At 37.4% G+C, this 72089-nt stretch overlaps 1 protein-coding gene across 1 annotated transcript; it reads left to right on the top strand.

The window, feature by feature from the left end:
* The first annotated feature begins 19898 nt into the window (after positions 1-19898).
* On the top strand, positions 19899-53648 carry LOC132325328 (gamma-aminobutyric acid type B receptor subunit 2-like). The gene is made up of 7 exons (XM_059842556.1): positions 19899-19917; positions 20598-20678; positions 23734-23884; positions 24372-24504; positions 37312-37419; positions 51487-51609; positions 53634-53648. The coding sequence occupies exons 1-7, from the start codon at positions 19899-19901 to the stop codon at positions 53646-53648; spliced, it is 630 nt and encodes a 209-aa protein (XP_059698539.1).
* Positions 53649-72089: the final 18441 nt, after the last annotated feature.

Below are 72089 nucleotides of genomic sequence, written 5' to 3'. Positions count from 1 at the left end.
GGGGATGGAAAAACAGAGTTGAAATATTTAATAATGTTACTCTAGTTCAGTAAAATTGTTTGCCACTTAGCATTCCAAATAGTTTCTTGACTAAAACAGAAATGGGAAAGCTGCCCAAGATGCACAGAAAGGAAATACCATCTTCAGGGTACTCTGAATTTTCCCTTTGTCAGTATTTTTTTATTCATCTTTGTTGATATCCTTGCAGAGCAGAGAACTGTTAAAAAACTAGACCTTGAAAACTAGGTTTAATTCTTGCTGTGGTAAAAATGCTAGGAATTTTACAATTGGTAAAATTTTGAATTAAAAAAAAATGATATGCATATACTGGTATCTCAGATTTGACATAAACATCATATAATGTCCTCTGTCACCACCATGTGTGTATTTTCCACTCTTTGTAGAAGGCCAGTACTAATCAGTCCCTGGAATAGTGGTAAAATCCTTTGTGCTTTGACTAGAATGTCCTCCTGGGTCTTCCCTTTTCTCAGATGGTATGAGTTTTCTGGGAATTGTCCTCATCTGAGATTTGTTAATTACTGCGCAAGAAATTGCAACAGATTTCCCCAGCTAAAAGACGTGGGTGCCTTGTAAAGGTCTGAAGCAGGAGGAGAGCTTCTTAGCTTGTACACATGATAGGTTTCCATCCTAGACTACAATGTAACAGCCCTTCTCAATGATGGGATTTTTGCCCTTGATCCATAATTATGAGGGTAGAGAAGGACTTAAGGGACTATTCAGATTACAAGTTGGCCAAATCATCAGGTAACTCTATGTAATGATCAAGTAGTAGAAGAAGCTGCCAGGACAGTTATGCCATACACATTTCATTTTTCAAAAGAAGATAGCTAGATGATGGTGGGTAATTAATCCCAATGGAATGACCAAGGACAGACAAAATGGAATAGCTGTTTCTCTTTTTGATCTGGAATGGTTCTATAAATTGTGCTGTTACATAGAAATCAATAGCTGATCTGTTTGATGGATAAAACCCAAACAACAGATAAAATATAAAAGAAGCTGCATCACTCTGAATTGGGTCAAATCTCACTGGAAATGGGTCAGGCCTTTAGGAATCGTTCCCTACTGTTGATTATAATGAGTGCACAAGGTTTTAAAACCAGCTTACAGCTTTTAATCAGCAGTAGCTTATGGTATGATGAATTACTGCTGTGTATGGGCTGTAATTAAACAGTGCTTTATGAAGACAGTGTCGTTGTAACACTAAACTCTGAGACTGATACAGCAAGTTCTGAATCTATCCTGAAATGTTAAATTGATGAGCATTCAGGGCCTTCAGCATCTTACACAAACCTGTAATGTGACAGACAACACAAGAGACCTCGTTTTGCACATGGATTAAATACTCATCTGTGACTGTAGCAGCCTTTAAATTTTTAAGGTATTGATCCACAGCCTACTTTGATCTTATAGTTTATAATCTGAACCAATGTTCAGTACCCAAAATATAGAAATTATTTTCTTGAGACATATGAAATGCAAAACTTTATTGCCTTCAAGAAATGAAGTTATACCGGGTGTGTGATAGTCTGCTGCAATGCCTTCTTCTAGGACTACAAATGAAAAAGGTGTACATAGAATTTTTTTCTTGCTGAAGTGTCTATACAGTTAATTGTGTGTCATTTTGAATGAGGTTTTTCTTGGATTTTTTTGTTTGTTTTGCTTTGACAAATGCACAAATTGACTCTGCTTGCCAGGAAAATGAATTTCCAAATTTCATTAATATATTTGTTTTATTTGATAACTGAATATTATGGATTTGATTGAAAGCTATTTTAGTTAGTTTACCAATAAATGGTAAGAATGTAGATCTGCAAGCTGTTCCTCAGATGTTTGCTTGATCTTTAGTTCCCTCCATGCCCATATTTGCACCAGAATCTACTCTAGACTCTCACTAAAATGTGGCACATCTAAGCCGTGTATAAGCCCTAATACCTCAGGACAAATTGTTTTCTGACAAAATGCAACATTTCTCAGGATGTCCCCATACGCAGCAGGCAGACCACCCACATAAAAAGTGCAGAGTCAGATGTAGTTCCAACCTCCGCTCGCTGTAGAAAAAGAATTTACATCAAAACCTCCTTTATTCTGAAGTTACTAAACTGCTCCTGAGATATATCGGAGGTGACTTTCTAAGTCTTCCATGCTTATGCTTTTCTGCTATGTATAAATAACTAAATGTTAATTTACCACAAAGAAATAGCAAAATGACAGTCCAGAAGCTGGGGCATTAATCTAAACTGGGGGAAAATTGATTTTGGATCCCACCTCCAGATTTTTCTGAGAGGAAACTTAAACCATTATTTGATGGATCTCAGAGGAATGTTCCTGTTACTGATCTAGGATGCTGAGTGGGGCTAGGGGAAATTCCTCTTTCTTGTCACAAAGAAGTACTGGGTCAGATCTAGACTATATCTGTGCTGTTAATTATGCCCATTTTTTTTTTTTTTTTTTTTGACCTTGGTGCCTAGATCATTGAATCTCCTGGCTAGCACAAGTGGAAATAGTAATGGAAATTCCTAAAGTTATATTTGAACAGTCATAGACCTTTGAATTACTTTATTAAGAGGAAAAGGTAAATAATTAGCTGAAACTAGTTAAATGGTAGGAAATGTAAAAAAAAATCTTAAGCCCAAATATGTCAGTGCGACAGGAGTCATGTCTGGCTGAGCTCAGTTTTTGTTGTCTGAGTGCTGCACTCTATTTGTACAGGTGTAAGTGACAGCAGGATTATTTTTTGTGAGCAGGTATTGTTTTCTTTAGTGGCCTCTATGAAAACCTTTCTTTCAAACATTTGTCCTTCAACTTTCTTCAAAGCTATGCTCTATGTATGATAAATTGTGTAAGAAGGGAATAATTTATTAGTTCTGTGTTTGTTTTCCTTCACCTTTTATTTGCAAGGAGGTCATCTCAGGAGATGAAACCTGTGTCACGTGTGGTATCCATGAAAATTCAAACAACTTACCCAGATATTTGCATCTGGGTAAGTTGTCTTGAATCACCTTAAAGAAAGATGCAGACAGTTCCAGAGTGAAACTAAATCTTATCCTTTGGTATGTGTCTATAGGAAATCAAGCAAATCATACTCTATGAGAAGTGCCTGTCCTCCTCAGCTTCTTGACAGAGACCCTGGAGAAGGTAGCTGTGATATACAGCACACCAACTGAAATTTGGAGGAATCCCACCAAATCATCTTCTAACTAATAAATAGTGTAGTGGCTCTGAAAAGGAGGAATTAACTGTGGAAATAAGTTAAATGAAGCACTACCCAAATGCTTCTTCTGTAGGTTTAAAATTTTCAGTCACTTCCCATATAATAGTGTTTAAATAACCAAGTTCAGACACTTATTTTTTACTGGCTTTAGATCTCACAAAAATAATTTGGTGCTGCTGGAGAATAAATCAAACAAAATTAGATCTGAAAATATGAGAATCCTTGCTAAGAAAGCTGAAACAGCCCAAACTGTATTTTTTAGTAATGCAAATTGAGATTCAATTAATTTTAGATTCCTCCCCAGCACAATAATTTGGACAGCACAGCAAATCTGAAGACTAGTTCCTCCGTTCCTAGAATTGGTAGGTATATCACCATGAATGACTTATTGTAGTAGGACAAGGGAAAAAAGGAGACTTTACCATCCTAACTTATGCTGCCTTGGTGCATAAAGTTTTCTTGTACCTGCAGATGATGGTGAATGGCCAGCAGTGCCCCATCCAGAAACCAGGAAGCTCTCAGTGAGGTTTTCAACACCAGGCTCCGTTGCACCTCTTATCCTCTGTATGGTGGATTGTGAATGGAAATATTCATCCAAATTTTTCACCCCTTAGGCTGACTTTAAGGCCAGTTGGGAATAGCAATTTGCTTCCAAAAAATTGAGCAAATTAGTTTTTTAAGTAGGTAATGGTCTGATAATTTGTGTATTTATGATGGCTGAACCAGGGTAGCTGAGCTGGTGACCCAACAGCCTGTGAAAAGCTGCAGCTTCCTTGTGTGTGGTGCCTTACCTCTTCAGCAGTCTTGTGGGAGGTGTCACCTCAGGCTGATGGGTTAGTTTTGGAGTGAATTTTACAAACACAGAAATTGTTAGTGGTGCACCTGGGTTTTGGACACTTTGTAGGCTCCCTGAGGCACCTCACTGATTGTTGTGGCTGACTGTGTCCCCTTGTGCCTGTTGCCTGCAGAAAGCCAGTCTGGTATCCAGTCACCTCAGCAGAGATTCCTGTCTCTCTTCCTCTTAATGCATTTGTTACCAACACAGAATATTTTAACAACCACATCTCTGGAGAAACAAACCAACCAACTAACCAAACAGAAAAAACCAAAAAACAAATGCTGTTCGATTATAAGTATATAATTTTAAATTTTTCTTTTTAAAAAATATTTAGTAACATTTACTGAGTTTTGCTATATGTAGTAATTCTGTTTAACATCTTGGAAATAGATCAGATATTTCAGAATTTATATTTTGCATTTGTTGGTTTTGCTTGGCAATCAAATGAAGTTTCAAGATAAATTTATTTGTAGTAAGAAAAAATCATTTATGCAGTATTTAAACCTATAAGTTGATTTCATAATTTCATTATTTGTTTCCACCAAAAATTAAATACTGACAAAAATTCTAATTTAATTTGGAGACGGTTTTTTTTAAAACTGGCTTTAAAACTTTCTTTTATTTATGATTTCTATAAATCTATAGTAATATAATTTTAGAAAAAGTGTAATTTTATCTGGCCTGCTCTTACACCAATTTATAGTGATAATTCTGTTCAACTTTATTTTCAAGAGGCCTGTTTTCTTTCTGATGTAGAACTAAATTAGTCATACCTAGCTCCTCCAAGAATATGTCTCCTGTAAGAATCAGAGAAATTCAGGTGGTTTTTCACCACTTCAAATTATGTGTATAGTGCTTTTTTGATTGTTAAATTACACTCTAGGCTAGGTCAAGGTATAGAATAATTTTTATTTTCAAGTGGATGGGAATTAGATGATTTAGAAGCATATTACTGGGTATCAGAGAGAAAGTAATTTCATGTTTGAGCTCAACAAAAGGTTTGTATGGGGTGTAAAGAAGGTTTTTATTAAGAAAAGAGAAGGAGGAAATTGGACCTCTTCAAAACAGATTTACCCAATTTCTCTTACTAAAGTCAGTGAGTGGGTTTTCACAAAACCAGTATCAGCTATTGAAAGAAACAGACAATGCACAAGCAAGATCATGATAGATTCAGCGTTTGTTTCCAATTGAATGCAATTATCTTTTATCCACAGAGGTTTTTCAGCATGTCCTGTAAAAATTTCCTAAGGTATGGAAAGACCTACTGAAGGAAATTAAAACAGTATGTCTGAGAACATGCTGTCCCAAGTTAAAAACAAAAATAATTATACATTATCAAAAATGCAGTATCAGTGTATATTTTCTGTTTGTTCATTACGTCATTTTCATATGCAAAATCAGGAAACTCAGAAAGACAGTTTTATAAACAAGTCTCAATCTGAGTCGTTACTGCTGTTCTGTTGATGAATTGCCACTTTTGAACTGGACCTGGCTGAATGATACCTGTAACTCTCTCTTTGGACCTCTTCAGGAAAACTTCAGAATGGTAGAGAATACTTGTTTTGGTAAATGATAAAGGGTAAAATAGTTGTTTTGTTTTAAGAAACTTAGATATGACATTAGGGACTTACCAACAGGTGAAAAGGTCTGTATGTAATATTTCTTTTGGAGGTGTGCAGGCATTAAGGATAAACAGGGCTGTGTCTCAGGGCTCTCATCTCTCCAGCACTGCCTGCTATACCCTTTGGCAATGAAGCATGACGAGGCTGTGTCTGTGTCCTCCCGTCATTTCTCTGTGCCTCCCACCACCTTTGCTGCTGTTCACCAGGCTCAGCATGGTTGCCTGACCTGGCCACTGAGCTGTGTGTCTTACAGCTGTACCTCTGTCAGACTGCTCTCTGGTCTTTCTCTCTTGTCAGTTTTCCTGGTCTTGCAAAGTATTTTTGGTATGTTGAAGGGGTGGGGCACGTGTCAAAGCTGTGAAAGAATTCAGTATTTTCAGGGTAGGAACATGAGCAGGAAAGGGCTGTCATTCAATGCCTGGTCCAGAAGAGTCCATGAAGTTTTCTTGGTAGTTCCACCATGCCTCCCACACACACACACACAAGAAATACCAGAAAACCCATGACATGCTACCTTTGAATAAAACAGCAGCTTCAAAATCTTTAAGAATGGGGGCATTCTGCACGGGGATGGAACAACTCAGGTGATGCAGCAGGTTGTCATGGTCTCAATACCACTGAGACTTCTGGTCTCAATACCAGAAGTGAGAATTGCTTTCCCTGTGAATTGTAATCATCTGATCCTTTACAGCTCAGGGTTGAGAAGCACCTGCAGAAACAGTCCATGAATAGGATACATGAGTTATAGACTATTTTCCATTTAACTAAGAAACTTCCATTTCCAGAAATATATCCAGTGGAGCGTGCCAGAAATGATTCAGCAGAGCAAAGGCAAAGCAAGTTGGTGCTGCACATGGAAAACAGGTGCTGCCAAACAGCAGTGCTCTCCCCATCAATGGTGTGATTGAAAAGGAGCCAGCAACTCCTCTTGCAGCTAGGCCAGTGCAGAGGGAAATGCAACACAAGCACACTTCTGTTCAGCAGCTGTGTTTTCTCCCATGTTCACTTGTGGTATTGCTGCAGTGAGGAGTAACATGATCTGGTTAAGTGAAAAAGTGATTTAAGCAGGGTGGGCTTAAACCCAAGGAAAATCTTAACTAAAGCTCCGCAATATGAGCCGTAAATCCTGGCCCTCTGTTGTCTCTTCTTTTTCCTGGTACTGGTTCTACCAGGACCATGGCCAGGACATCTCTGTTCCTTCTAGAAAGCCAGATGGTAACATCATTGAGATGAGGAGGGCATCAGGAATAAGGAAAGAATTGTACCTGGAATTTGAGGGTGCCAGATTTCCAAACATGCAAGTGCAGATTCAGGGACTGGTCTCACACATGAAGTGTGATTTCTCATCTCAGATGTGCTTCCTATGTTTGTGGCTACTGCTTGCTCATGAGTTTTGATCTTTATTGTCTTACATCCCATGGTTCTTGTTTAAATCAAAGTTAATTAAAACTAGAAACAAGAGATTTGTGACAGATTTTTCTGTACCTACCCAAAACACAGGGAAACAACAGAACATTTTCACGTCTTTTACTGAAAAGAAGTAATAGCACTTGACTTGCATTGAGAGTTTCCATGAAACTGTACATGCTATTGCAGAAGAAGGAATTGTTTATAAGACAATTGCGAAGAGACAAAACTTGTGCCTTAGTACTTTTTTAATACAGTTTTGTACTGAGATTCTTAAAATTTGGGTAGTTAAAGATTTATTTTCAAGTATGTAACTATATAAAACATATGATAGATTATCAACAGATTATCATTCTGTCCCAGGTTTATTTTTGTTGGTGTTTTTTTTTTTTTCTTCTGGATCCAGTCTATGACTTAAATTTCCATCAAATGCTGTAAATATCAAGGGACTGGTAGCAGTTGCTCAGATGCATATGCACTGTGTATTCACTCACTTCAGGCAAGATTTAAAACCCCTTGTCATAATTTAATCACTGTGGTTTTGACTTTCTGACTTGTCAGAAATAAAGTTAATGGCAAAACTGACTTTTGTAACTTACACTAAGACTTTGCTATCAGTTTCAGAGAAAAGCTTTTTAAAATATTTTTAAACTCTTTTAGCCTTACCTTCTTCCAAAATTCTGCTTCCTCTCTACTCCAAACTAGCTTCAGCTTTCTTCACCTACAGTTTTAACATTGTCTTAGGCAAAAGGCAAAAAATTAGATTAGAACAGTTAGACACTAATCCCTCTCCTTTAAAGCACTACAATTTTTTTACTTTTGATCCCACTTGTAATGAAAAACCCATTACATCCATTTTATACAGCAGTTTTCCAAAGTTTTGTGCATCCTGTGGGGGTTATTTAATATAATATTTTATGCCCAAATAGTTTAAAAATTTCTACCATTCTTCAGTCTCACACTGCAATATTCATAGATGAGAAAAAATGCATACTTCTGCTTTTTGAGTTTTAATCAGCTTTGCAAGGATTTTTGTCTTACATTGTATTTCACTCCTACAGGCATAAATCCTGTCCTAACAAGACAATGTTGCTGTATGCTATCAATTTTCTGAGCAGAAGAGATTCTCTGAAACTAGGAGTGTTTTGTCAAATTGTTTTCTCTTAGTACCTGAAGTATCAGTTTTAATTCAGGAAACTCTTAGAGAAGTGTATTTAATGATATGCACAAATACAATGCTGTGCTTATGTATAAACACTTTTGTGCTCTGGTTGAACTTTGCCACAAAACTTTATTCCAGAGCTGTCTGTCAGGTGTATTATATAACTGCTCTATATTAATTATTAAATACTTTATTATTTGGAGTAATTATATTTTAATGGCTGTAGCTTTCCATGGCAGGGTTTTTCTCTCAATGCTAGTCTGCCTCCTGTCTCTATTCAAACTCCAGATGAAGAAATAAAAGGAAAAACAAGTCAGAATTTAAAATGAAACAGCACAACGATGACGTATACCATATTTTAAGAAAATTTTCAAAGCAATCATCAAAGATAAAATCAATGGGTTTCAGTTTAAAACTGTTCTTTGTATCTTAGACAGTCTTCTTCAGCAATTTCTCTGCTCATAGTAAAACATGTTGTTCCTAATTAGTGCTCAAAGGAAATCACTGTTGGACCTTTCTCCTCCTTTTTTTTATTTTTTTTCCTGTGGATTAGTACAAAGAGATTACTCAAAACAGGTTAAAACAAGTGGAGGTTTGCTGAAGCAGCAGAAAAAAGAAGTTATTCCTCTGGAACTTTGACTTTTATCCAGTTCCAGTTGGAGTGGTTTCTTTGTCTTGAGCGTAGGATCAGCTCACAGGTAAAAAAACCCCCAAATCTGACCAAACCAAAATAGTTTTCTTAATGAGTTTTCTTTTGCAAAGATTATTATTTTTGAAGGGTTTTCCCCCACGTAACTTTTACCATCTTTAGATTTTAAAATGAAAAATAATGAAATAGTAGTGGTGATAAATTTTGTAATTCAAGACTACATTTCATCCTACTAAAATGTACCCATAGGATACAGTGGAAGTCAAACAACTCTATCAATATGAAAGGTGTGGATCAGGGTGGACTAAATTCTGAATTGCCCATTATCTTAGGTTTCAAAACTGCTTTGGTCTCATGCTGATGTACAATCCACATATATTTACATTAAAAAATGAAAAAGCATAAAGTGGAAATTAATAGAGTGAGAAATATCCTTGTAGGGGTCTGCAGGGCAGGGCTGCCACACAAAACATTTCAGATGCTGTTGTTTGAAGCCCCACCACTCCTTTTGTAGGTAGCAGCCTCTCGTGAGTGTGTTCCATCTTCTGGATCTTTCTCTTAAAGCCTGTGAGAGCTGAGTGGGTCATGGTCATGTTTTCTCCTCTTGCAGTGTTTGAGGTCATGGGGCTTCACAGCCTCACCACCTGCACCCCTCAGCCAGTGCCCCAGGCTCTGGGTCTCTCACATGTCTTTACATGTCTTTACACTCCCACAGCATCCCTCCTCCTGGTGAGTAACCCAAACTTTCCAAACTTCTCAGGTGGCCTCATGGGGACAGACAAGAAAAATAGATTTTGAAGAGGAATTTCCCAGCAGCCACGACTACTAAAATGCATCTCTGCCCATGGCAGGGGGTTGGAACCAGATGATCTTTAAGGACCCTTCCCATGCTTCTAAAACACTGAAATTTGCAGGCAGGCCAACACTTTCCTCACTCAAAGAATCGTGCAGTTCTTGGGTTAGACAGGCATCCTGGCATTGTGTAACACTTCTTGTTGTCTCACTCCCTAGAGTGCAGTCCCTAATTGTAGCAGAGACAAGCCTGTCCCTTATGGGAACAGAGCATACCTCCCTGAGGACAGGGAAATCCAATCTGTGATCCCATGTGACTTTTGCATGAGGAGCTGATTGTCAGGGGAAGGCTAGAGCTGGAAAATCTCAGTCTCTGGCTTTTGGTGGAGAGTGACAGCTCTCTTGTTCATTTCAGCAGCAGAAACTGAAACAGTGATCTAGGGGGGGTATTGCTACTTGGGGGCCTTCGTAGTCTCCCCTGTATCTCAGTAAGTGTTCATTTGTAGTTGCAGATTACAGCACAAGTGGGCTTTTTGTTGCCCTAAAGTTTTTCCTGAATTATTCCCCTACAAGTCCTGAATAAAGTATTTGGAATAAACCAGCCTGGATAACTCAAAACTGCATTTCTTGTACGGGAAAAAAGCTTTGGCAGCTACTGTACAAATCATTAGACAGGAAAGAGCATAGAATTTGCAGATTTGTATGAATCTCCACTGCTTCAACTCCCTTATTTTGTATCTTAGGATGAGGACAGTGGGAATTCTGCCTTTGGGTTTGACCCTGAATCATGAAGAATGCTCTTCATGAGCTGCAGTGTTTTCACAGGCCGCCTGGTGTAATGGCAAGAACAGTTATTCAAGGACATAATGAGTAGCTGAGATCTAACGCACATAATATGCACAGCAGCTGCTGCTCTCCTGCGTTTTCAGGCTTGGTCGCTGTGAAACTACAACCTTTAAATAACACCCTCTTAACTCTCTCAAAGTTTAAGGACGCAGTACATAAGGAATAAGCCAGAGCATCTTGGTTTAGGGCCTCTCAGCTGGAGCAGAGCAGGCACAGTGTCTGGATGGCTGCTCAGCATGTGCTGAGCCTTCCTCTGCCAGGGGCGGGAGGGGGAACACAGCCCTGACAGAAGGTGGGGGAAGGCCCTAATTATATAATCATAGGTATGCATCCAAATGTGCCAAAATGGAGTTTATGTTTCTTCCCTGCATGGTGTGGGATCACCAGAAAGCAGGCATGCCTTGCAAAGTGAAGGGAAAACAGCCTTGCTGGGAGGCGTGATTGCTGGCGTGATCCTTTGGCCAAGCACACATCTTCTGCTCTGGGGGACATTTTTATTTCTGCCATGTTGTGCACTTAAAGTTTGCTTATCATTTAAGTTAGCAAGGGCTAACCAGCCCTCAAAAGGAGAACTGCATCATGTAGCTCATCCTGTACGTCTGAGCAGCCACTGGCAGAGACTTAGCAGCCGTGTGCAGGTCAGCTGAAGCTGCCCACAGGCCAGGGCTACTGTCAAGCTGTTATGCTTTGCATCACCACACTGACAACAAGAGCCTCTCTGGGAAAAGGTGACCACATCAGGCTTTCTAAGTAACTGACTTGGGTTTTAAAATTTGTTTTGTCTACTGCAAAAAATCATTGCTATTCCACATTGAATTTAGAATTTCAGTTACATACGTAATAGGCTTAGGTAGTTGTAGCAAAACATTTCTTTTGGGCATGCACAAGAAAATCAAATTAAATGCTAGAATATCAAGCATACCAGAGGAGGAAAAGGTCACCTTGATGTCCTTTCTCATTCAATCAGAATATGTAGCTGGGCTGGAGTCAGGGTCATCCAGGTCCCTGGGGACCCTGTCTTTCCTGTCAGGATATCTTCTATCACATCATCTGTCATGTTTGTATGGAAAGCTTAAATGCTGAGCTAGCAGATGGAAACTGGGATTAGGTCAGTCTTGGGTGTCTTGATTTTTAAGCTGCGGGTGTACTTTACCCTGGTAAGTCAGAAAAGACTGGCAGCAGTGCTATGCCCAGATTTTTCTTCCCTAAATGACACTGCTTGATGGATTTGATTTAAATTCGTGGGTAACTTTTGGCGTAACTGAAAAAAAAAAAAATCTGGTAATTTCATAATGATTCAAATCTTTCTTTTGCCAGACTATCCTGATAGTGCACACTGTGCTTCTTCAGACTGAGTTTCCAGGACACCAGGGACATAATAATTGCATTTATTCTCCTTGGATAAAAGATGTGGATACACTAATGCTCTGTCATCTTGGGTTTCTTTGGAAACACCATAGATTTTGAAATGGGTGCACTGCACTCCTGTGGTTTGCTGTCCCTTACTTTTGAATGAGTGCAGTGTCATTGTGTATTTTGAATTCTGTCTCACAGTCTTTGACATTTCAGTGCTCTGAAATCAAGCTCAGGAGGTGAGAGAATGTGGCCACCGCCTCTCTCACTGCCACCTCCCCTCCCTGCATGGTCCTGCCTTCAGTTCTCCCTTTCCCAGAGAGACTCTGACAGATGGAGCTGCTGCTGGGCCCTGGGCTGCTGCCAGGGGGGCTTCTCTGCAGATCAGTAGTATCCATGTCCAAACCTGTCACTGCCTGGATGGCCTTTGCAACCTGGGAAGCTCCTGGGAGTTCTCCTGGGAAGTCAGCCCAAGCTTGCACAGACTGATTCGCACACACACCCCTGTAGAAAATGGACCAGTGTATGACACAACAAGTAATGAAGTTGAGTTATCATTTATTAATAGAGCAAATGTCTTCTCATGATTGCTGCCTGTAGTTTTATATGTACAATGGTATTTCCCATTGTAAATTCTGAGTCAAGAAAAGCCTGCTGGTTTTGGACTCTGCCAGGAAGTAACTCAGGATGATAAATGGTATAAATATCAATTTTTGTAGACCATGCTACATTTAGATAAATATTAATGGTAATAATAATATTAATATAAGACATGTATAATTACACCATTTGATTTTAAAGAATTCTTTATTTTGGCAAATCAAGTCCCAGAATGATGAGGATTTGCATTCTCTGAAAAGCTAATCAAATAAATAAAAGACAATGAACAGTAGAACAGAACAACCCTTGGCTAGACTACGATATTGCAGTTATTGCATATCCATGTATCCTAGATTATAATCATATTATATCCGCTTGAATATTTATTTTTATCTTTTAACTTACTTACTGGAGTTGATTCCAATTACTGACATACATTTCAGGTTATACAGTGTGATATCAGTCAAGATTTTTTGCTACAATTATTAAATCCAAGAAAAAGTGTAATCTCATGTGCAGCAACCTTATTTCAAACTATCAAGGACTTCATTAAGCATCCTAAGAAACAGGAACTTCTATTCAGAAGAATTAATGTAAGCTCTGTTTATTTGCTTCAGCACAACTCTTGTTATGCTTCATGGATGATCTGCCTTAATTTCTTTATATTTGTTTATACCTTTCTCAGTTTCCTGAATGAAAGCTATAATGATGGTGTTAACAATTCACATTTAAAGAAATAATTGTTTTAAACACAGTCTTTTTAAAAATTTCATTATGTAGCTCTTTCTTTGATACATAATATATAAATACTTAATATTTGTAGGTGTTAAATCCATATGAACTATACCACTAAGTTTCCATTCAGAGCTAGCACTCAGTCTAACAAACCAAGTAAGACACAGATGTATAATAAGGAAGGTGAAAACAAAGTTGTAAAAGAATCAGTAAAAATAATTTTTAAAAGCTCATAAAAAATGCAAATTCTTGAAATTTTTATAGAAGAATCTTCTTGGACTGCAAAATTTCTAGATCCTTTTATGAGCTCAGGTTACCTAATGATATTTTATGTGCTCCTTGCTTGCTTTGTCCTTGTGACAAAAGACTATTACTAACATAGTGAAACACACCCAGGGTTAAGACTCCTTAGCTTTTATCCTGACTCTAAGGATACCCTATTTGGCCTTTGTGTGGTCTGACCTTTCTGTCTGTTTTGCTTTATGGATGACTGAAAGATTCATGGCCAGAGAACTGGCTATGAGGAGTAATTATCACTTGTTATATACACTGCTTTCATAACTCAGGATTTCGTTTATGTTGTGTCTATATGTTTCCGAAGCAATGAAATCAACGATTTCATAAATAAAATACATAAATAAATCTTTAAATGAAGGAAATAGCTATGCTGCAGGTAAACATGGAAGTAGCATTTCTTAGGGCAAAACAAATTTTAAAACTTTAATTACAAGGGTAAAAACTGTCACAATTCAAATCCTTGCAAAGGTAACATGTTTTTCTTCCTTGAGTCTTTCTTTTCTGGCAGCTTCTGCTGAAGAATAATCTTCTATCTGACCTGACATTTTCTTCCTTATTTGAACTGTGATTCTTAATCTCAGCATTTTTGTCTTTAAACAAAGAAATGGTTGCCTGCAAGTGAATGAAAAAGGTTTTGCTCATTCATTATTTATAAGCTTCTATTGTGATTTTTTTTTTTAATTGGAAACTTTCAACTGGTGCTGGTTATTGCTGATATGTGATAAGGATAACTGAAAGGCTTCTCAGTCCTGTCTGACAAGGATATATTATGAAAGTTAAGATTCCATTAATTTGGTAAGACTTTCTACATGATCCACAACATGAAATGTTTCAGTATTTATTCTGAAGGAAATTAACTTTCCTGACACCTAGCTTCATTCATTATTGTAAAGGCATTTGAGACAGCATTTCCAGTTATTTGGTAGATGTTCTTTCATGAAATAGCTTTCAAAACTAGCAAGGGCAGGTTAGCAGAGACTTTGCAGGCAATTTGCACAGGATTTATTGGAACATGGTAAGTGTTCTCAGCTTTGGCATCAGTCTTCAGCCTCCAGCTTAAGGTTTTCACTGTTTGTGTTTGGCCAGTCTTCCTTAGGGTGACTTGCTCTCTGAACACTCTTGGCCAGGGGATTGCTGTGGCTCAGTGCAGCACATAATCTCTTCAGGAGCTTTCCCAGGCGGCAATGGAGGGAATGAGAAAGAAGACCTAAGACCTGTCAGTGACAAATGATTGCTAGGTGACTGGCTGTGTAAACTGTTAAAGAAAAGCATTCACTCTTTAAAAGGGAGTGTGAGCAGAAGCTAAATTGGAGAGAGACAAGCCTCAGGACACCATAATGTAATGTGTCAGAGCACCCTTCAATCTCTGCACTGAACCTATCAACGAGTTGCCAATGTCTTGCTAATGGTGAGCTTTAAGACAAGTCAGATGTGTCTTTGAAAGTGTGAGTACTTGTGCAGTGGCATGATTTTTCATTCATGTCTAGGAGACTGATTTGAAATTTGAGATTAAAATCTGTTGTGGTTTAACCCCAGTCAGCAGCCAAACCCCACAGAGCCACTTGGTCACTTGTCCACCAGCAGGACTGGGGAGAGAATTGGCAGGGTAAAAGCATAGAACTCAGGGACTGACACAAAGACAAGACATTTTAATAGGAAAAGCAGAAGCCATGCACACCAGCAAAGCAAAACAAGGAATTCATTCACGCTTTCCTGTGGGTAGGCAGCTGTTCAGCCATTTCCAGGAGAGCACAGCCCCATCACATGTAACATTTACTTGGGAAGACACATGCTGTCATTTCAAGTATCTCCTCCTTTTTCCTTCTTCCCCTGCTTTACATCCTGAGCCTGATGCCATATGGCCTGGAATATCCCTTTGGTCAGCTGAAATCACCTGTCCTGGCTGTGTCTCATCCCAGCCTCCCATTCATCCCAGCCCTTTGCCAACATGGGAGTACAAAAAGCAGAAAGTTCTTTACTCCAAATAAGCTCTCCTCAGCAAGAACAAAACCATCTCTGTATTATCAACTCTGTGTCTAGCAGAAATGCAGAACACAGACCTGTATTAGCCACTGTAAAGAAAATTAACTTTACCCCAGATGAAATCACCAGAAAATCTTCCCAAATTTTAGATCCATTCTCTTCTTCAAGTATTTCAGGTGCCTATGGACTATGCTTAGTTTCACCTGCTGGCAAACTCTTCCAAAATTCTTCTGAGATCTGATGACTAAATATTCCCTATAGCTGCAAACAGTCTTGTGATGCATGAATAAGGAATAATGCTCAGAAACGAAATGGTTCTGTTGTAGGACAAGGTTTAATAATGTTGGTTCCTGAGACAGGCTGCTTGATTATGCAGCAAGATTCTCTAAAAGGCTAAGCATCTAATCACTCCCACTGAATTAGGATGGTTAAGCAAAAGGGGCATCTGGAGGACAGTGGGAGAAGGGATTGTTAAACAGGAAGGTTTAAGGGAGTACAGTGATCATTAACTGTGTGGATGAGCAGGAGAGGTTCTATAAAAAAATTTTTGAAAAGCTTTTCAATGAGGAGTCATGAAGGCAGCACCTTTTTCAGGCATGGTTTTTCAGAACAAACTGAGACCTGGATACTTTTTAGGCTTCCAGCTATATGTAATATTATTTTTCTGCTGCTTCTAAATCAAGCATAGCCTGTGTCCTCTAGATGAGAAACCTCTATGAGCCTTAGTTATCTGGAGAATAGTCCATGCTCAGTTTATTAAATTTACTTTAAAATTTACCTCATATTTGTTGGAAAGTGAATACTCATCACTTGGTCATATTTCTCTTTGTAGTTTGCATGGATTTCTAAGTTTATAAAGAGCTGCAGTGGCATAGCAGTGTTCTTAGTTGTGTCAAGCTATGGTAAGCTATGATGAGCTTTGAAATCCTTAATCTTCATTTGGAGCCATGTGCTTTAGGCACTGCAATGATGTTAGGGCAGACATGTAATTTGGCTTTATGATAGACATAGTAGGAAGGCACCGACATAGTTTTTACATGAATATATCCAAGCAGACATATAGGAGTTAATGAATGAATGTGAATATCAACATACATATTTTTGAAACTTCTTAACCTACAGGGTTTTTTCAGAAAGGCCTTTAAAAGCATAAATTGTACTGGTGCTTATACTGATATAAACATTTTTGTGTTGGCTTAACTGCATCACCCTGAGAGTTATTTGCAGTCAGACTGACATAACTGAGGGTGCTATTAGCTTAGTTATTAGTTAGCTAAGCTATTAGCTAAAACTGAGAGTGTTATTAGATGCAGTGTCATTGGAAGCTAGACAGCATTGTCTACATAAGGGAAAATAAAGGAAATCCATCTGTCCCATCTCTTATGCATTGCAAGTGCATTTCTCTCATCCTTAAACACTTTCAGTAGAAACTGTCTTCATGAGGTGTGAATAAGTACACTTACAAAAATGTGGTGAAAATAGAAATTATGACATGTAGTGAAAGGAACTGAAGCTAAGAATAGTTTCATCTGGAAATTCTCAGTGTAAGTGGATAACAGTCAAACTGGCAATCATAATACTGCTGTGCATTTTGGTAAGTTTGTTTCGTTCAGCTGATATCAGTTGCAGGATTTTTTTTTTTTTTTGCTTTTATTCAACAAGAACATGCAACTACCTGATATGCTTCTGAAAATCCTCTGTACTAACTTTGTGAAATGTGAGCTAATTAATTGAGTCAATTTGTGTGGAGTTGCTTAAAGTGGGCTATAAAATTCTGTAATAAAATATGTAAAGAAAAACATTTCAATATGCCTGTAAGAATATTTCATTCTTTGTTGGCAGAAGGCTTTCATCTTGACCATATAAATAATCTATTCTGTGACAATTAATTAACAATAAAGATTGTTTATAATTCCATGAGAATTATAGGCATAATTTACAGTCACATTTTTCTGGGCCAGTTTTATCTGGGTTGGTTGTTTTTTATACTTTCTTGTCCCTCTGTGAAAGAACAGCTTCAGATTCAAGTTCTGAAATTTCTCTACCTGTGTCATGGTACTGACAAATATTATCTCACAACCCCAGTACAGTTTCCCCCATATTTTTCTTCTGCATTTTACTATGAGCTTCAATACAAGATCTCTATTATGATTACAGAAAGATCTAGTTAAAAATAATAGAAGCCATGCAGAAAGAAGCCAACATCATATTCTGAATATTCTGAAAAGCACTTTGTTGGTGTTTCTTTGAAGGAGTTCTCCTCTCTCCTGTCCTTTTGTTGTTAACGCTCAGAGGTTTGACAGATATGAGCTACATTATACAAATACTATACTCACTTTAATAATTCAGAATTTCCAAAGGCAACTGAAGGGAATGGCATATGGAAAAGTGAGCCTGCAGTCCCATCCTTAGCTGTATTGACTTGTGCAAGAGAGAAGAGAACCACAGTCCTGCCTTCTTGCTTCCTTTAATTAATATTTGGAAGTGGCTTTGTCACTGCTCAGCACTTGTGCTTGAGGATCTGAAAAACCAGCAGCTGTAGTTGTCCTTGCTGGGAGAAAAAAGGATCACAAGAAACCTTTTTGTGTCTTCCCTTCAGCACCCCTGTAATCACACCATAAAATGGATAGTATATCCTTCTTCTCAATAAAAGTATGTTTTATTTCCCTCACAGACTAATTTCCACAGTTGTCACTGCTTTAAGATATCAAATATCTTTATGGCTCTTCTTGACTTCAATAAAGTGTGGCATGTCCTCTATGAACTGTCCTTTCCTGTTGGCAAGGGACAAGGCATTGATCATGTGGTTTCCTTGTAGTTAATATTGGGGGTTTTTCCCCACATTCTTGGGTTGCTAAGTCAAAAAATCTTGCTCTTCTGGCTGCCCTGGAAGCTTGTTGCTCTGAATACTGAGCTCCATTCCTACAAGGGTTGGCTCCTGGTGCCCAGGCTAGCTAGTTATAGTCCAGGCACATTCTCAGTGTTATTTCATCTGTGAAGGAAACCATGTAAGAATATATAAGGGTTGAAAAGAAATGGCATCATCTGTCACACGAAATAATCACAGAAAAGCTTCCTTAATTTCAGTACTGTAATCAGACCACAGATTTACACTGGATTTTGTACATGTTTCTCCTCCTGTTATGTGCTTCCCACATCTCATCTAGTCCCAGTAAACTCTCCATACAGAAATGGTTGCAGAGCAATTACTCATTTCCCTTCTATGCTCATCAGAGCTATGAGGCTTTAGCCTGTTGCTGTGAAGCTGGGGCTAGACCAACACCGAGGTGTGTGTCATCCCCTTTTGCTGTCAGCAGATGCTTTGGACTATCTGGTATCTAATATGCCCACCATTTTTCAATGTGCATCCTGATGTGTTTCTCTCTTCTCTCTAGGCTGTGTTTTGGTGTTTTAGGTCTACAGGCAACAGCTGTCTTGCTACAAATACAAATGGAAGTAGATTGGTTCTGGTTTTAGCATTAACCACTTTAGCTTTTAGATGACTACTGGGAATGTTTTGTTTGTTGAGAATTGATTAGTGTATCTATTTCACTATGAATGTTCAGTCTGTGACAGAAATTATAAACTTATAAACTTATAAAGTATGTGATGCCATGTGGATGGGCTTTGTGCAACTGCTGCTGGACACCAGGGCATTTTGCTTTTACTCCAAACTAGTCTTAGGTCCATCCAAGTGGATCATACTCATTGGAAAGGCAAATGAGTCTTCAGAACTGCAAACTCCAGCTCGTGATGGGTGTGCAGCAGAAGCCTAGGACCCTCTGTCAGATTTGCAGCCCAGTCTAAAATTTCTTGTAGACAATTTTAAAAATGTAACAATAAATACAACAACATAACAATAAAAATAGTAGTTTGTGTTAAGGCAATTTTTGCCTCCTGTGAGCTCTCAGATTGGTATTAGTCAGACTGTAGATTTCACTAAAATGGAGCTAGATGCTCTGTTCAGCAGAGCTGAACAGGCAAAATCACTTTGAGTGAGAAAGGAGAAAAGGTTAATATGGAGCTGTTGGGTGAAATACAGTCTTTCCAAATTTGCCATCTAGCTCAAGATCATCAGCTCCCAAAATCAGTGTCACAAATAAGGTCATGAGCTTAGAATTTAAATGTAAATTGGGTTGTGCATGCCTAGACAGAGAGGCCTGAAAGGAAATTTTTGTCTCTGCTGAGCCAGCTCTTCAAAGAAATCTTTAGGCAATGGTTAAATCTTTAGCCTGTGGTTTGAAGGTCTCATCAAAATGTAAATGTTTTAGTGTAAAAATGATAATTCAGTAAGCTTCTGTACTTCTAAGCCGTACCAAAAGCTCAACAAAAATAGCAGAAAATAATTGATGCCAGATGTTATCAAAAGTGTGGGATAAATGCATGTCGGAGATCCAGGTACAGTGTCTAAGGCAGCAAACAAACAAATTCCTCTATCTGCATACTCTGTTCTGTCAGGTACAAGAAGGCCATAGATATGATGATAGTCCCAAAATACCAGATGAGACTAACTGTAAAATTTAAACTCAAGTGTGCGTTGGCTTTAATTACATAACAGAGTGTGTTTTGCAGTCAGGGTACTAATGAGTTGCTAATTCTCACTCAGAGTAAGAGATTTGATTCCCAGCATATCTGCTAACTGGCCAGTCTGCTCCACACTGGCTGGAGCCTGCCACCATGACTCTCCTGGGAAACACTTCACAAAGCAAGATGTCCTAGTTGTTTAAATGGGAGGGGAATGTGTGATTTAGCTCTGTGTGTTCTCCCAGTAAAAATGTCCTGTGGCATAGTGTGAGCCAGTAAGAAACTCTGTGATCTTTAAGCTGGAGATGACTGTGTCCAATAGACATTTTTTGATTATGTAAATGAGTTCTTAAAAATGCTTTACATTTCTTTCAAGTACCAGAAATGTTTCTTTTAATGATGTTAGCTGTCTGGCATTCTGATTTAATTATTCATGCCTTATTCTTTCATATTTCTTTTCCTTTTGACACACTGTCAAAAAAGAAAAAAATCAGTTAAATAGTTGAGAACATGTGAACTGCCATAAACAATCACTCTTGTTTGTTTCTCTGCAGAACAAAAAGAAGTAAAGGTGGGAGAATACAATGCTGTGGATGACACATTGGTAATAATCAACAACAGCATCAGGTTCCAAGGTAGGAGACAAAACTGGAAAGGGGTCCAGGAGTGATACAGATAGCTCTATGTAGTTTGTAAGACTACATGCTCTTAAAAAACTGTTTTAGGATTTTTAATATCAAATGCTGTGACACTGTAGAAAGTAAAAGGGGAAAAGTGCTTTAAAAAATAGAATTCTGAACAGAAAATTGCTGTGTTTTGATATTGTATACTTGGTTTTTATTCCAATGATAGGGCAAAATCAAATTTTTATGTGTACACAAATGTTCTTTGATATTTCAAGAAGCAGGTTCTTCACCGATGAATAATGTTCTATTTCATCCCCATTTCCTACTCCCCCAGCTCATCTCACCTGAGGGATGCTCTCAAGTTCTGTGTTTGCAGACACGAGGATGAGGTAGTTGTTTTTCTTTGGGAGGTATCTGGTAGGTAGTTAGAAAATAGGTTTTCAAGACACCAAGGCTGGCTTTAACATGGCCCATGGGAAACAGGGCCAGGGAGGGTTTTCAGACCAGCAGCACTCTGAAGATCCACAGCAGGCATATAGCATTTCTTGCTGTATCTTCCTGCCATTTTTATCCCATGCTGCTCCAACATAACATGGGGACTTGCTTGGCCCTCAAGCAGCTGGAGTGCAAGCATACCCATGGTTTCAAGAGCCCGTGGTCAATGCAGCCAGGTGTGAGCTGAAATGAGTTTTAAGGGTGTGTCGTGTTGAATATAGGTGTATACCTTCTTTTCAAAGCTAAATTTTAAGATTTAATCTTCAGCTCTGCTATGGTGCAGTTCAGTGAGAGAAAGTGAAGTTGACTTTGTGAGTGCTGTGTGGTTTTCCCCTGGGATTGGTGAGGTGGATGATCATCAAGCTGTTGTACTGTTGTACTCTACTACACCTTTCTCCAATGTCCCAACACCCGAGGATTGCATGAGCATGGGCGGAGTTTCACTGCAGTGATCTAATTCATGACTACTTGTCCATCTGCTGGAGCTGTCCACCCTTCCTTTTGATATCCCTTGCTGGACTTAAAAGAGCACAAATAAACAAACTTCTCACATGTCTCTGGGGAACGAAGCTTTGGAAATGAAGAGTGCAGAATCTGTCCCGGTTGCCAAAGTCTGGGAAGCAGCAGATTATTTTTGCTGCAAGGAGGAACTAATGATGTGGTTTAATATTGATTCAGTCCATTAATTTCCAGAGAATATATGCAGGATGAATCAAGTTACAGGAGACAGCATTTGTTCATAACTTTTCGCCTTTACAGACAGCATATGATGGGGAAAAGTCTCTGTACAGTCTTTTTTCAGGACAAGACTGCTAGGTCTTCTTCTGACCACATCTGAAGGTGGTCTTACCACCCATAACCTGTCTTATGGTAGTCTTAAGATGTATTATGTGACTCACAGTGAATCTTTTCCTTTGACTCATCTTAGCTTTTCATTGAGACAGTTGGATATTCAGTGTCGAGGACACTGACTTCCAGTCAATGGATGCCTAGTAACTTTAAGTATTCTAAATAGCGAGTAGTAGAAATGTTCCTGTTTCAACCATTTGATAAAATTCCACAGCAACAGAAAGCAACAGGATTGAATGGCCAGTGCACAAAAAAGTAAATTTTGTTGACTCACTGTGTGTTTATATATTTAATAAATACAAACCATCAATATACTCTGTAGAGTGTAGAAACAGTAGGGTGAAATTTTATTTTTTCGTGTTAGTTCTTTTAAATCAGGCATGTATTTTATTGGTTTTTTGGCTTGCTACTTGTCTAATTTTATGAATTTCCATGGACTGTAAATACATGCAATGTGGAGGGAAAGAGGAAAATCTCAGGTATTTTTCTACAGTATAAAATCAACAAATGGACCCTTCACTGTCACTTTTTTGAAAGCATCTAAAGGAATTTTTTTTTCTGAAAAGTTGGGCATAAAGGCCAAAGGATAGCAAGTTTCCATGGTCTGAATCCTTTCAACTTAACTCTTAAAGGTAAAGCTATTTTATTGTGTAAATCCCTGAATGTTCTTTTAGGTGCAAGGCAGAAGAGTGGATGTAAAATTTAGCCATGGCAGCTGCTAGTCAGGTACTCACAGCTCTGCTTCTGGAGCTGTGCTGTGGAAGGAGCTTCTCAGCCTTGTGGCCCTTGCAGTCCCCTCGGAGAGACGATGCGAAAGGACAGGCTCAGGAACTGCAGGGCACACAAATCTGTTTCTGGAGGAAGACAGTGATGCAAAAGGCCTTTTGCCAATCTCCTGCACCAAGGAAAAAATTAGTAAGCAGGTGAAATGGAGTGTGGGAATATTGGGATGCAGAGCTTCATTGCAGTTGTTGGAAAGTGATTCTCCTCATTAAACCAAGAAGCCTTTATTTAGTTGAAGCTGACTATCGATGAAGTACACAGCTTTAAACATAGTTTTTAAGTTCAGACATTCAAATCCACATCTGCAAAGTGGATCTGTCCCTATAAAACTTTTGCTATGCATTTTCCCATATTGTTCCCTTCTATGGAATCCTGAGGGCACCAACAACTCTCCCTTCCCTCCTCCCAGGGCTTCCCCCACCACGCCCACAGCCCAGAAGCACATTTCATCCCCAGGGCCATCAATCCCTGTCCCAGTTATGCTGCACTAAGGCTTATCTCCAGACAGGCTGTTAGAATTTGCTCTGGCAACAGCAGTGGGCACAGAAATGATGCTTTCTGTTTTCTACTCATTGCTCTGTCAATTGTTTCAGGAAAGCATAACCTCCCGGTAAAATTTACACTCAAAGTATGCATTTTAAAGTTCATTTACTTTAAAATTAGGCTGGTTAGCATGTATGGGGTTCTGCACCGGGGTATGGTTGTGTCTTTTCTTCCAAAGAGGATATTTACCTGCCCCAGAAATGCAAATCTTCATGTCAATCAATGTGACTAACATATGTCTGTCAAAGTCAATGATTTCATCAGCTACTGATGTGGTTCACAGTCGCTAAGTGTGCTAATTCAAGGTAGAGAACTTAGGTGAGGCAAAGTTTATTGCAGAAATTCTACATCTGGTTGAGCTTTAGCCTTTTTTTTTTTCTTCATGTAATTCTAGGAGTCGAGCCTCCGAAGGACAAAACAATTATACAAGAGGAGCTGCGCAAAATCTCCCTGCCTCTCTACAGCATCCTCTCTGCCCTCACAATCCTAGGAATGATCATGGCCAGTGCTTTCTTGTTCTTTAACATCAAAAACAGGAATCAGAAGTAAGACATTCATGTTACTGCTGTCACAAATTCTTTTGTATTTAATGCTGTGTTTGTAGAACCAGTCATGTAAATATATCTATCTACATATACACATAAGGAAAATGTGGAACTGTGGAAAGGTGGTATTTTGGATCTATTTAATTGAAATCCCTGGGTAATATACTCACATTGAAACAGACTGTATTTAAATTCTTTTATACTGTCTGAAAAGTGTAATTTACTATTTTATGTTTGACTGTCTGCTAATAACATTAACCCTAGCTAATTAATCCATCAGTAAAAGAGGGGGTCCTTTTACTAAGCATTCAACAACCTGAAACAATGCTAAACTGTATAAAATAGCAAATACTGTGCATGCCTTTAGATTTCATGAAATTCTAGAAGAGTTATCTCTTTGTCTGGTTACAAAAAGCTCTTCTTTATTGCTCTAGTAGCCTAGCAGTAATAATTTCCTCTTTAATGCACTATCACCTTTTGTCCATAGACTAATAAAGATGTCCAGTCCCTACATGAACAACCTTATTATCCTTGGAGGGATGCTTTCTTATGCATCTATTTTTCTTTTTGGTCTTGATGGATCCTTCGTCTCCGAAAAGACATTTGAGACACTTTGCACAGTAAGTAATTCCATATATTCTAGTTCAATTCTTGTTGAATTCAGTCTTACAGGAAACAGAAAATGCAAACAGAAAAGTTCAGTAGTTGGATGTGTCATTCCATTAAATCACTGATTCTCATAGCTCTTTCCTGGGATATTATCTAGGACCAAATTCTAAACATGTACAAAGCTTCATTGTGGTGGTGGTGGTTGTTGCTGTTGTTCTTATTGTTGTTGTTGTTATTATTGTTACTGGTTTTTATAGAAAATTTCAAATGCATTGGGATTTAACCTCAGACTGAAAGGGTAGATGTATATTCTTGTTTTGAAGTCTTATCTAGGAAGATTATTTACTAAAGATGATTTTTGTGTTTGTAGCAGGACAACTTGTAATACCTGTGAAGCTACTTCTTTATACATTCCATATTATTTTAAACTACATGGCTGCTGCTTCTCTAGATCTCTTTAGTCAGTCTCTTTGGCCGATTCTCCAAAGATTTCTACTGCTATTTTCATGCTATGTTATAAATTCTCGCAAGCCTAGGATCCCTATAGAATACATTCTAGTTAAAACAAACAACTCTGAAACCAAATTAAATGTGTCCACCTAGAAACCTGTCATAATTGTTTGATGTAATATGCACTTATTCTGACTTACAGATGTCTTTTCAAAGAAAGGGATAGGATACTCCTTTCAGAAGCAGTGCAAAACAGCATTTAAATTTATCCAATATCTTCTCAAAAAATTCTAAGACTTGACTTGCTGCCTAAAAATATCATACTTAGGAGTACCTTCACTATCATTTTGATTCTTCTTCATGTCTCTTGAAAGTTGCAATTCACAGCACCTGTTGTTTTTAGGAGTCTGAATTTCTGACATCATAGCTAGCAAGAGAGAAATTTTACTTCAAAAGGACAATTCAAAACATGAAAGTTGGATACCTAGGGCTGCTTGATGCAAGTACATCCCAATATGTCAACTGAAGCCCTCCATACTGACTAGAATCCTTATAGAAGTGAAACACCATGTGATCTTTTTAGTTAGACCATTTCAAAACACTGGAGATTCCATAGCACATGCCAAGATGGGCTAGAAGACATACGATGGATGAAGGGATAGGGAAAGTCTTACCTTCCCTAGCTGGGCCTGGACACAGCTGTATTTCAGACACTTCAACTTTAGGAGCTTAGGAAAGGAGACATTAGGAAAATTTTAGGAAAGGAGAAGGAAAGTATCCAGTCTTCCTACAAGTAGAGCTCTAATTCTCAGTACAGCTAGTAGAAAGTGATGCTTTAAAGATTTAAAAAGGATGATCCTGTTCACCTCTCACAACTATTCTATAACTCTGTGAATACAATGGGGCCAGTAAGAAGTAGAAGATGATATAATCCATTTTTTATTCAGGATTTATGTCCTTTTTTGTGAAATAGCTTCTGATGGAGCAGAAGTGTCATTAGGAATTCATTGTTGATGTCAATCCCCATTCTTTTGTCACCTCCATTGCAGAAGGATCTAGTGGCATGGGACGCAATTTTTTAGTCTTGATGTCTGCTCAGTCTTGAGGGGCTTGTATCCAGAGCTCCTGAGTTCCCTGACAGGCTGCAGGCCATTGTATGACTGGGCTACAGCCCTTCTCTGGAAGCAGCCATGCACTGCTGAACAGAAGGAAAGTGGGAACCAGAGGTACTTACCAGCATCTAGCTGTTCTAGGAAACAGATTTCCAACCAAATGTAGCTATATAAGACTAAATGAGACTAAATTTGAGTCCTGTTTTACATGTGAAACAGCTCAGCCTTAACTCTGAAAAATGAACCAATGTCCAAAATCCTGTGCCTTTGAGCTAGAACATTTCTTCTGATTTTTCTCTAATCTGCCTCTCAAAATGTAATCACTAGTCTAATTTTCTAAATGCAACAAAATTTAACTGTGGGCTGCTTATTTTGTCGAATTCTATCTATCTCTTCCTTTTATTCCAATTTGTATCTGAAACAATATGTTAGGTCTGTGTGTCTGCTATAGAGGGGTAGATCTTCACTTGAGTGAAACGCTTAGTTGACTTAGGTGACCAATAAAAGAAAGGGGTGGGGGAGAATGCTGTGTCCTAAAGCATTCTTTGATCAAGAAATATCACCTCATGCCTTAAGCAGAGATTTAATATTTATTTTCTTTTACATAGTTAAATGCTGTATAAACAGAGCAGAGTCTGAGATTTCTCCACAGTCTTGGCTTTCCAGGTTTTCAGTCCAGTACAGAAGCATTTCTGATTGAGTTTTCCTGTGCATGGCTTCTGATGTATCTCATGAACCTCAGCTCTGTCATCAATTAATACTGTAGTCATAGATGCAGCAAATCCTTCAGTAGCCACCCATTAGAAGGTTTTTCTCCAGCATCCTACTCATTAAAACAATATTTTAAAATTTTTCCTCCAATTATATTATTTTGAATGGGTTAGCTTATGCTTCTCTTAAATATCATCTCTACATGGATACCATTCACTGTGGCAGTGCACTTTTACTGTATCTAGAAAACTCTGAATTAGTGCTGGGAAATTCATAAATATGGGAGGCAAACACACTTACCTGTTGAATAACTCTTTTCTCTCTCCTCCTCTCTTCAAAACATCCATCAAAGTGCTGGATACCGAGTATACCTTTGGCTCCATGTCACAAACATCCCTATTCCCATGTGGGCAATATGCTTAGTGGTTTCATAAGGTCTGCTTTCAGGTACAAGTGCTTATAGGATCAGGCCAGGACAAATCTGTCTTCATCATCACCCTTGAAATGCATGATTTTTTTTATTCATTCTAGCCATGCGAGATTAGTTTAAAATTCCCATTTTATTTCAGACTGTGGCTAAGTCTCTAAAAAAAGCAGTTACAATTGGGAACAATCATAAAAAGCCATTGAGGTAGGTCGTCAGGGTGTAACAGCTGTATCTCAGACACAGAGAAGAGCCTTATGTCAATGAAAGGAGATACTATTTTGGAAGGGAAGTTAAAGTTTTCATTCAAGTTTTATAAGCACATGCAAGGCTATAAATCTGTTAGTAGTGTTATCCCCTGTCTAAACCAAGTAATCATCCTCGTTGTCTTCTGTATTTCAGAAGTGATGAGGTCTTACCAGAGCAGCAGTATATACACAGTAGCCAGTGTACTTAATTGGATATGTTATATATGGTCTCTGTTTAATATTCTGACAATTTTTGGCAAACTTAAAGGAGGTTCTTAAAACTTCTGTGTTTACTAAGGTGTTCCTACCACAGCAAGGGGATTGCAAATAGGTGGTCTTTAAGGTATTTTACAATCCAGGCCATTCTATCATTCTGTCCTCACAAATTCAGGAAACATGGTTTCCAGATTGTTGGTATTACATTCAACTCTGTTGGATTTGTTTCCTCTATAGCACGTTGCTTGTAGTGCTGTTTGGAAGGTGAAATGCTTTGCAACATCAGCTCTTTTTTTACTTTTCAACAATTTATGCCTGTATGTGGCATATGCCCAATGCTGTAATATTCCAAGGACGCTGACACATGACCCAAAATTACACCAGTAACACCTGAAAGGTTCAAAGGATTTATTTACTAAGTTGTACTACCAGTTTTCCACTCTGTAAGGCACTGGGTGTAGGAGGAGGTGGTCTATAAGTTATTGTGCTGAAACATAGAAACAAGTGCTGCGTGAAGTTAAGAGTCAGCAAGCACTTTAAACAAATAGTAAAATAATTTGCTGAATAAGGGTATTATATTAGTCTTTAAAATTATAAAATGTGGACTCCGTGACAGAGTGATAGAGTGGATAATTGGTTCCCAAACACACTCATTTTTATCTTGGTATGCCTATTTTCTATGGAAAGGTAATCAAGTATATTTAAATATGTAATAATTCTGTTGTTTTCACAGTAAGAACTCATAATAGTAAATGTAACATACTTTAGTTCCATGTCAGAATTAAAGCTCAGGTATCATATTTTATAACTTCAATTACATGGAATTAAAATTATCTGGACAGTGAGTTCTGAGAAAGTGGTCAGTGTATTACTGAAGCATTAGATAATGTCTTACTTAATAGCAACTTTATTGGTTGCACAGAAAAAGAAATACAATATTTCATTACATCCATATCTATGCCAAAGTACAAAGTATTTTAGAGAGAGAGAGAGAGAAGGAGAATGATTTATCTTTGTTTTTAATCTCAAAACCACCGTGGTATCATAGCAAAAAAGAAAAAAAATGAAGTTAGAAATAAGGGTGTGAAATAATGCGATGTGATGCCAACTGGAAAAATGCAAGCAAGTGGAAGCATATTTGAAAGCAGTCATTATATGGAAGAGAGATACTCAAAATTAGCAATGCTAGTGACATATCCTATGAATAGAGTTTAAAGTGACATACTAAATAGAGATACTTTAAGTAGCGAGAATATTAGATGCGATCATAACGTTTAGACTTCTGTAATACACTCCACTGAGAATTTCATGATTTACATTTAAGATGAGTAATGTCTTTCCAAGTTGGAACTGCTATTGAATAAAAAACTACTATGGTCCTGAGGACAACCATTGTCTTCTCTGTTGAGCATCTTCCTCAAATAAGTAAATCTAATTATTAAGTTTGGGCTGAAGATGTTTAAAGTACTCCACGTTGCTCTCACCCATAGTTCCACAAAAAAGGCCTGGTTCATTAGGTAGTAGTAGAATGAACAGCTCTGCTCCTCAGTCTTGGTAGTTGTGATGTGCAGCAGGACTTTCTCCTGGGGAGTGTGCTGCACTGGGTCATTGCAGTGCTTGAGAAAGGGCAAATATCTGTCTTGAATAATTGAATATAGGGTTCATGTTTGATTGGAGATACGTTTTCTGCAGATAGAAATTGCCTTTCAATATCCTTTACAATCCAAAGTATTGTGCAAGGGTGTCACATAAAATATAAGAGGATTTAAGTCTTGCAATTTGCACAGGCACTAAAATAAAGCATGCTTTGTCTTGTTCATCTCACTAGTTAGTATTGTTTATATGAATTGCCAAAGATAGACAGAGGTTCTGTGATTTCAGCTGATCTCACTGAGCCTAGTCAATGTTTTGGCTTGGATAAGTTAAAAAAAAAAAGGCATGAAGGTTTTTGCACACTGCAGGCTATGCTCAGGCTCTTAGATTTCAGTTTCTTGCTCTCGGCCATGGTGTGGACCTTTGGAAACATTCTTTGCACAGAAAGAAGAAACCAAACAGTTTCAGAAAGACAGAAAGAGATAAGGAGAGAGTACAGACCACTGACAAAGTCCATCTCACTACTACAGTGTGTGTGTGACTACCCAGAATTTGTGTTTTTCTCAGAAAAACATCTTGAGGACATGTGTATTCATGGCAACAGTAGATGTTGTAGACCTTATATCTTCTCAAAAGAGCATTTTAAAATGTGACCTTTAAATGTATCCAGACATTCAGATGCACTTAGCGTTTTCAACCAGTATTATTCTTAATTATAGGTCATGAACATTTTTGACTCTGTGCCTTGCAACAACGTGTAGGGCAGGGTTTTTTTTCCTTTTTACTGTTTCTTATTTAATATTCTTATATCTGCCATGCTGGGGGAACAGCTAGGCAAGGTGGAACTCCATAGTCCACATTTCACCCTTTCTAGGGAAATCCTGAACCTCTGAAGGGTGGGGATTGCCATGTGATGTAAGAGTAGAGAGGCATCCTGAAAAACACATCAGCTGGAGACTTACAGACTGTAGTGAGGAACAGGGAGGAAAAGACCCTTGTGAGCTGTTGTGGATTGGGTTCCTAGGGTTGGAAGCAGGCTGCAGGGTGAGGGGAATGGTGGGCAGTGGTGGGCTAAAACTCCAAAAACTGGCTGAGTGTGGGTCTAAAAGGAGGGACTTGCCTCTAATAGTGAAGCAGGGAGAGGGAGATGTATGAACCTTCTGTCTTTTTATTTATTTCTGCTTTTTCTTTACTTGTCGCTCTGCATTTCCTTGTTTAACCAATTCTGAGGCAACAGACTGAAAGGAAAACATGTAGGCAGCGCCACCACTAAAGCTGTGGTTTTCTCTCTGGGCAAGAGGCTCTTGGACAAGACCCTGTACTACCAAATAGCATGTGGCCTTGATATTTGGATAGTAGTTGATGAAATGATCTTATTCATGCCCTTTATGCTCTTCAGGCATTCCCCAAAACACAGGGTTTTGTTCTGGTTTGTTGTAGGATTATCTTTTTTTTGGTGGGGGGGGGGGGGGGGTGGATGGGACGTTTCCTGTCTTTAGACTTTATATTTGCCTAATCCTTTTGCTCAAATTGTTTAGTTTGGGCCAGGAATTTAAAAGAAAATCCAACAGACAGACACTCAACTTCTATTGAACTGCAAAAGGATTCAGACCTCTAATCTATTTCTTTGTCTCTGGAAACCAGAGCCTTTGTTTGTGTTTTTCCTCTGGCCTTTTTAATTTTGTGTGTACTCTTCAGTTTATTTCCTACTTAATTGTTTAGCTGTTAATTTTAATCTTCCTTTTCTGTATAATCACTTCCATAATTGTTCTCGCTGTCGTTCAGTCTGAGACTGATCTCACTCCTATTTAATTCAACAGCAGTTCTGTTACTGAGTTTAACATGAGCCTGATCAGCTTCTATTTTAGTAAATGACATTTTCTTGAGGGTAAAGAAAAAAAAGTACAGACAAAAGTTATAAGGCTGAATAGATCCTAGAAACAAAGTTATGTCATATACTGAAGCAAATACAGCACAACCTTGCCAGAGATTTATTAAGGTAATATTTTTAGAATGTTTTCCTCTCCTTCAGCAGAAACAGCAGACAGTTTTTAGAGCCTCCTTATAGAAACAGGAGAAATGATAACATCTTTTACACTACCCATAGATTAACTCTGAAAAATGATCTAAAGGGTATTAAGAAATCACTACAGGAGATCTCACAGCATGCAATGAACCTCTGTATTTAATTTATGTGAAAACAGCAGGATTCAATTCTCTAACATTATTGCCACTTATGTTTTACAGAAATCTGTGCTAGTGCCACACAAATTCTAAAAAAAAAGAGGTAAAAGTCATAAAAATTTGTCAAAAATGTCTGATAGAAATGAGAAAAGTATAATTCAAAGGGATGAACTCATTCTTTGGAGTCTGTTTGTGTTCACACAGTCAATTTTGCCATCATTAATAGAAGCAGAGCCATAACCCAGAGAAAACTTGTTGAGATTACACATTTTTGTTCATCATGATTATCCATTATGCCCCCAGTTTTCCAAGAAAAATAGGAGGTGCTTAATTTCCAACTCCTGCATACTCCACAGAAATCAATGCATTTGTCCGCTTAAAGACAATTGTGCTCTCCAGGGCTAAATGCACAGAATGGTTTATTTTCACATTTGTTCCTTTTAAGTACCTAAATCTAGTACTGAGATGCCACCAAGCTGCTCAACAGTGATGTTCAGCTGCAGCCTAACCCTGTGGGAACTGCAGCTTCTACCCAGGGTGTGTGTAGATCTGGTTCATTATTGATATTCCTTAAGTGAATCTGTCCAAGTCTAATAAACAAAGCTGGACAGCAGAGTGTCAAGTCCTACAAGAGAAAGAATTGCAATTTTTATTAAAAAAAAATTAACATCTTGAGGTGGGGAAAAGTATGTTTGCAAGGATCTTAAACCTGAGTGATTCCTCTGCAGAAGTATAATTTAAATGTTTTACTAACTGAGGGAGTTCTTAACCAAGCAGTTTCACTATGCCATTGTTCAAACAAAAACAAAAATCAAAATTTAAAACAAAAAGTCACCTAGAGAATTGATAAGAAGTTTGAAGCTTTTAACACAACACATGAAGGTTCTTTGTGCTGATACTTGGGTTTTTTCTTCATCACACTGAATCTTTAATCCCATCTTCTTTTTTCACTTGAGATTGGCAGACTGGATTAACATAGCATTAACAAAGCTGCAACATGAAAACCCAAAGTGTGTAGTGCATTCAGTTCAGGTGGTTATATGTTTTTCTTTCAATGTAACAAAGCAGTAAAATACATCACTTGCTTGATCAGTGGATCTTCCTTCACTTGCGTTGGCATTTTCATGAACGCAAGACCTTCCCAGGCATTCCTTGCTAGACTGTAACTGTGTGGGCTTCTGAATGCATTGGCTGTGGTGCTCAAATAAATGTAAATAATGGAACTTCTTGAAAAATGAAAGTTTTAACTTTTCATGAATTCAGGTATTTTTCCAAGATAGCCTTACTTTATGATTTTATTGTCATTTGAATTGTAATTATATAAAATAAAATATTTTAAACTAATTCAAATAATATTGTTTACCTGAAAGTTAGCAAAACCTAAAATGGTGAGTTTATTTGTAAGCTTCATTCTTAGAATAGATAAACAGAGGTTTTTGCTTCTTTATTCAGAGTGTTTCTGGTACTTTCACCACTTACTGATTTCACCTTACTAACTCATTGTTCGCAATAAGATGGCTTCTTTTATTAATAATGATGAGTGGTATATCAGGTAACTTTTATGTCTGTCACACAGATTCATAATTAGTAACCACTTCATTCCCATAATGAGATAATGGGAGAAACTCAGATAGATTTGTGTGAAGATATCAAATAGCAGCAAATATAGACTACCAGCAAAAGCTCAAGGTTGAGAGGAAATAGGATTGAATTCAAAGTAATGTTACATAAGGTTGTTAACCTATCCTTGCTTATTATGTGGCAGAAGAATTGTCTTCCTTGAAAAAAATAAAAGGTGTTTAGCACCTTGTGGATAGGTTAAAAACAGAGGGGTTTTAACTGCCAAAGGAAAATAAAAAGTAATGTTCCTACGGGATGTAAGAAACTTCTTGTTCATACATGCAGTGACTCTTAAGCTGAAACTTAAAATATTTATTTAAAGTTTAATATTTGACGAAGGTAGGGTTTTTTTAAATAACAATCATATCTGTTTCAAGTCTGCAAGCCAAGATCTCTTTCTTTGTGGAGGTACTTTCAGTGTTTACTGTTTGTCAGCTGTGCTATCCACCAGATAAATGTCTTCTAGGTTTTTTTTAGTTATCACAGTTAATGCAGTTCACAGTTGAGAGCTTCTATTAGGTAATTTTTAAAAAGAAAAAATTCCTAAATGCTGTTTTTAAAAATAGACCCTAAACCAAAATAGTGTAGCATCTAAAAAGAGAACAGACATAGGAACTCCATTTTACTATCTGTGTAGGAATACTTGATTGCTGTATACCAAATTGTAGAATTTCCTTTGACACTTGCAAGTTGTCTTTGAATTATAGAAAGCAGAATATTTTTAGGACATATTCAAATAGTCAACTCATCTTATTCATAAACAAGGGAACCAAGACTTATAAGCAGGTAATTGAATGTATACCCTGAAATAATTGAAGGCATCAAGAATTTTGTAATGAATTACCATTTAAGAAAAATAAAGAATTTTGTCAGGTTTTGTGTCTATTTAGGAACAGGCATTTGAATGCAAGTTCTTGTCTACTGAAGAGAGATTTTCCTGCCTGTTTGGTGAGTTCTGAGGGAAGGGTAATTTTCTTCAGCTTCTGGCCAAACACAACGTTAGAAACTTCCAGCATGGGAGAATTGCTGATCAATTGTACAACATCATGGTCATGCTCTTCAGTTACTGATATTTTTATCACATTCTTTCAAATGAGTAGGATATGGAGGTATAATACATTTAAGAATATAAATGAGCAGATGTAAGAATTTCAGAGACTTTTGCTGTTTTCTAAATTTTTCATTTTGCCAGCTGCATTAATGAATTATAGCAGACAAATTTGAGGTCATTTTCTTCAAAATTAAAAATTAATTTTCATCAGAAACTTACCATCTACTTCTTAGCAACAGTGATCTCATTTTGACAAAATCCTGGTATATTTAAGCTCAAATGTTTCCAATACAGACAGTAGTTATGTTATTCAAATATGCACAATCCTAATCAGGGATACATAAAATTTTTTTAATCAAACATGCTAGAAATAACATTTTTCTGAATATTGAGTTAGAATCATATTATGAGCATAATTGAATTTATTAGTATTCCCAAGAGACAATTGCTGTTTCAGTGAGAACAAAACAGTCTTATTAGAGACACGAAAATACCATGTATCTGTTTGCCAAATATACCACTAAGCTGCACACAAAAGAGCTGAATACTTATTAATAGCAGCAAAAGGATTGAATGCTAAGTATGGTTATTGATGTGAAGTAATAAAAAAATGTAACTGGCTACTATGAACAAAATGATATGAAATGTATCTTTTAAATCCATCAGAGTTGATCTAACTGGTTTTACTGAAGTATAATGCAGGATAGTGGCTAATCAGCAAAGACTTGAAAAATAATGAAGTTAAAAATAATGCTTTGCTGGCCTAAATATCTATTCCTTTTTTTCTATTTTTTTGTTTGTTTGTTTAGGAGTTTCATTTTCAATATCACATTCAAGAATGTCACAAAGTGGCAAAACTCCACTTTGAGTAGTTTGAATCTTATCACAATTTTTTTTACTGGTTTTATTAATAGCAAGATTACCCAGCAATGAGTCAGCTCTACATTCAGGGTCATTATCAATGATGCAACAGATAAACCACAACATTAGATGCCACTAAGTTATTAATATATACGTATAAATATCCAAACAGTCTTCTGTGCACAATCACAACATTTCCTAATGTTGAGACTCCTGGTGCTGTGTGTACTTTTCATGGAATCCTAGAATGGCTTGGATCAGAAGGTCCATTAAATATCATCTAGTTCCAATTCCATGGCCATGGGCAAGGGTGCCGCCCATTAGACCGGGCTGCTCAAAGCCAAATCCAGCCTGGCCCTAAACACTTCCAGATATGGGAGATCCACAACTTTGGGCAACATCTTCTAATGCCTCACAACTCTCATAGCAAAGAACCCCTGTTCTCTTACTAATTCATTATTTTGGACCATGTGTGTCTTATTTATTTATTTTAAGGAACTGCAGTAATTTTATGGCTTTATCAATAGTTTTTGAATGAGTATATATCTATTTTTTTCTTTTCCCTGCCTTTATACCTAGACACTAAACAACATTAAAAATCAGAATTTGTTTTCCATAGATCATTCAGTGTAAAAAAGATGATGTTTTGAATAGACAAATGGAAATTATGGAAAAGTTTGGAAAGGCAAAAAATAGCATGTATTTAAATATGAAACATTTAGGTTATTCCTCAGGTTTATCTTAGATGTCAAGTTTTGAATCTTACTAGAATGCCTAGTTTCTCATCAATATGCATATCCTGAAACTACAAACTAAAAATCCCAAACTCTCCAGAAGCTGGATGTGAAACTAGGCTGGTTTCTAATGAAAAACATTGCCTTTATGTTCTCTAAATTAAATATTTCCCAAATGCTTTCTTAGAACATCCTACTTTCTCTAAATCAGATTTTTTTTTTAATCACACAACAGCCCTGCTGGCCAAGCATGCGCAGTCAGCGTGGCCAAAAGAAGGCTGGCTTTCCCTTTTTCTAGCTTTCCTTTCCCTGTATTTAGCATTATCTCCCCTCCAGTTTTTTCATCTGCAAGGCAGAGTACTTTGGGTTTTTACTTCTTTGTTCAATTTTGTGCAGTTTTATGAGTTGCTACTCCCTTTTTATGGGTTGGTGCGTGTGGAGTCTCTAACAGGAGGATGAGATTATTCCTCCTCCTCGTGATTTCTCAGGCTCTCAGATTCAACTGTTGGCTTCCAGCTCCATGCTGTGCCTCTTGCATGGTCTTCTACCTGCTATGCTTTGTAGTCTCTGATCCATCTTTGGGAAGAACATGACCTGTTCAGGGAAAAAAAAGCTTTCAAACAGCCAAACCAGCATGGTAATGAAAACAGAAACTTCCTAGGAATTAGAGAGGGCTGTGCAGAGCCTGCTGCAGCCCTGAAGATCACTGTCCTGCCTCAAAGCAAGTCCAAAAGAGAGGGCCTGTGTACAAATTGCTATTTGTACACAAGAAGGAATTGCAGGAAAAAGCTTTTTTAATCTGTGTTCTGTCCTTCTTGGTCAATTTGAAGTTTTTCTATTAAAAAGAAAAAGGAAAAACAGCCCAAAAGAAGAAGGAAGAACAGCCCCTTTTTTGTGCTAAAGACAGAAATCCTATTTAAGTTTTAAAATCTTCTGTTTTGTATGTGTCAAAACTGAGGCCAGCTCAGGTCCTATTACACCATTGCTATGTGCAAGCTCACCACCTCCTTTTTCTTAGGCCACATTTGCAGGTATTGTCATTGACTTGGGTATTGTTCCTGAGGCTTGCCAACCAAAACTATGTTCCTGTTTTGCCATTTTCTCTCATAGAATAATTTCAGATCTCTTGTTCTTATCTTTCCAGAATGCTCAGGTTTTTCATTGAGTGATGTGTATCTCATATAGTACAATCTTTTCTTATTTAGTCTGAATTACATCTCTATTTCTCTGTTCATTTCTGTTCAAAATGTTGCTGTTAATATCAGGTCCCTGAGTGCTTTTTATAGTCTGTATCTTGAATTTCTCTACTGGTTCTTTCCTCTATCTGCAAAGAAGACAATAAAGGTAAAAAAGCAGAATATTTTAAGAGATTTATGGGTTTATATATGAAAGAGATAGTTAATTCAGCATCCAGATTTGTTTCAGTTAGGGAGGGAATGGATGGATGAGTAAAAAAAGCAAGTAAGCAATGAATGAGAAATTACTAAATATCAAGTTTTGTCAAGTTCTTCAGATATTTTTTTCCTCAGAGTCTTGATTAAAAAGTTGTCTGAAATTATGATGTCTAAGTAACTTTGTCTTTTTTTTTTTTTTTTAATGCATGTACATTTTTAGGTCCGAACATGGATTCTTACAGTGGGATACACAACTGCATTTGGAGCAATGTTTGCAAAAACGTGGAGAGTCCATGCAATTTTCAAAAACGTAAAAATGAAGAAAAAGGTGAGGGGAAATAGACTCTTTTTTTGTTGCCCTACTAATACAATTCTCTAGTTGTTTTCATACCTTTCCTGGATGGCCACAGCCGTGCTGACTGTTCATGTGTCACATCCAAAGATCCTGAATAATTTGATATTAAGGCTTTTTGGTTTATTGTTTAGCCTCTCAGAGTTGGAGTCAAGCATCAGCCCTCCAGTCGTTATAATAAAAGGCAGAAATGGAGTTGGCTGTAAAATGTCAATGTGAATTTGGGTCTCTGCTTCCTCTTAGTATGTTGCTTCAGCATCCAGAAGTCTCCTTCTGGTAGATTTGTTTTATTAAATGTTTTCTGATTATATCTGTCTAAGACATGAGTATTACCTGAGGATTTCTCATGGATTGGTAGGAGGAGGCAAGAGAAAGTGCTGCTTGTAGCTTCCTATTTCTAACTGAAATTGAAATTGCATAAGTTTACTCTAAGACTGGTCAGAATGGAACCAGTTGTCTCTGTCATTTTTGGTACAGCACATTTTCTGTAAAGGATTAGGCTCAGTTTAGGAGTAGTGCAGCTCTTCATGATATTTTTCCCATTAAGCTTCTTTTCATACATGAAGTATTTTTTATGAGATGATTTTATTAAAAATTGGAAAAACACCGAGTAGAAAACATTTTGCTGGTAAAAACATTGAGAAATGTTCATGAAACAGAAAAACAAAATTAGTATTTTTATAGAATGAGCAGAAGTGCCAAGTGCAGTTCCTGTGTGCATCTGAACTCTGAACAGTTGTATTCTAATACCCAATCAGGAGTAATATAGAACCAAATTAAGTAGAAGAATGTTCTAAAACCTTGTCAGATTAGTCTTTCTTTTTTTTTTCTATGTGTGGTCATAAAAGATCTCTGTTGTTAATTTTTATTTTGCTACCACTATGTTATTTTTCCACAATTGCAATATGTAGGGAGTCTGTCACAATAGGATACATCATTCCCTTAGAAGGAATGGACTTTAGATAGATAGGGAGAGAGTTAAGTCAGTTTCTAAGAAGATTTATGTCTGAGGTTATTAAGGAATTACATGCTGTGTCTGGAACTGGATCTATTACTCTGGCACCACAACACATCCACTTAGTACTTCCCCCTCCTATTAGGTCATGACACGTTTGTTCCACTTCAGTATCATTCATTGTAAAAAAAAAAAAATATTAATAAATGCAAAATATCTTAAAACTAACTAAAATTATAAAACAAATTGTATGCCAAAACCAGGATACTCTGGGTGGAGTGAACCAGAAACCTCCCTTTTTGCACATGTGCAAAGAGCCCACTGCAACATATCAGTTTATACTACCAGAGTCTTTTATATATTTTTTTCTTTTTTTTCAAGGATCTTACACTTCGTATGTTAAACACTTCCTTTTTTTAACAAAGATGAGCCAGGATTTTACCTTCCTGAGAAATGAACTTTTATATTGCAAATATTTTTTTACCTGTTGTGCAAATCTTTTTGAATTAGTGAAGTCACACAAGACACTACAGTGTAACACATCAAAGCATTTACTTCATGACCTTTATTATCCTCAGAATTTTATAATTTCTCCAATACATACTATTTCAGATAGGAGTGAACAGATGCAATGGACTGTCACTGAGCTTTTGCTTCTTTTTTTTTTAAACATTACATTTTAGATCTGCAAGTTGCTACTCAATATTAAATTTCACTGTCTGTTAATTAAACATAATCCTCAAATTCTTTATTGCCCCTGTCCTTCAAGAGGTTCATCACCAACTACAAATTGCAATTGATTATGCATAGCTGGATGTTAAAATTATTTAAGATCAGTTAAAAAGATCATGACCAGTAAAAGGGAGATAAACTTTCAAACATCTGGATCATGACCAAAGAGCTTCTTTGCTCTGAGTGATACTGGAAGCATCAAGGCTATTAGGCTGCCTTCCTCGGGATTCTGGAATTAAGTCAACAACACATTTTGTTCTGTAAACTTTAAAGAATTCTTTATTTAGATATCTCACTCCAAATCACAAGTATGAATCATGAAGTACAACAGTTTTCTTTATGTAAAACAAATCAGCTATCCAGCTAAGTGTTTACCAGTCATATATTTTCTGTCTTTGATTTGCCAGGATAGATAAAAGTGTTTTTAGGAGTCGACTGAAAAACATGGCATTCTTTACTTATGTCTTGCAAGATTGACATTTCCATTTTCTGCAATGTAGTCTGCATCCAAAGTATTTTCTTTTTATGGATGCACAGAAAGTAGAAATTTTTGCAAACAATATCTAAACTGACAAATGCACAAAGGTAGTGCCACATGAGAAAAGCATGTTAATGTTTTCTGAGTTATTTGTGCCATGACAGAGCAGATTGGCATTGCAATCAGAGAAGGACAAAGTTCCAGAATTATTTAAGTAGCGTGGATCTTATTCATTTGTGATCACTTCAGCTACCACCTGTATATAAGTATGACAGTAAAATCTGTATGACCTTTAGGCATACCACCTTTGCCTGTCATCCTCAATATTTTCATGAGGAAAATATTTGCCAACAGTGAAATTTCTTCACAGGGTGAAAGAATCTCTGTGGGGCTGTTGAAAATACTGGGTAATTCATTTCTTGAAAGTGGGTGTTAAGTAAAGGAGAGAATATGATGAGTAAATCTGTTTATCTTCATCAGATAGGGCAAGCTTCTCTACATTTATTATACACTTTGATGTACAACGTGGCTTTTTGAAGGGATTAGTGGATATTTTTCTCAGTGTGAAGAAATATACAAAATTTTTAATAATAATAATAATACAATCCATATTACTGCAGTGGAAAGTGAAACTTAATGAGTTAGAGTGTCTTGAAGTAGTTGAAGGTTCTCATTAACAGCTGTTTATAAAGCTTTCAAAAGTTTATTTTATTTTCACCCATTTATATATCCACTCTTCTGTTACTGGAAATTAATAAACAATAAAATTCAGAATATACTTATTCTGTTATCTGACTACTAAGGATAAATTTCACAAAATTCCCAGAGCTCTGTCACCATCTTTGATCTTGCTAGGGCTCAAAGAAGCAAATTAAAAATGCATTAGTTTTAGCTGGAAACAGAGGGGTGCAAGGGGATCAATTTTTGTCAAATGGAAATGGCAAAATCAGTAGGAGGAAATAAATTATTTTCGAGTTTTGAAGAGGTTAGCGGAGATAATGAAAAGAGAAATAGAATTAGTATTAAAAATAACTGTAACAGTTATAATTGAGGTGCAGTTCTGGTTTTCATACCTCTCCTTTCTGTTGTTTTGGGCTGCAGAATGTCTTCTGCTCAGAGAGAGGTGAGGACTGGTTTTTTTGTTTCTCTTGGCAGCAGGAGGGCTGGCAGTGGATAAGAGGAGAGAGAGGAGAATATCAGTGGCAGGAGAGCATGTGGTGTCCTGGGGAAGCTTTAGCTAGCTGAACCATTTACAGAACAAAGCCTTCTGGAAAATTTAGAAGGATGAGGAGCTGTCTGTTTTGGTGGGAACTGCACTGTCTTGGGTTTTTGGGGGTGTTAAGCACTCCTGCACAGTGACTGCACCTGCACAACTCCTGAATGCCAAATAAAGCCCGTGCACTTCTGATAAATACCAGAATAGTCAGAAATTCAAAGCAGTGCTATTTAAAACCTCCATAGATGTTATAAATTCTGCTCCTACAAAGACAAGCATTTGGCCATTTGTAGATGGCTACTACTAAAGCATGAAGATGATCAAGGTCATAGTGTTGCCTTGTTGCATTTGTTGTATTTGAAAGTACAATACATCTCAGTTGATGCTGCCATGATAAGCTTGTCTTACCCGTAACAGAGTACACTCTGGCTCTGTCTATTTGGGCTTAATTCTTCAGCTGTGGCATCAGAGAAGGGATGTTTTATCTTCAATTTTCACTGAAAATATTATCATCGTACTCAGTTATTACTACTGCTGTAGATTTCTGGTGGCATATGTCTTTATGCTGACGAAGTTGTTGCAAGATAAATACAGAATATAATGACAAAAGGGATGTAGAGCAGCATCTTTTCTTGAGGCTTGTGTTGTTATGGTTTTACCAACATTATTCTACTCCTTCATATAAGCTTTTCTCTGTATTGGTAATATCAAAGGGAAAGAAAGCTGCAAATAATCACAACAGACAAAAATGACTTATCAGTCTAACCTGAGTCAGCTATGCCTGTCAGGCTGCCATCTGGCAAACCTATCGTCATCCATTTGGCCTGGTAGGTCCCTGGAAGAGTACTGAAGAGAGCTGAGGTCTTCATGCCTTGCAAAGATGGGTAGGAGATTGCACAGATTATGTTTTTGACAGTAGGATGGGGAAGGGAGGCTGGCAGTGCAAGGGAACTTCAGGGCCAAGAGACTGGGAGCAGGAAAGAGACTGAAGAGGAAAAATCAGGTTTCCTGCCAATTGCTTCAAGAGAGAAGCCTGTCCAGAAGGCAAAAAAAAAAAAAAAAAGGGAAAATCTTGGGATTGTATACTGGGAGAAGATACTGAAGAGGGAGACTGAATTTGGGTTAAAATTTCCTTGGAAACTAAATTTCAAAGACAGCAAAGGCAGGAAGGTCTGTAAGAAGTGATCAAGAAAGCTGAGCATGATAGGATGCAGAGCCTGAGTTGGTATTTAAGTGGCAAACTGTAATTGAAGGACTAGGTCTGGTTTAAAATTAGATTAAGATTGAAATTTAGAGGCAGAATGGAAGGCCTGAAAAGTAGGGATGTAGTCTAGGAAAGGAAAGCAGGAATGAGAATGGAGAAAGAGGAAAACTTGAAATTAGGACTGGCCAAAGTTATTTCACAAGAAGTGTGGGCAGAGGATAAAATCTGATCACAGGATTTTGGAACTTTACTGTTCTTCTTTCTATTGCTGTGTGTCTATAAAACCTACAGGCAAAATATGTACCTTGTCTTCCTGCTATGCAGTTGTACAGATCCTGATGCCTTCTAGTGACTCTTTTAGCTCAAGCTGATGAGGTGTGCAAAGATGTGAAGGCTCCCCTTGCTGATGCATGCAGCTCTCTCTATAATTGAATCCTCTTTCCATTTTCTCTATGAAGAATGGGCTCATGAAAACGTTAAAAGTTTTATGTTGTGGCTGAAAAGTCAATAATTGAAGAACTACAGCTTGCTAGGATCTCTACGATGTACATTTCTTCCCCTGTGTGGATTATTAGGACAACAGTGAAGCCTTGGTCTCCTACAGAATGCCACTGTCATGGAGCAAACGTAGTGAGTCTGCTCTGGGCATGCAATAGGACTGTGCAGTAAAAGAGAGAGTTTTATGTTACCATCTTTTTCACTTAAACCAGAAAATATGCATAATGAAAAAGGCAGTAGGAGTTTTGAGAAAGGTGGTCTCATGTATAAGACAGTTAAGTGCCAAATGAAGAAAAATAACTACTTTCCAGAATTATTTGTTATGCTGTAGAAATCTCTCTGAGCATATTTTTCAGAAATTATTCTTTTGTTTCTTTGTTTCTGAGAAGCAAATCTATTACCTGGGTGAAGCAGTGCAGGAATTCTCAGACATTTCATCTCGTTACCTTCACACTCCATTTTTTAACAAATCTGGCCACCCCACCTGAATAACTTGTACATTTAATGGTTCAAAACCAGGTGTATAGAAAACTGGGAGGGGTAAGAAACCATCCAGGCTCTTTCTGGGGATAAGGGTACCTGGGTCACTCTGAGCAGTGCCCCATCCTCATCTCCCAGGCCGGGGTGGGCAGCAGCTGGCTCTGTGCTCCTACCCTGCATGGTGCCAGCTGCAGGGAAGCTGCCAGGTCCTGTGATTGCACAGTGTCTGTCCCTGGGGAGGAAAAATAGAGGGGAGAAAGCAGCTGGAGGCTACACAGTTATGGGTTTATGTGCCTCTGCCTTCTCTTCTCAGCTTGTGTCTGTTGATTGCTATCCCCATCCCTCACTTGAAAGCCTCTGTGAGGAAGTTTATAGAAGGAATGTCATCTCTGGCTATAAACTTTCATTATAAGGTTTTTTAAGCCACGTGTGGAATTTAGAATTTATTACAATCTATGTTTTTCCTCACTAAAGCCCTGAAGAGGTTTAAAAAAGTCACCCATTATCTTAATCTTTTAAAAATAGATGAAGCAAAGGTCTCCAGATTATGTTGACATAGGGTTTAGGTCAGAACCTCATAGGCCACATGTCATTTATTCAATTAAATCGTATGTAGACGTAGTTCTGAATTAGCATAAATGTAGTTTGTGTTATCTAATCAGTTCTTTCTGTAAATTCTGTTCTAAAATATTTTTCCAGGTCAGTTTTCAGGCTGTAAATGTTTATATTTTTTCCAGGATTTTTAAAAAAATCTTGGTGGAGCTTTTTGTGTGTATAACAAGAAGTAATATGATGGATTTCCCCTAGGATACACTTGTATTCTACTAAATATATATGAGAGCTCATAAGTCTGGAGAGGAGATGTGTCAAGATCCAAAAATTTGCTTTGGGTAACCATACCAACAGTACAACAATCTATTAGGGACCATCTGCTGAAAATGAACCAGCATATGGATACCTAAAGAAATGCTCAGTGTTATTGTTCAGTCTTTGAGAGTAAGAAAGAAGACAGTTTGAAATTTGCTTATGTTTAGGATTTTTTTTTTTTCATTATGAATATTTACCACTGGACCAAGTAATCTCTGATACTTACAGGGCAGTGTAAATTATTCAGGTGTGGCTTATGGTTTATTAATAAACAGATACAGTATTTCCTAAAGTGATATAAGTGAATACTAAATTATTTTGATTTTTTCCCCCAAATAGCTACAACTATAAATTTAAAGTCCAACGCTTTAAAAATAGTCAATGTAATCTTGGAATCCAAACTTAGATGTAAACTAAGCATCCTGGTTTTCATAAGAGCTGATCAGCCAAAATGTCAACCAAGGAACAACAGGAATCATATTTCAAAAATTAACATTCATATAAATATGGAATGCAGAGTTAAATCTCAAGCTCATGTCACAGGAAGAAGCTGAGCTAATGAACTGTACATCTAGGAGAAAAATCTGCTTTTGAAGTAATTTATGTATGGAAATTTCTGCATGGTACAGCTTGATAAGGGTAAACCTTAGCAGTGACAAAACCAGTGAAAACTCTATGTGAAATGTAAGTGCTCATAAATGGTGCTACAACCATAATTTCTATGTATTATGAGACTATTGGATGACAGAGAAATAAAGAACATGTTGCTATACAGTATGAGGCAATTTATTCCTGAATAGCTTGAAATTGGATTGTAAATGTAATCAAGTGCATTGATGTTCCCAGCTATTTGGTAATGATGAAGTATGCTTTCCCAGAGAATTTTTCATTAAGGAAAATATTAAAGTCTAGGTACTTTAATGTAATACCAAACAAAATCAGAATATTTCTTCCTGAACGTTCAAATCTTTCATGCACCTTTTTTTTCCTGAAGGTTTGGGTTCCTTTCAACTCCAAAGGTGGGAATTCACAACTCTCATAGAAAGTCCTTTACATTTCTGGTCCATGGGTTCTTGAGCTCAACAAGTGCATTTCTCTCAAAGGTGAATTTGACCTGCTGTGTTGGTGGGATATGCAGGTTTCTCAAGGCAGCACATCTTGCTTTTCTTATGGTTGTGAGCAGAAGTTTACACAATGTTGAGGCTTTTTTCTAAGACTTTTCTCCAGAACACCAGCAAGAATGGTTGGTTCTAATGCTGTCAAATTGGATTTCTTAGTGCCATTTTTAGACTAACATGATGTTTATTTTTGTCCTTTCAAAAACGTTTTGTGAAAATAGTCATTTTTCAATATAGATTTATATTGAAAAACAAATTATGTGCTCGTTATGGTTGGATTACCAGTGTTAGTAAAACAATCATGTCTCCAATTCTCTAGTGCATTATAGTCAAAACTGAGGCTCGGGCCTTCAAAAACGAAGATTTTTATCACTTTTTAACCCATCACTTAATCTCTCTCCATCTCTAACCTCTGAAAAGTTTCTATCTTCTGCTTCCCCTAGGGAGCATCTCCACTAGGATATTCCTATTTTTTTTTTTTTTTTTTTTTTTTACATGAGTTGGAAAAGAGGAAAGGTATCTTCCACTGGATTTTTTCCCCTGGCAGCAGGGCATAGAGTCAACACATCCACATTTGCAATAGCATTAAAGGGATAGTGAGCCTGCCCAATGATGTAATTATCCTAAATAGGAGTCACCAAAGAAGAAAAAGCACATTTTAGAAATGTGTGCTTTAGCAGGCTAGTGACTGTAGCTTTTTAATTCTCAAAGGCAAGCCTTTAGATCTTATCCAATTGTCCATCATTGTCAGGAGTATCATGCACTCCACTATCCTGAAAGGTAGTCACCAAGTTCTTAGACTACGGGTGTCACAGTAGATCCTCACTGGAAACAGACAGAAATGTTGGGTTTTTGTTGTTTGTTTGTTTTTTTAATTTATAAGTTGATATACAAGTCTTCTATCAAATCAGTCAAAATACCTCTAAGAAAATAGAACTAATAGAACTTCGCTTTTTACTCTCTGTGACTTACTGGTCAAAATTCTTAATACTACAACATGTTTTTTTAAAACATCAGCATTCACTCATTAAAACTAATGTAATTGCAGCTTGAGGCATTGCCAATACTAATCATACAATCTATTATAGGAAGTACTCATAATAGCTGTTGAAAAAAACATTGTGGAGTTACTGGGAACAATGCATAATGTGTTTTCAATAGTCCTTTTTTCTCATTCCATTGCACAATAGAAATTAAGAATGTATTATAGTTCACTAAAATATTAATGGCTTTAATAACTCTAAGATAGAAACTCCCTCAGCCCACATAGGGTAAAGTTCACCCACCCACCACTGAATTTGCATCCCCAACCTCCTGGCACCATCCCACTTGTGCCAACCCACTTAATGTAGGGGAGCAAGCCCAAGGTGTCCCTGAACCATACTGGGAGAAAGGAAAGGTTAGTTATGCAGTGGAGAGAGTATCCTGAAGGCGAGTTCACAAGCAGTTTTATGGTCCCTTTTGCAAGCTCTCAGACTTTGCAATTTTCTTCCCTGCAAACTCTATTTTCTTTCTTTCCCCTCCAGTTCAGAGGGGGCACTCTGATCAGCAGGATTTCTGTATGTATCAGGGAGAAGAATACTTGGTTTCAGATTTCTGAGAGCTTTTGTAATTGATGTCAGCGATATTCATTTAATTGAATAAGGTCTGGGAAGCTTCACAGAGCGATCCTTTAAAGAGAGTTTCTCTCTACAGATTCCATCCCAGGAGTCTGGGGAAGAGACTACTGAAAAAAAAGTCAATTAATAACTTTAGGTGTTTATCCAGTTAGTGCCAGAAGGCAAGGGACTACTCTGTCAGCTAGACTAGACAGGGTTGATCTACACAAGAGAAATCAGAATTTCCTTCTTAAGCAAAAAAGATCCTACATTTTAAATGGAAAAGAAAATAATATACATTCATATCAAAACTTATTAATAAATGCAAAAGCACTTCCAACCTTTCTGTGTTTCTATGAATTCAATTAAAAACCCAACAAACAAACAACTTGCAAAGATTTAACTAATATAGCTTTAAATTTAAAGATATTGTTCTGACAAATGGAGGTGATCTGGTAATAAGGAAACTAACTTTGAAGGAAAGACAGGAGTAAATTAACTCTTCAGTCATGCTAGAAAGCTGTGGAAATCAGAGAGTACAAAATTAATTTTGCATCCTGGAGATGTAAGTTTTCATATGTAAGGCTCTTTCTTCACGGTTTAGAATGGAGTTCAGCTTTAAGGTCTATGTCATGAACATTTGCAGACTTGGTTTCTAGTAAGACAAAAAATAATAGAAAGTTTTCCCCAGCTGTAACTATAAAAAACAAACCTCATGTTTAGTTAATATTTATTGCCAAATTTCCAGGTGATCCCACAAACTGATGATAGGGTCATCCAGGACACAATGGATATGCTTTAGAAAGCAAATGAAAAAAGCCTGACAAAAGGTTTATGCAATAATAACCAAACGGACAGCTGAAGTTACTGTGGCAGGTGGTACAGCCTGTGATAGCTCTAGAAAATCCTCAAGAGTTTCCATGAGCAGAAACTTTATCCCTTTATGCTGATTTGATATCTCCTGTGAACAGACAGCAAAGTCTGTGGAGAGTAAGGACTTCGATCTGTCTTCGTGGTCGTGAGTTTTCAGAATATTTTGCTTTGCCCATACAGTGATGTTGCTGAGAAAAAAATGGCCTACCAGCTTTTGTTCTGAGTGAATTTATTTTGAGGACAGATTGCTCCATATCCAGATATCTAGTCCAGACTGGTGGCAATGGCATTTATAGCAGTGTGCAGATCTGCCAGGATGAGACAGATTCACCTATCCAATCACAGATGGTAGAAAATATGACTCACAGATGCTGCTGTGTGAGAGCTTGGCTTCGGCAAGGACTCAGAAGCACTTGCATAAATGGATTTTATTAGCTACCATGTATTTCTCCAAAGGCTGATTTACTGTTTGCTGGAAGGAAAATGAAAAGAGAAAAAATGAGAACCTTCCTCTTAAAGAAAAATGACATTTTTGATTGTGAGGAGCCTCACTAGCTCATTACTTTCTTTTGTCAGACAGAGAATTTGTTGGATTTGCAAGATCTGAGTCAAGACTCCTTCAGTGCATCTGGTGATTCCCGAGGAGTGAATGTACTGAACTTAAGGAGTTCTAGTGGGTGGGAGTGATGGCTGGGAAAGCTGGGCTTCCTGCGGGTGGAAGGGGAGAGCAGCAAGCCTTTTAGAAGTGCTGTTAGTGATATACCAGTGGCATTTCTCAGGGCAAATCTATTTTAGGACAAGCTGCTAATAACTGGCAGAAGTGAAAAATAATTGAACCTCTGTGTTTTGTTCTGAAAGCTAGCATTCTGGTGGAGAGTTCTGCTTCAGAGCTGTATTCCAGCAGTGGTTTTGCCAAGGACAGAGCAGATGGGTGTGGGAGGCAGCCCCAGGTGCCCTACATTCAGCCCTCTCACCCTGCAGCAGCACCAGCACCACTGTGTTTTGCAGAGCTCATCACGATGGTCTAGGTCACTTAGGTTATCTTATGGGCTTTCTTTTGCTTGCCTTCCTCCTGGCTGTCTGGCAGAAGTAAGGTATGAATAATACCTGCTGCCAGTGACAGCTGCTGTTATACAACTCCCCTTCTGTCCAGAAAAGGACAGAGTAATGCAGGAAAAATTACTCCAAGAGGCATCCAAGGAAGAGCTCAACTATTTGCTGTATCTCTACTCTTATCTTTTTCTAATAACTACCTGTCCAAAAAAAGGTTACCAAACTAAAATACTGATCTGCTAGTGCAAGTTCAGGTACAAATGAAAGATGTACAAGAGCAAGAAGAAGTGATGTGATAACATTAGCAATGCGATCATGAAGAGGAAGTTATTTATTTTGATTCTGTGAGTGGATTATCAGTATTACTACTTTTAATAATATCCTTTCACTCTTTTGCTTCTGGCATTGCTGTACCAGACTGATTAGTATTACCAGGGGTTGGCAAATCTGAATTCAATGCAACCTTACTTTCAATATTAAGACAGTTCATAAAAATAGGGAAGACATTGGGCTGCTTACGTATCCTAGGTAAAATGTGCACTATTTCCATTTGAAAGATAAGATATTTTGAGTGGGTTTTTTTTCAAGGAACCTTTTAGGCTTAGAAGAGCAGAGGGAGACATTTCTGGCAAGATGCTTTCACATAGCTTTTAGTTTGTCAAATGTATATTTTCAGCTGTGGTTAATTTTCTTTACCTCCTCTTGGGGGGTGGGGAGTGAGGAAGGGAGGGACATGTTTCAGAAGAACACTAATTTTTCTGACCTTAAATCTTTTCCAGGATAGGTGGGATGAATTGTCTTTTAAAGGCTTTTGTCCCTGCCCACTGGCTACTGAGAAAGGCTAAACATTAATAGTTCAACATCCAACTTCAGTAAAATAAACTACATCAGTTAAAAAGGAAGGCCAACTGAAATATGCCAATACAATAAATTCCCTAGCAATTTAAGACGGAGGAAAAGAAATTTGAGTTAAAGTGTCAATATTTCATCTAAATCAAAATTCTCTATGGACTTGACTGCCCATTGTTTTCTCTTCCATGTCTCCACTCATACTAGGAGTAGTAATAGGTATGTTTCACTCTAGGCCTGTTTGCAGGCATTACAGAAGAGATTAAAAAACTCATGGGCTTTTTTAACAAAGGCTAACCTGTTCCTTTTCAGCTCTGATTGCCACTTGATAAACAGCTAAAAGGTCAGACATAGTTCTGTTTTCCCTAAGAAGACAAGGGACCAAGCTGCCTCTGAGAATCTTTGCTTAATACCTGCTTTCATTTTAGCTTGATAAAGAAACACGTTTCAACAGTCTTCCTCCCCCTGCACAGCACACCAAGGCACCTTTTCCTTGCAAAGTTCTCCTGGCCAAATCATCCAGCAGCAAGACATATCACCATGAAAGCTGCACCCTCCCCTTTCACCTGGCCTCTCCAGACATGCCTGTGCTGTCTCAGAATTCTGAGATGGGTGTACTGCTTCCTTGCTGCCGCAAACATGGGGAAAGCATCTCTTTCCAGTGCTTTATGGCTGTGGTAGCTACATGGATTTACATAACTGGTCTCAGGAAATGAAAATATTGTATTGAGTCCTTTAGCTCTTTCTGATTTCTGGCTTTTATTTTTACTCTTAGTTTATTCCAAATTATCTATAAAATAAACCAGCAGATTAACAAGAAGTGGTGCACAATGTTGCTGAAACATCTTTCAAAATAGAAAAGGTATCACACCAAGCAATATGAAAACCAGACTTTCTAAAGTTCTTTATACATTATTTCAAATTTTTGTCATTTTCATCATTTCCTTCAGCTTGATAAGAATGTAATGCAAATACAATTTATTCTATGCAGGAATACTAACCTTGCCTCTATTAAGATTAGCTGACACTTCTGGCTTTTTAATGCATTTTTGAAATCCTAATAATTTCATCAAATTGAACGGAAATAATCACAACTTGCTTAAGCTTCTCAGGCTTAATATTTTTGAATATTTCATTTGGATTAAGTCAACTGTTTCCCAGAATGGAAATTTGGAAAAAAAAAGATGTGTATTTGTCCATGTTAAAGCAATTTGGCAGTAACTTTTGACTATCGGATGAGTGTTCTTAATAATAGAGGTAGATATTAATTAAGAAGCCATGACCTTGGACTCAAGAACAGAGAAATAAAATTAATTTAGGCCTGATATTTCAACGTGATTACAACTTTGCAACTGAAATAATGCAATTGCAGTATATTATTTCTGTGTTGCTATGTGTACAACAGCAGAAATTACATAGGGATTGCATGCAGTTATAAAAGACTCTAATACATGGTTTGGATTTTTATTTTTTATCAGCGTCTCTTGTTTTTCTGTTTGGAACCTAAACCCCAAGCAAAATTAAAAGCATGTTTTACTCTAGATGTGCTTTAAAGCCTCGGACCTTTGTAATATAGAAAAAAAGCATCATTCCTTCTTGCTCCCTGGGTAACAGAGGCAAATATTAAACACATAGACACAAAAAACCTCCAAAATAATCTTCTGATGGCTTCTGCATTTTCCACATCCAAGAAGGTTATAAAGGAGTGAGCACTAAATCTTAATGAAAACTACCTCAATGCCTTCTACTCTGAGAGGCTGATGAACATTTTTCCACATTTGCAAGCATAAACACAGTAGTGGTTCCCTAGAACATATTTTTCTAATTTTCCAGGAGTTAATATTAAACCTGGATTACAATATAAATGTTGGAGAGTCTTCCCAAAGTCTTTTTAGAAGTGGGAAAGCACTTCAGATACTTCTAATAACCATGAAATGAACTAAAATAATTTGTCTTGCTTTCATCTATCTATATTTCTTTTCTTTGTTCATTGTTAAAAACCTTTACTATTAGCAACCTGTGTCTTTCTCCCTATATAGGAATAAAGCTGTATAGGGTCTATCTGTGGCTCATGGGAATCTCCCTACTTCTTTTTTCTTTTCTTTTTTTTTTGTCTCTCCAGATCATTAAAGACCAGAAGCTACTGGGGATAGTTGGAGGGATGCTACTGATTGATCTTTGCATCCTGATTTGCTGGCAGGTTGTGGATCCTTTGAGGAGGACAGTGGAAAAGTATAACATGGAGGTATGTCCTCAAGCCCAATACTAATGGTTGCATATCAGTATCTGCAGCTTTCCATAAGATTAAGCTAAAGATGCAGTAGGTAAAATGAAAGCAAGTCAAGCTGTGTATTTTGGGGGAGGAAGGGTTCTGGTTTTCAAAACCATATAGAGAAGTGTAAGAAATTCGTGCCTGCTGGGCTGCTGGGTCCAATCTGGCTAGCTGGAAAAGGAACAGCTGCAACCAAAAGAAATTGTGTATGTAGTGGCAGGTGCCACCTTTCTGTCACTTGTGAGACATTTTATTTGCAAGGGTTGTAAACACAGGAGAGTCCTCAGCTAAGACTCTCTATTAGAGTCTGTTGCAATAAATAATAGATTATCAGAACCCATTAGTGAATTTCAGTAAGAGCTCATTCAAGATAAGTGCAGGAGAGGTCACTGCTTAGACTGCATTCTTTGTGGAGATGGTCAGGAATTATGTTACCCACTGCTATATTTATTTGCAGTAATTTTATGTGCATGCACCCATACTGATTGTTCCTCTCTTAATGGTATTCCCAGAAAGGTCACACGAGCAATTTTGATATGCAGGAGGCAATAGCTTAATGCCAGCTGTACACACTTTCCAACACTCTGGTTGGTTTCTAGAAGTGGAGCTGAAGTAGAGCTTTCTGGACAAACTAACAGCAAGAAACATGGCAGCAACAATTTATACCAGGAAAAAACCATCTATCTGTATGTAGATGTGCATTGTCTGAGAGTTTATTGCCTTCAACATGGAAACTGGTGATATCTGAAAACTAGATTATATGAGGACAGTCTAGAAGTGTTAGTCGCTTCTCCTATATGTGGCAATCAGTAAGAAAAAAACCAGTTGTTTTTAATTCTGATGTTAACATTTGCAAGAAAATATATACCATTTCATTCCACTGCTTTTACTTTGTTCTTACTTTGCAGTGTAGCTCTGGAATTTTATTAGGAGAAGATTTTCCTTTTTTAGTATAATTTGTTGAAGATACCCTAGAACAATGCCTCTTAAACTGCAAGGGATTTCTTTGAAAAAAATCATTTTAGAATCTGAAAAGATTTGTCTCAGTCATTCCCTAGAGTTTGAAAGACTTCCCAGCTAGTACACTTGTCAATAAAAAATAGAAAATGTAACTGAAATTTGTCTGCTGGAGACACTTCTGGTCTATGTGTGCAAAGCTTGAAGCCATAGCAGCTTGTTGAGAACCTTGTTTATTTCATTTTGCTCCAATTGTATTGTAAGTGATATTACAGTTGTCAGTATTGTTAACATTTTCTCTGCTCATCTGAACCCAAACACAAATAGTCCCAAAATCCAATTAAAATAATCTCAGATAGAGGGAATTTTACTTTTTACTTTAGTTTAAACTAAAGATCCTGATATCTAGTCTTAATTAGATTCACTTGAGTATAATGTCCATAGACAGCAGCAGTAGTGTGAAGTTAAACCATAAGTACCATATATCTAAAAAACAACATTTACTGTAGTTTTAAATGATTGCAATTTCCATCTGAACTTTTCAGTGTATATTCTTTGATCATCTAATGTATAACACTAAAAGCTTTGTGTGTTTTTTCCACATTTGGGGCTTCCAGACTACAGGGCTGCACACCAGTTGCCTGAACTTTGCATAAGAACTGAAATTCTGGAATTACATAAGCCCATGCAAAGTGACACTGAATGCACACATGACAATGTTTGATATTTTGATCCCTCAGCATAGAATTGACTTGAACTTACTGTTAGAGCTCTTAGCTATTACTGTAAGTTGCACAGAATATTTTTTTAAGCTAATGGATTTGGGGTGGGAAGGAAATAAAAGTATCGTGCTAGCAAACGTAGTCATTAAACTATTGTATGTGCATTAAATATGTTGCTATAAAAGCAGTGAGGTGAACTGCAATTTACTTTCCTGAAGCACACCTCTTCGGGTCTCAAAAAATCTCGTGTAAAAGTAAATGACAATTGTCTTCACTGCTATTATTGTTGTTGTTGTTGTGTTATTTTTTAATTTTTAGGTTGCTAAAGTGTAACGGTGAATTCTTTAGTTGAGTTTGATGGAGCAGATATTATCTTTTCTGTGTTTGAAAAATACTTGCCACATAGTAAACACTACTGGTGGCAAGTTTCTGTTTTATTTCAGGAATATTTTGTAGTGCATATTTCTTGTCCCACTTGATTCTGTGAAATAATTTCAAAGGGATTATTTCTGTCAGTTAATGCTAATACAAGTGATAAAGATTAAACTAAATGTAGGCTCCAAAGTTATGAATGCAATCAGTCATTCTAGCTAATGAACCATTTGAGCTCTGTTTATGAAAACTCATCAGCTTCCTACGTGATAGTTCTGCATTTGGCTTCTGTCGGGTGACCCTCTGTTAGTTGTGTCTTCATAAACACATGAATCAAAGGAACCAAGACAAGAAGCCTAGAGACTGGTAATGTCCTCTGCTATTTGCTATTATTCACAAAATAGTTCCTTTTAATGAAGCAACAGCAGTAAATTATCAAGAACTTTTTAAAAGAGTTCTTAAACCCACAACTTTAAAATTCAGGCTCCTTTTCTGGAGTTTTTTGCTAAGTCCAAGCAACCCATGCCTTATAAGCTGAGGATAGGCAGTCTGAATCTAAAAATACAAAGGGAAGTGAAGGCATTTTTAGAGATTTTCTGGCTGTTACAGAAGGCAGAAATCCTAAGGAATGTTGGATCTGTCTGTTTTCAGACCATTTTCTGGCATCCTGACCCTACAGGTATGGTTTCTTTAGGAAAAGCACATCTGTGGCTGCCATAAGACACCACGTTAAAAGTTTTAATGACTGAACAATAAAGCATCCAGATCCTCTAGTCATCAGCAGGGGAAGTAGTTTATGGTATACGGACAATAAATTTGCTGGATAAAAGAAAAGAGGTTAAAGGCCAAGGCAGGGACAATGTTAAAACTTCCTGTACAGTGATCTGCAGAAGAACCACAGCAGTGTCCCTATGCACTTTTCCTAAGAGGCTCGATTTTCTCATAGTGCAAAAGCATTTGATAACACAAAGAGCTTCTAATCTTCAAGCAGCAGTGTAAAAAAAAAAAAATAAAAAAGGGAATATAATCCATAATGTTACCTCTTTTTATCTGTTTTCCTTATTTCCCTACCTGTAACATTTCTCCTTTTGCTAATTTTTCAGACCAGTGGAGAGACCAATCACTTTTTTCCCTCACTTATTTCTTCCTAGGCTGAACAAGGAATTTGCTTTTTTCATCATGAGTCACCTTTTTTGTCATAATCAAAATGATTATGCTCAGATCTGAGACAGGTCCCTGCCAGACTGTTTCTCCCAGTTGTGTGAACTGGAGTGCATCCTTCCTTCACTGTCTCACTGGCTGGGCTGCCCATGAGGAACTAGGGTGCTTCTGTGGATGCTGCTATAGAAGAGATTTGCCAGGCTCTGCCATTGTTTGCTTTTTGACCTGCCTTCTTAAGAAGGCAATGTTTATGTGCTAGGATGCTCTGTGTGATTTTTTTCCTACTGCCTGTTTCAGTCAAATCTGACAAATTTGAGCAGATACAGTTTTTCAGGACATAGGACCACGACAGACTTGCTGGAAACAGCCAGCTGTGTGGAAGAGGGGTTCTGGTAGTGTCTCCTCTAAGAGAAGGGTTACAGAGTGAGTTTCTCCCTTTGTCTAAAAACAGATATTTTAAATTTCTTGCTACAGGGGAGCTTTACTCTTAGCTGAAGAGAATCCAGCCAGAAGAAAAGAACACTTAGGAGACCAGCTCCCTCTAATTTCAGTTGCTCGGCTGTGTTGGAATGAAACCACAGTCTGAAATAGCAAAATCCTTCAGAAAGTGCAGTCTGTGCAACAGCCATATCATAATTCAATCATGTGCTTAGTACAGTTGAAAGGGTCCATGTGTACACATGCACTCACACTCACCTCTTGCTCACAATTAGCTCAGCTAGTCAGAGCATGGCACTTACAATGCCAAGGCCATGTCTTCAGTCCCTGTATGGTCCATTCACTTAAGAGCTGGACTGTGATCCTTGTGGGTCCCTTCCAACTCAGAATATTCTGTGATTCTATGGTGTAGTAACTCTTTTACTCTAGAGTTCAGCTTGAAAGCCTCTGACTGGCTTATCTTCTCCCAACTCAAATATCTATGAAACACATTGGATCTCTGTAGCCTTGGAGCGTAGACAGTGATAATGTTTAATAAATAATAACTTGTAGGGGAAATGGACTACCTTTTATAATTCCCAAGATAAAAATATCTTGCATTAGTGTTAGATTCAATGAAAGTAGTATCTTGCATACTGGATGCCAATATTTCTTGTAAAACTTTAAAACATTTATCCAGGGCAGCAGCCTTTGTGTCCTTGATGTCTTAGTACCAATAAAGTAGTTATTTCTGTGATCTTTCCTCTTATGCAGTCTTATGATAGCATTATCAGTATTTTAAAATAAACTTCATTCTGGTAGCTGGAATACCAGTATTTAAGGTTTCACCCCAATTTGTCCTGGGATGGTAATAAACATGAAATAGAGAAAAAAAATCTGAGATGCCATTTTAGAAAGCACAGAAGAGAAAAAGAGAGCAATGAGACATGTCCTATTTGGGCTTCTAGCATTGATATAAATGTAAAATGCAGAAACCAGTATGAGGAAACCTTATATGAGGATGTTGTAATAACAAAAATACCAATATGCAGGAAAGATTAGTAGGCCATGCCAGTGTCAGAGTGGTGCAGTATGTTAAAGAAAAGTCAATTCATATTACCAAATTAATAATTTCAGTGAGTGAGACAGAATTCCAGTGCGTTACAATAAGATAAGAATGGTGGATAAGAATGCCACCAGACACATATTACTACACAACAAGCCAGAAGTTCAGTTTTGACTGATATATTCAGGGACTCAAAACCATTGCAAAACCAAAAAAAAACCAAAAAAGTGCTGCTCAGACTAACTCATTTGTAATTCAACAGATTAGAGAACCCACAGACAGAAACTTAACCCTTGATTCCATTCTGCATAGCACACAGAATCCATTACAAAGTGTTGGTATCTGAGAGTTTTCCATAGCTACAAATAAAAAGTTTTGATAGCTTTGAAGAAGCAACAAACAAAAAAGGTCTTAGAGTGGCACTCACTTTCAGAAAGCAGAAAAACATTAAATTAAGGATGTGTCTTAAATAGAGGCTAAAGAGTAAACTGTAGAGAGTTAAATGTTTACAGGTGATTTAGAGAGCATTAAGAACTTCATATGTGAGACACAGAGTAAATTTATGCCACACATCGAGTAAGACTGGAAAAAGAAAAGAGCATGACAAAACAGCAGAAAGACTCCTTCAAAAAAATAAAATTATATCCAAACAGGGAAAATACACAGGATCATGATGTCTGGTAATTTAAATGTAGAAGAAAATAAAGCAGTCTAAAAAAGCATCTTACAATGAATGAAAAAAGAATAATAAATCTTTCTGTAAATACCAGTGGCAGCAAGTTTGCCACAGAGTCTTGGGAATAATGTTTAAGCAGAATAGAAGATCATTACTTGCAGAAAATAAGGCTATGTGGAATGATTAAATGATTGCTTTGCTGCTTGGTTCAGCAGAATTCTTAGTGGAAGGATTTGGGAGATTGCTGTGCTAGAACCCTTTTGATGAACTCACTGAGGAGTGACTGGAGTTGCTGGTAGGAATAGGGAAACTGATCAGAAAAAAAATCAATGGAAAAAGATTGTCTTCCCCCAGGTTTTCTATAGCAATTCAAAAGAATAATTGTCAAACTACTGACAACAGTATGTAATTATTAGCTCAGAACTTCTTTGATATCTGAGCAAAATGTTGGAAATATCTTGCCATTTTATCAAGACAGAGTAGAATCCTTAAATTCGTAAGTTATTGTAGTAGGCCAACTTATAAAAATTATAATTAGGAGAAGGATTAGGAATTGATATGCTACATTGAGGAGTAGTCAACATCACACTTGTGAAGGAACAAGTCATAAAAACTTAGTGAAGTGCTTTGAAGAAGCCAGCAGACATGAATAGAAGCTGACACAGCCATCTAGGTCCTCAAAAGGACTCATCAATTTCTTTCATCAAAGGCTCTCACAGAAAGGAAATCGACACAGAATAAGAGAGAAGCCCTCAAATGGTTATAAATTTCTTTAGAATAAGGAAACAGAACTAAGAAATAAATAAAAGTTCATTCTCTAGTAAGGAGGCATGTAGTCAGTAGAGTCCTTCAGGACAAGTCCAGTCTTTGTGCTGGTATCTGTATTGGTCAGTGGAAGAGGTTATATCACTTATTTCAGAAAGTATAAATGAGGGCTGACTGTGAAGTATTTGGGACAGACGTTGCAAAGCTTAGCATAAAGTGAAATGCTCTTTCCTTATTGCAGCTGCAGCAGTAAAAATAAATGTTGTCTTGTTTGTGATGTAAACTCTTGCTGGTATAGAGGAAGGTGGAATTAGAGATTTAAGTTCAGCTAGAAGAAACCCATAAATAGATTAAATAAACTGAGTACCTCTTACTTCTTTCTGAATAAGACAGAAAAGCCTGGCTTAAAACAATTATAACTGCCTAAAGTTTTCATTTAAATAACTAACTCAGAACAAAATCATGTTAGCAGGCTTGACACAGCTCTCAGAGCACCCAGATATGTTGAGTATATCCTCAATAGATGGATGTAAGTACAACAGGACTGGAGGAATAGATATTGTTCCTGGATATCTGATTGTCTTTTCTGTGGGACTGCTCTAAGAACCTGAAGAAATTAATACTACTGAGCTGTTACTTGGGCTGTACATGAATTTAACTATATATGGATACACAATTCTAAAAGTTACTCACAATAGTAATTCAAGGTCAATGGTAAGTGAGAGTTGTGTGAAAATAACTGAGATGGGATATAAAGAATACTCAGGAAGGAGTGCATGTATTATGTGTGAAAGTCCAAGGTGAGCATGGTGCTATACCCTGATGGACTAGTTAACTGAGAGCTGTGGTCATCAAGTACAAAACATTTCCTTGGGAAAGACTTTTGTCTTTTAAAATTGCATTGTCTTTACATTTTTTCAATGAAAGTTGTGTGAAAATTTGGATTCAGCTGCACAGATGTAGATATTTTTCTTTAATATCCATTTTCATTAATAACACTGCTGTTGAAGGGACTGGAAAATACTTTGGTCCAAAATTATACACAGAGGAGTGTGGGATGGGCTGGGATGGGGGGTGTTAGTATTCACATGATAACATGGGAGTAACATAGGTACGGAATTGGTGAAGGTGTCTGGTTCAAATTCATTCACTCAAGCAGATTTTTGTAAACTCTTTGACGCTTTGAAAAAATCTGTTCATGTTCTTTTCTCTTTCTGCATATGTATATGTGCATAAACAGGTGTGTTTATGGGGTTCTGTTTACATTGTGCTGTTCAGTCAGCTAACAGCCAGATTAGAGAGAACTTTGTTAAATGTGTGATGTGAAATGAAGAATTTAATTGGCTGAAATAGTTTCTGCAGGTGTTCAGCCTAATGCAGGTCAGAGCTTGTTAGTCAATTTGTTCTCTGCATATCGTTACGCCCGTCTGTTTCCCCTACTATCTTTTAAATAAATTTAATTTCTTTCCTTCGAATTTGAAATATTACAGACTGTGGGAGCCAAATGTCTCCTGAATTCTGTAGCCTGCTTTCACACCCTGCCATTGTAGCTCTCAGCAGGTGGCCTGCCAGGAGTAGCTGAAACTGAGAACCCTTACTTGCATCTGCTGGGACACTCTGGTGGCTGGCAGATGCTCCAGAGAGAAGGAAACTGAATGTCCATAAAGTCATCTGTAAGCCTTCTGCCGGCCCAGAGGATGTAGCACAGGTCCAAAGAAAGAGTAAATACTAAAGAGTAAAAGCTGGTTTACTTCTCTCTTTCATTTGACATCAGTTTCCAAGGAAACAGAACAAAACGTGAGAGCTGGGAGCCAGCAGCTGAGATTGACTCAGCTGGTGGCTAGTTCTGCTTCTGTTCCCATGGAAACATGTATCAAATTGGCAAAAATAAGGAAATAGGGCAGGGTCAGTTCTAAAATGGCAGGATGAATGGCTGCTGCTTAACAACAGCTACTTAACAAGATGAGGCTTGCTGGTACTTATTCCGCTTCAATAAACAATTCCTATTTTAGTTCTGCCTCTCAAAAAAACAGCACTTATGAAGTTCCCACCTTAGGAATGTGGGAACCACTATCATTGACCAGGCTTGTAACTCCTCTTGTCCACCACCTCGTTTAAAACAATAACTGGCCCAAATACTTTCAGAGGTGGGTGCCAGAAATGTGTAGTGCACATCTGAAAGTTCATCTGTCACACTTGCAAATTTCAGCTGTGATTCATAATGAGTAGTAACTTGAAATGAGCATATTTTTGTATAACTCATAGTTCTTATACTCTCACTAATTGAACACTTTTGTTATTCTCATAAATGTCAGGGGTTTTGACTCTTGCAAACTTTGCACAGATCAGAGTAATTGCTAACTAGACACGGTGTGAAGAACTTCCTTTCTCAGTTTTGGAAAAGTTGCTTTTCAGTCTCATTGAACATACATTATTTTTCTTTTAGGGCAAAAGAAGAGAATTGAGTCTTCCACATTTACTTTGGCAGCACCAATCATTACTATGCATCTGTGTTTACAACCTTATTTTCCTCTTTTCTCTTTGGTAGATAGTCCCAATCTTATTAAGCTCTTTTTCATGTGACATGGAAACTCTAAAGCATCTTTTTTCGTTAGGATGACTAATATTGCATATTTTAGAAGATCTGTGTAATGTGTTTTATCTATTATTCATCCTCTTCCATATATTTAGTGTATTATTTTTCACTGTTGCACACCATTGAACAAAATTTTGGACTTCACTGTCAAAGCGATTCCCAGAGCATTTCCATGAACTAATTATGACTCTGAGAAAATGTATAACTAGTTCTACTGTTTTTACAGTAGCATTACAGCTACTGAAATCAAATTCCACTTGTCATCATATGGCCCACTCAGCTACACTCCTCACATTTTTAAACTCAGTTAACCTCAGTATTTTTGTCTGGGTATTTTCATGGTTATGCTGCTGGGCAAAACTGATTTTATTATGGAACTGCAGTTCTTACAGTACCATATATATGGTTCTGCATCTCTTACAGAGTGGAAGTATTATTCTGGAACATGGAGGCATGATAGTGGAGGGGTTTTGTTATTTAATTATTGTTACTTGTGCTACTGTTATGTAGTCACATTTCTGGCCTGTCACTGCTACTTTCCAGTAGCTGCTCCAGTTCTGAGGGTTCTGCTACCAGAGGTACCCAACAGGACCCATCCTTTCAACTGCTTCTGGAAATACAGACTGTTGTTCCCCCTTTGGGATTTTAAGGCGTAATCGCTAGTCCTCAGTGAATTAATTTGTTGGAGGGAAGGAAATCAGATGTCAGATATCCAACTCCAACAAGTCAGGACATGCACACAGACCCAAGCAGCTGCTTACACCAGCAGCACTGCTGAGGCTGCTGCGTGAGACAACCAGAGAGTGATTCACCTCCTAAGCATCACTAAAAGCAGCAGACACATCATCTGTCAGGGATACCTGGCTGCTTCACACAGGAGGCACTGTGACAGTTTTGTTGATTCATTGAGGAGGCTCAGTAGAAGCAGTGGCACTTCTTCACTTTAAACTTCAAATACATTGGATACAATCATTCAGATTTATTTCTCTGAAAACTGAAGCCAGAGCTAAACCTAGCCATGATTTTATGCTCCTTCATAAGACTACATTGTTGGTGTAGGACAATGGTGATATTTTGGCAGTTCAGAACTGCCTACCAAATAGAAATACAGCTGGCTCTAGGATAGTTCAGCATTTGTTAAGCACTACCACATTAGCAAGGTCAGAGAAGCTCTTTTCCTCACTTTCTTACCTTCTTCTTTCAGAGATGTCTCTGTAAGATCTCTGGACACATTTTCACTTAAATTTCATATTGAGTGTGAAGATTTAAAGGCTTTATAAGCCAGACAGAAATTTTTTTGCTCTTTTTTTCAGTGATATGAGTTGTTAATATCAGAAGGGAAAAAAGACAAGAAAACTCTTCTCTCCATCAGTCACCAAAACCTGATGAGGAAAAACTTCCAGAAAACAGTCTAGGAACTGATTAATCTTCCTTGCTGCATTTTTATCCTGGGTACTCAATGTTCAACCCTTTCTAGCATTGTAGAACCTCTCTTGTTTTCTGGAAGAAACCACCACTGTATAAGAAAGACAGACTTTAATGCTTATGCCCAAAACCAGATGCTGATATGGATAAAAAGAACCATAATGAATTACTCCACCGATATGCTAAGGCTGCAGTAGAGACCAATAAAATCTTTCCACCAGACATCTCTGAAAATAGAGAATTCTCCATTAAAATAGCAATTTAGGGTAGAAGATTACCTAATGTAATTAATACTTCTTTGGGGGAAGAATATTTTCTTGTTCCTGCAAATGTTTAAATAGGCTGATACTGAAAAGATACAATCTGGATATCCCACTGCTTCTTTAAAACTATTCTTTCAATCCTAGGGAACTTTATGGAGAAGCAAGCCTACAGCTTGTATTATAGGTAATTATAGGTAGCATCATTTGCCTAGAATGTCCTGAGTTCTGGCCAGTAAATTGCACTGGAAAGGAATAAGGGCAGTGATTGTCAATTTGGAAAAGCAAGCCACGAGTAATCTGCCACAAGATCTTTATGCAGTGCTTGACTGTGAAGAAATGCTCTCTCACTCAGAAGGAGCACCTTGGCTTTGCACTAAAACCACTTCAGTGCTGCCCAAACCTAAAAGGAACTGATGTACTTTCCCTTGGAGGTGAGGTGCCAGGTGGAGCACTTGTGTTAGTAAGCACACCCAGGCAGACAGGGAGAGCTGGCTGGCCAGCCAGGGCACACACACACAGGCAGTGAGCAGATGGCAGAGTGCTGCAGACTTGACCCAGACTTCGTCCTGGTGGGCAGAGGGCCTGAGGAAGAGTTTCCCTGAACAAAGCCATCCTCTCTATGGCTGTGCAGTACGGGTCATTTTGCTTCTGTGTTTGGTTCTCCTGATTCCTCATTGTTGCTTTGCTCTCTGACAGAGCAGCATCTGTAAGCAGCAGACTGTATTTGTGCCCAAACCTTGAAGACTCTGTTCTTCCCTAGCAAAGAAACACAGTCATATTTTGAAAACTATATTTAAAAAAAAGTGCTAGTACCAACACAGGACATTTTCTGCCAGTGCCTTGGGCCATTCTCTGCTGGAGTTTCCCATATGGTAGTAAATCAAAGCCTCCATATGATTACATTTTAGGTATGTGAAATTGTTTTGCTTTAGAGGGTAGATTCTTCTCCTTCTCTGATAAGCAAGTTCTTAATTTTAAATGTATATTTCATATGCAAGTGAGAAAAAACTTTTTTCTGGCTTTGGCAAACACTAGCATGGACTTTTCTATAAAAATTGCAAATTTTCACAAATCTCAGCTGTGGAAAAGCAAGGATTGTTTCTCAATTAGCTGTCTCCCACATCAATATCCAGCAGAATGTGTTTATGCCTATGCATTTTTATTTTAAAGTATCCTCCTTTATAGACTTCTCTCCCTGGATAAAAGAGAAGAAACACAAATTAGCTGTTAACCACATTAATAATGGGGCCAATATGCATCAGCAATACTTTGGTTGCATATATATTTTTTAAAGCTATAAAACAGAGGGCATCTTGCTTTTTAAGACCTCAATCACCCTGAAGTCTACTTTCCAAACTGTCTTTGTTCTGAGACCTTCAGCAGCTCTATCCTGGGAAGTGCATTCCTTCCTTCCATGCTTCTCTACCCTCCTCTAATGTTTTCTCCTGCCTGTCTCCATGAACTGTCACGCTTAACAAATCTTACCTCATGCTCACTTTCACTCCCATAATGGGCAGATCATTCATAAAAGTGACTGTGTCAAAGGACAGCAGACTTGTGGCTTAGGCCAGCTCAGCTTTAGAACCCTATCCACTCTTGAGCAGCTCTTAGAGGCTGGTGATGACCTGACTGCAGGTGACCATCAGTCAGAAGTAAGAAGAAAAAGTGAAAAATGGATGCAGATTGGACAATTTTCCAAGAGAAGTACTCACTTCTATTTTTGTTAAGAATGCTGAGACTGATCAAATCCAATCATTCTTTTTTTTTGTTTGTTTTTCTTTAAAGAAAGCGTTATGAATCAACCATGAGCTGCACATATTGGTATGGGCATACTTCTGGACAGTCAGTGTAAGGCTTCCCAGAAAGACCTGATTTAATGGTTTGCAGTTAAAACTCAAAAACAAATGCTTGCATAGTAGTTATGGGGAAGTGGAGCGAGTTCCTAGTGCATGAGGGTGCCTCATAAAGGGAGAGACACAGTCCCCACAGCTGCCTGGCAGCCCTCTTTCTTGTTGTTTATTTTTGTTTGTTTTTCTTTTGGTTTTGTGTGTTTGATTGTTTGGGTTTTTTGTGATTTTTGGGGTTGGTTTTTTTTTTGGTGGCGGTAGTCAACACGCTTTTCAACAGAAAATTCTGAGTTTTCATTTTAATTTCATCGTTCCTTTTCACTTTAACAGCAATGTCATGGATCCATTTTTTTGATTTTTAGGAACTTTTAAAAACAACTCATCTACTTGCCCTGTTCTTGAGAACTTGTATTAGCCATTCTAACTTTTCTCATATAATTTCTGCTCCAATATATAATTTCCTTATTATGACCGTGTTATATAGGACTCCTAGTTATCTCAAATAACATTTTGGATTTTTGTTACTGGTGTACTTATTTCTTTAGAATTCCCATTTTATTCAACGCTTTCCATTGATTCTGAGATTATTTTATTGCTTTCTCATGAAGCATCTATGACTCAAGTAAGAGTTTTAGAGAGCTGAGAATCTTTCTAAGCAGTTGATAATTCCTTTATAACTTTATATCAGGTTAGAGTTTACAAAGTTAGAGTCCTCATTTTATGGAAATATTCAGCTTATATTTTAAAATTATTATGTCTGCTTTTATCATCAACAAATGAATTATTGTGTAATTTTTACCAGTAATTTTTATCTGTAATTTTTACAGATTCTTCTAATCTGTTAAGAATTAGATACTTGAAAAGGCACATATTTGTGAAAAAATGCTTGTCTAAATATTTATTTTCAATTTGTTGTATATAGATGTAGATGTATATGTATGAATGTGTGTTAATATGTAAATATCTATATATATATTTAGTATCTTGACTGTTGTTATTTCAGTTCTGGTATTTGGTCAGGGGCGTAATTGAAACAACCAGTGGTTTGGATTCTGGTTGACAAAAGCTGGATATTCCCTCTATTCTTTCTTTCTGTCTGCTGGTTACTTCCCTGCAGAAAGAGAATTTTTAACCTAATTACTGTGATTGGTTCTCCCACATTTGTGGGGCTGTTGCAAATAAAAGTGGGACAGTACACCTGCATTCTAGATCTGTAGGGATAATGATGGGAAGTTCCATTCACTACGGAATTTTCTGTTTGCAGTAATACCATTGAGCCAGCATGTAACTTTGTGCAGCAGATGAAAGCAAAATGAGAATTTCTTGCTTGCAAAATGGAGATGCTCTTCAACTTTGCTATGCAGTTGAAGGCACATATCTTTAATGCTTTCGTTGGGATCTAATCTTACAATAATGCTGTGAGCAGCTTAAACCAAAGTATTTTTCATTTTTTCATATTTTTCATTTGCATACATTAATATAGAAGAAAGAACAGCCAGTTAAAGCACTCTGGAGACACATTCAGGATGGAAATGTGTGTGTGATGACAAACCATCAAACAACATTATAAGAGATAGCATTACAAAGGAATTGGGCTGGAATAAGATGTAAAAGATCACTGTGGGGGCAATTTGGATATTTTTTCCTCTTTTCCGGTGTTTGGAGTTTTTAAAATAAATCAGTACAATTTTAATTAATATGAAATGAGATCCATATCAGAAATCACCAAAGTAATTAGCTAAGCAGTTAAAATTATGAACTTTGACAAGTCATTTCACAAGTCACTGTGACAATGATTTCATAAATTGAATGCCAAACAAGATTTCTGGTTTAAGGGAAAATGACAGGATAGGTGAAACTGCGTATAAAAAAATGCCAGGTGGTGGTCAGATCTTGATACAAGAGCACTCAGATTTAAGAAAATAATATCTTAATGCACAATAGAAGTCAAAAGGCAAACCAAGTCTAAGGAATTACAAGAAAAGAAATAGGGGACAAAATATAAATTAATACTATGCCAGTGTTTAAATCCAGAGTGCAGTTATACCTATACTGTGTACAGTCCCAGCAAAGTTCCTGACCTCCAGGAGATGGAAAACATCCAGAGCTTTGTAGAGGCTTGAGAAGTATGGATGGAATAGCCCCCATCCAAGGAATAGGGTGGAAATGAGATGGATGAGGACAGGGCAGAATAAAATCTTTAGTGGTTTAGAAAACATGATTAGAAGTGATCACAATTGGTCTATTCCTATGCAAGAGCTAAGGAGTGTGAAGTGGAACTGGCAGGTTCAAAGAAGACACAACACACAATGCAGGTGGTGAAGTTCTCTGCAAAATGTTGTCCATCCTAAGAGCTTTCATGGGATTAACAGAGCAACTGGGCACACCAATGAAAGGAAAACCTGTCAGGTGTTAAATAAGCAGACATGACCTCACGCTGAAGAAATTATTGTGTGACAGATGATAGAGTATTCTAGAGAGTTGTTTCTATAGGCTTGGCCTTTATCAGATTCTTCCCCATGGGAGGCATGGTTTGGTAGGACTTGAGAGAGATTTTTATGAGTACATCTGTTATATACATCAGCTATGGAGAGAGGGGATGCCCCTGTATTTTTAAGTTCTCTTTGCATTTAATTTTATTTCTATTCTTTATAATTGTTTTCATAGAATAAAGAGAGCAATTCTGACAAACTGCAGACAGCATTTCTGAACATTGATGGAAGAATGTTTAGAATGTAATTCTCGACACCAGGTGTCCTGCATTCTTTTCCAAGTATGTCACATATTTTTAGAGCACTTGATAGTTATGCTATGATGGGGAAACATATTCTTCTAATATGTCATAAAGAGGAAGAGATCTTCAGTGTTTGCCCAGTTTTTATTTAACTCATACAAACTGACTCCTGAAAAAGAAACTGAGGTTAAGAAATTAAATATAGAATTATAGAATCTTTGAGAGTGAAGGAGATCTCTGGATATTTTCTGCTTAAGCAGAGTCACTTATAGTGCATTGTTCAAGACCATGTCTAATCATATTTTGAATATATTCAAGTGTGAACTCTCTACAACCTCTCTGGGCAACATGCTACAGTGTTCAACGACCCTCATCATCAAAAAAGCACTTTTTTTCTCATGCCTAAATGGTACTTCCTGCATTTCAATTTGTGCCTTTTGTTTTTTCGTTGAATACCACTGACAAAAGTCTGGCTTCATCTAGAAATACACAGCTAAAAATTGATCACGAGTAAAGAGACACTGTGTGTGGGAGTGAGACTGTGTTTCTAAGGCACTAGATAAGTTGAAGATCTAGAACAGTCTTCTTTTGGGGGGGTAATGATATAAGTTGAATTTCAGAGTTTAATAACGATATGAAAGAGATTATGTGATGTGACTGGCCCCATGTTTCTGTGTTTTGGAATTGGTCCCCAGATTTTTTCAAAGACCTTGTGAAAACTGCTTTCATCCCTGCTATTTTCCCGTTAAAGGTTGCTTAGCTTCATCTGGATTTTGAGATATTTTTTCAGCTGCAAATGGCTAACACAAGAGAGAGAATACCACAGCTATCACTGCATCTCCTTTAAAATGGTTCATTTGCCTCAGGCTTTAGGATTTAGCTGTAATGAAGATGAAAGATTGATGGCTGACTGCTGACCTACTTTGAGGAAATGAAAGAGCAGGTGGCATGCTGCTGACTAGGAAAGTAAAAGACTGTACTAAATGCAGAGAAATAAAGCATGGCTGAATAAAGTCTCTTTTAGATCACAGCTTCTTTTCAGTGGCCCAATACAAAATAATACACATCTGGAAACCTCAAAACCTCTTTTATACCTCTGCATGTGTAAATATATTTAACCTATTTGAAATAGTTATTTTCATTTTACATAAGAAGGCTCTATCACTTCCTGCTAGGGCTTTGAATCTATCCAACTGTCACAGCATATTGTAGAAACTAATAGGAAAAGCTAGACAAGGCAAATTACAAAAAAATGTAAGGCCTAAAGTGTGACAGATGTCTCTTTCAGTGGTTGCAACGAACTGTTCTCCAAATTTTGTTTAACCTTTGGCAAAAGAGAGGCACCTTCATCTAAACTCAGAATTAAGGTGCTCCCAACTGTGTGATGAAAGTGTTTAATCATTGTTGTGAACCAGCCCTTCAGAAAAGAGCTGCCACCTTTCAACTGGGAGCAGTGTACTGTACTTTGTGTCAGGAACTTCAGGCATGAAGCATGAGAAGGGATTAAAGGAAAAGACATTTTCAGTTTCTTAGTAGCAGTCTTTTGTTTCAAGCAAACCAGTAATACATTGGTGAATGCAGCTGATGTTGACCACCAAATATGTCTGCAGTTTCTCACAACTGATACATTAACAGAGAATGGCATGATTCTTTCAGCTCATTGTTTTCATTAAAAAGCAGCTATCTTCCATGTTTTGGAGCAGGTGTAGAAGAGAAGAGCTGTATTGACTACCCAGTGGTAAAAGGATTGAGCTGCAAGCCCAGAGGCTGAATTGCAAGCAATCATACTGCCTTACAGCTTGCATTTCTGCACTTGCAACAGCCCTTGTTGGTAACTGCAGTGTCATGCTGGCATCCTGAAATGAGAGGCAGTTTCACAAGCTAAGCAGATCCCTCTGTATTCAGCTTTAGATGGCAACATGACCCTGGGATGTCATTTAAGAGGTCCAATTCTCATTCCTTTCCACAAGAGCCAAAGGGGTGTGCCATTTGGAGAATAGTCAAAGGTGTGTAGCTCTGACTTTCCTTTCAGTCAATTATTATGAAGGTCCAACTATGTGAGAAAAGACATCTTTGTGTATCTTTACACTCTTTTCCTTTAACAGAGAGAGTCTTTAGTTTATTCTTTGGGTGCAAGACATGGGAGATACCAAGCTATTAGGCTGTCAATTCTGCAACTGTTCCCAAGAACTTTATTTTCTTAAATTCTGGGAGTAAAAATCTGATTTTATCATCTGACATTCAGCCCATATTCTAAAACAACTTAGTAACTCATGGTTATTTTTGTACTGTCTTCCTTTGTTCTGCACCTTTGAAAGAGGACACAGCTAGAGGAAGTGGGCATTTACTTTTGGTGTTATTCAAAGCTAGAAAGGGATTTAGAGGGATAAAGGGGGGAAAGCATGTATGTGTCTATCAGGGAATGTGTGAGTTTATGTGCTGAATCCTTTTTTTTTTTCTCCTTCCAATCCTGTAAAACATTCTAGTTTGGAGAAAACTTACCTTGGGCTTTTCTTTGTATTTTTGATGGGTACAGGACAGTTGCAGGAACTTTTTCCTTTGTATACAAATAGTAATAAGCATTATGTATGTGTATCCTGTAAAGGAAAAAATCTAATTTTATAAATCTTTTTCCTCAAAAGAAGTCTGATTTCCAAGTTGTTGTATGCATACTTATGGGTGTGGTTTTCTTAGGGTGTAGGAATTGTGCCACCAAGACTCTCTTTTCTCTGGTTTTGATCTATCTCACCAGGTGTCTGATAGCTGTTCTGGGAGCTTGCTCTCCTAGAAGCCACCTGATAGACTCTCCATTATCTGTTTGCACCATAGACAGCTCACTGAGCACAGACCCTCATTGAAACTTTGCATAAAAGCTCTAGAAAGGACAAAAAAATTAGTTACTTTTATAATGTTAGATTTAACACTTGTAACAAATTGAAACATAATATTAGCATTTTAAAAAAATTGATGTTAGGATGATTCAGTTTCTTTTAATCTTTCATGAAAATTAGGACTGCCTATAAACAAGAGTGGTATGGGAAAAGGAGATGTCCTTTTTCTATTGTTCTTGCTTGGAAAAAAACATGAGAAAGAGGAGTGAAGGTGAGGGTGACCTAAAGAAGAAAGGTAAGAGGAGAAGAAGATTATTCTTTTGAATCAGAGTCCCACAAGCCAGCAAAGAAAGAAACCAAGGCAAAGAATGCATGTCTACCAGTGAAAATGCATGTGCCTGGGCATAACTAAGAAACATCTATAAACAAGATACCAAGATAATTATTTTATTGTCATAAACACAGACTGCAAAGTGGCAGCTGAATAGATTATTTTTAAAAGGTTAGTGAAGTATAGCATTCAAATGGTGGGGCTTGGAGTGTTTTAGAAGTCAGGACTATTTTAGTGAAGTTTGTAAACATAAATTAAAAGACAATTATATCCTTAAAAGATCTATTCAGAATGTTCTATGGTGAAGTGATGTCAATATTCTTCTGTGTTAGATGTCATAGAACCATAGAATGGAGGAGGGGGAGGTTGGAGGGGACTTTAAAGATCATCTGGTTCCAAAACCCTGCCATGGGGAGGGACATCTTTCATGAGACAGGTGTCTCAGAGCCCGTATTTCCCCTAGGTGTCACAGATACAATTCTCCTTTTGTGTAACATTAGAAGGAAATTTACTGCCATTGCTACTGAAAGATTAAAGTGATTCACATACAAAGCTGAGAGAATTAAAGTAAAGGTGAATCCTAAGATGGACATACTTTGTGGCATTTCTAAATTGATTTTGACCTAACTTACAGCCATTTCATTCACATCAGAACTCTCTCTGCTATACAGTAATTAATGTAAAGCCTTTTCCTAATTCTGCAATTTTTTCACCATTTTAGCTGACATATTATAACTTCTATAAATTAAGCCAGTGATGTTTATTATGCAGACAAGCTACCACTTTCCAAGCTATCAGGTTAATTGTCACAAAAACACTCACTCTTAGGTGGTATAGATTGAAGGATTGTAATCTTGTTTGTTAGGTAGTTGAATACCTAGATTTGGGTCTATCAGTGTACAGAGATAAATAGTATAACGTGAGATAATTTTGTTTTCTTTGGGATTCAGTTTTTACTTGATGTTGTCAATGAAATTATTCATCATGAACAATTTTTGGGATTTATCATAGGAGTGGTCTGTAAAAAAATCTTTCAGTAGTAATTTGATTACTGTTTGCTCACCTTTTCAGTCTCAACACTCCTTTTTCTTTTCCTCCATGTTTTCCTAACTCTTTCAATGAACAGAACTGTGGCTTTTTCACTTTGATGTATGTCCCTTTTGATTAGGAGATCATCAATTATTTAGATTGTTCCGAACCTTACAGTCTAATACTTTGAACATAAGACTGTAAGTAGAGCATTTTCAAGATCAGTGTTTAAAAATAGGTCATGTTTTTCAAGAGATCAGCCAATTCAGTGCTTGAAAATCTGGAAAATCTCCTGATTAACATTCAGTATTTGTTAACCTAATATGGACTTGTTTTTAAAACATTAGCTGTATTATTTTCTCCATTTAGAAAAGTCACCTAGCTTATATACAACATTTAATGCCGGTTGTATCATTAATAGTATCTGTTAAAAAGCAAGAATGATATTCAGGGGGTTTTGCTGAAGGAAAAGAAGGTATTTTCTCAACCTTATAAAGGTATCAGTGGTTTTTTGCTATGATAATTATTTGGTGCGTGTGCTTGATTATTATTATTAATAGTAATAATAATATTTTGCATTTCTGAAGCACTTTTCATCTGCCGACCTCACTTCTTTTTGCAAACAGCTAATTAGACTTCAAAACACAGTAAGTGGTGCTATACCCACTTTTCTGCAGGGCAGCACTGGAGGGCAAACCCTGCTGCCTCTCAGTAGGCAGTCCAGGAAGCTTGAGGGGATGAGTAGGAACCCCCATGAATATGAATTGTGAATTAATATGCCATGAGGCAAGTTTTCCTGCTTGTTCTGACTAATTAGCTCATGGCCTGATAATGAAAAGGACAGAAAATTCAGACTGTTCCCTGCAACTGTGTGCCTAAAAGTTTTCCCCTTATCTCATTAGATGGCAATGAAATCATGACAACCACAGAGCTTTTCAAAGTAGTTTCATACACCAGAGAGAAGTTCAAAATTTGTTGATTAAATGGTATTTTCCATCCTAACCTGTACAAGTGGTGATAGTTATATTTCTCCCAGCTTTCCTTCTTTTGTTTTGTTGTTGTTTTTCAGATGAATTCTGGCCAAGTGCTTTCAACAATGTAGCTACTGATACTTGTCTAGTTTTGGTGGCTCTCCAAGCACTGGCTGTCACACTCATGTGTGTTAGAAATGTGCCCTGCCCATAAACACCGAGAGAGAGCTAGTTACATCATTCAGTTAAAAACCCTCCATTTAAATAAGGATGGTAGGAGCAGTGGATAC

Source organism: Haemorhous mexicanus, chromosome 1, assembly GCF_027477595.1.
Source record: "Haemorhous mexicanus isolate bHaeMex1 chromosome 1, bHaeMex1.pri, whole genome shotgun sequence".
NCBI lineage: Eukaryota > Metazoa > Chordata > Aves > Passeriformes > Fringillidae > Haemorhous > Haemorhous mexicanus.
This window is presented reverse-complemented; position numbering and strand designations above follow the sequence as displayed.

Bases quoted from the DNA above. Each gene is read 5' to 3' on its own strand.
- LOC132325328 (XM_059842556.1), top strand. The intron at 23,885-24,371 runs GTAAGACATTCA...TTTTGTCCATAG, and splicing joins ATCAAAAACAGGAATCAGAA to ACTAATAAAGATGTCCAGTC. The intron at 37,420-51,486 runs GTGAGGGGAAAT...TTGTCTCTCCAG, and splicing joins ACGTAAAAATGAAGAAAAAG to ATCATTAAAGACCAGAAGCT.